The 65094-nt window shown below is 38.3% G+C and overlaps 5 protein-coding genes across 7 annotated transcripts; 4 read left to right on the top strand and 1 right to left on the bottom strand.

Annotated features, from left to right (window-relative positions):
• Positions 1-37451: 37451 nt before the first annotated feature.
• Positions 37452-40648, top strand: LOC125474978 (SNF1-related protein kinase regulatory subunit beta-2-like). Of its 3 annotated transcripts, none has more exons than XM_048579269.1 (5): positions 37452-37653; positions 37866-37996; positions 38743-38903; positions 39018-39180; positions 39963-40648. In XM_048579269.1, the coding sequence occupies exons 1-5, from the start codon at positions 37650-37652 to the stop codon at positions 40290-40292; spliced, it is 789 nt and encodes a 262-aa protein (XP_048435226.1). In that variant the 5' UTR covers positions 37452-37649; the 3' UTR covers positions 40293-40648. The 3 variants fall into 3 exon arrangements, with proteins under 3 accessions (XP_048435226.1, XP_048435227.1, XP_048435228.1); XM_048579270.1 differs by having other exon boundaries at positions 37643-37653; positions 38085-38903; XM_048579271.1 differs by lacking the exon at positions 37452-37653 and having other exon boundaries at positions 37872-37996; positions 38621-38903.
• Positions 40567-41488, bottom strand: LOC125474979. The gene is made up of 3 exons (XM_048579272.1): positions 41302-41488; positions 41125-41197; positions 40567-40887 (listed from the first exon to the last, which is right to left on the bottom strand). Exons 1-3 carry the CDS (start codon positions 41471-41473, stop codon positions 40743-40745), a joined length of 390 nt encoding a protein of 129 aa, XP_048435229.1. The 5' UTR covers positions 41474-41488; the 3' UTR covers positions 40567-40742.
• A 1086-nt stretch (positions 41489-42574) lies between these two features.
• On the top strand, positions 42575-44664 carry LOC125474977 (alpha-1,6-mannosyl-glycoprotein 2-beta-N-acetylglucosaminyltransferase-like). Its single transcript, XM_048579268.1, has one exon. It carries the CDS (start codon positions 43181-43183, stop codon positions 44462-44464), a length of 1284 nt encoding a protein of 427 aa, XP_048435225.1. The 5' UTR covers positions 42575-43180; the 3' UTR covers positions 44465-44664.
• A 3220-nt stretch (positions 44665-47884) lies between these two features.
• LOC103935440 (phytochrome C) lies at positions 47885-53187 on the top strand. Its single transcript, XM_048579267.1, is given in 12 exon segments — positions 47885-48121; positions 48124-48368; positions 48370-49033; positions 49036-49289; positions 49291-49963; positions 50603-50764; positions 50985-51217; positions 51219-51577; positions 51579-51647; positions 51862-52012; positions 52014-52159; positions 52257-53187. Coding segments are annotated over 12 exon segments (3372 nt in total). The 5' UTR covers positions 47885-47916; the 3' UTR covers positions 52468-53187.
• A 1098-nt stretch (positions 53188-54285) lies between these two features.
• Positions 54286-55038, top strand: LOC125474765. The gene has a single exon (XM_048578741.1). It carries the CDS (start codon positions 54286-54288, stop codon positions 55036-55038), a length of 753 nt encoding a protein of 250 aa, XP_048434698.1.
• The last annotated feature ends 10056 nt before the right edge of the window (positions 55039-65094 follow it).

The following is a 65094-nucleotide window of genomic DNA, read 5'->3' as shown; positions in this document are numbered from 1 at the left end:
CATGGATGCCGTTCTTAACGTGCCTATCTTGTTATGCCTCCATCCCAAGTTCAGTCGTACCTTAAGTGGCATGAAAATTCTTGGTAATTAACAAATGGTAATATGAATAAGGGGTTTTTTAACTTTAATCCTCGAAGAAGATTGAAATTTAATAAAAACTTGGTGTTAGATTACATATTGATTATAGTCCCTTGATGTGTCCTTAATTTAGATTAATTAATGTGTATTTTATTCAACATCTCCCATTAAATATTTAAATTTATTAATATACACATTTAATTTATTTTTCAACCAAAAAAAGTTTTTTTAATCTATTAATTTTATTTAACATTCTTTAAACTTGAAAGACTCAATTAATGTACCTAAATGTTAGTATCGAAATGTATGTCCTGAAATTTTAGTACCGGAATGTAATATATTCAATTAACGTACCTAAATGTTAGTACCAAAAGAATACTTAAAAAACAACAAAAAGAAAAATTGCTCTCTAAGGTTTCGCTAGGTTAAGTATTGCGGCGTCGACCGTCATTTTTCTGGTGATTTAAGCGTTAGTTAGGTCGATTGGCAGTGAAAGAGGCCCTTTGTGCACACCAAGGGTGGATGTTCTCTCGAGCAGTAAGGTTCTTACGGGGCTTTGTTTGTGGTTTCTGGCAAAGCAGTTTGCAAGTAGTGACTGGGGTGATAGAGGATATGGTGATGAAGTTTGTAAATAAGTTGGCCCTCACTACTGAGGAACAGAGGGTAGTGGTGATATATGATCATGAGAGTACTTTTCTCAGGGCCAAAAAGGTCTTCATAGTAGGGCAGATGCTTACACGAAAGGCCTTCAACAAAGAACAGTTCAAACGTCAAATGTTAAATCTCTGGCGCCCTAAGACAAGAGCTACGATAGTTGAGTTAGATGATGGGTTATTCTATTTTGGATTTGATAGTCAACGGGAAAGGACGATGGTGCTAAAGGGATAGCCGTGGCTATATGACGGTGCCTTGCTGGTGTTGGCGGAGATAGACAACCTGGCACATCCAGCAAGTATTATGCTGGTGTCTTAAGAGTTCTGGGTACATGTCAAGGGACTACCTCTTCCGTATATGACTCGCCATATGGGACAAGTTATCGGGAATCAGATTGGAGATCATGTCTTAACCGATCAGAGTAGGAAGAGGGAGCTATTTGGTAGTATTTTACGTATTAGAGTTGCATTGAATATTGTTGCACCATTGCGTCGAAGTCTGTTGTTCTCTATTCAGGGAATAGAGGTTCGGGTTGATTTACGGTATAAGAAATTGCCAATAACCTGTTTCTTATATGGGATTATTGGTCATATGGAGAAGCAGTGTGTTTCGAAGCCGTATGGCCATTGGTTCCAGAATGATATTTTGGGAGATGATTATCGTCACCCCCAAGGTAAGTGTTTTAGGTTAGAGTCATTGCATAGGTGGTCTATGAAAGCCCATATGCATGTCGAGGAAGTCGAGAGCTTGATTAGTAATGACTTGGTGGAGGAAAGTGCACCAGTAGCTATAGAGGCATGGCCAGATGGTGAATGGCGGAGAGATGTGTAGAAGGATAATAGCATTAATGAAACCATTATTCTGTCAGATTTGAATATTGCCTTTAGTCCTGATGAGGTGATGATTGACAATTTGGCCATTATTTAATACAGTCAACTCCTACAAATCAGGAAGGATGTGGTTTGATGTTATTTAGAGTCAATTTGAATGACCCACCAGCTGTGGGTGGGGATATTTCTCTAGTTCCATCCTCTAATTTAATGGGGGAGGGGGGGATAATTAATGCGCACGGGGAGGAGTTTAATGGGCTTTTAGGTAGACATAAGGTTGGTATGGGCCAGCAAGTGGATAGTGGGGGGAACAATATAGAATGTGCACAGACTGGAGTGGGCTAAGGCTGTTCGCCATAGGAAGTGTCAGGCTTGGGCTCTGACCTACTTAACTTAATGCCTATTATTGAGCATCTTCATAAGGGAAGGATGAAGAAACATCGTAGGAAGTATTGAGCTGGTGAGAGGGGAGTGAAATCCAGTAGCGTGCAGGCTAATGTCCATAAGGGTGGTGATGCAATGTTGCCTGAACTTGGTAAAAGATTGGTACGAAAGGAGGACAATATGGCGTCAAGGCCAGGTGTTCGAAGGAAAGTGGTGCCTAGTTTGGAGTTATTCAGTTTCTTGGTGGAGGTTAATGAAGCTCAACCCTGCCATCAGCAATGAGTTGTTTAAGTTGGAACTGTCGAGGGCTTGGGAACCTTAGTGCAATTCATACGCTTTAACGCTTAATTTTTAGTCAAGATCCCACCAAAGTGTTCTTGTACGAGACCAAAAGTAATTCTCATCACATGGACCATTTACGTTTAAAGTTGAAATTTGATCATAGTTTTACAGTTGATAGTAGAGGTAACTCTACATGTTTGTGCGTTTTATGGAAAAAGGAAATAAATTTATGTTTACGGCCTTATTCTCAGAACATGTTGATTTTGATGTAGGTGTGCCAGACGACTCAGATTATTGGCGTTTCACAGTTTTCTATGGTTTTCTAGCTACGGTTGATAGATATAAATATTAGCAGCTATTACAGTCCCTTTGCCATAGTGACTCCAAGCCTTGGTTATGCATATAAGATTTCAACGAAGTTCTCCAAGCTAATGAGCAGGAAGAAGGTAATGTTCAACAAGATAGATAGATGGAGGGGTTTTGTAATGCAGTGAAGAGCTGTCGGTTTATTGATATTAGCTTTTCTAGGAATAATTTTGTGTGGTTTAGGTGGAATAAAGGTGAGGCTAGATCGGGCTTTGGGTAATCAGGAATGGGTTGACATGTTTCCTCAGTTCAGTGTGTATCATTTGAAGAAATCCACGTCCGATCATGTAACGGTGGTGTTGAATTGGTCTGGCCGCAAGGTAGTTTAGGGGAGAAAGCAGCTTCGTTATGAGGAGTTTTGGAATATGCATGAGGAGTATGTTGAAGTGGTACGAAATAGGTGAGAATATGTCATGAATGGTTTGCCAATGTACCAGGTCACAGAGAAAATTAAAAGGACAAGAATGCAGTTAACCAACTGGGCTTGTAGTAATGCCAGGTTAGGACCGAAAGAAATTAGGAAAGTTGAGGACAAGCTAACATATCTCTTAAACCACCCTTTTACGGAGGAATTTATTGAGCAAAAAAAGGAACTTATAGGCAGATTAAATCGATTACTTGAACGAGAAGAGCAATTTTAGAGACAACGGTTGAAAGAGAATTGGGTTAAACTTGGGGACCAGAATACTAAATATTTTCATCAGAAGGCAAATCAGAGGCAAAAAAAAAAAAAACTGTTTGTACGGTTTGGTGGATGATTATGGGGTTTGGCATGGAGATCGAGGAGGGATGGAGGATATAGTGGTGTCTTATTTCTCTTGGCTTTTTACTTCTAATGGAATGCATAATCTTGACAAGATTTTAGGGTACATCTTACCATCAGTAACGGAGGAGATGAACTCCTTGCTCTATAGCCCTTTCACGGATGAATAGATTAAATGTGCAGTTTTTCAAATGCATTAAACGAAAGCTCCTGGCCTTGATGGTATATCTCCTGGATTTTATCAAAAACATTGGGGCATGGTCGGTGCGGATGTGTGTAAGGCGATCTGAATCATGGTCTTCTCGAGTCATTTTTTGAGGAAAATTAATTTTACTCACATGACGTTAATCCCCAAGGTAAAGGATGCAACGAAGATGACACAGTTAAGACCTATTAGTTTATGCAATGTCTTTTATAGGATTGTGGCGAAGGTTCTCGCGAATCGGTTGAAAGTTATTCTCCCATGTATTATTGTGCCTACTCATAGTGCTTTTATTCAGGGGCGTTTGATCTCTGATAATTATCTGGTTGCTGCTGAAGTTGCTTACAATATCCATAAGAGATCATCAGGGTCTAATGGCCTTATGGCGTTAAAATTGGATACTAGTAAGGCATATGACCGAGTGGAGTGGAAGTTTCTTGAGGCTATAATGTTTCTTATAAGGTTCTCTAATAAGAGGATTAGTATAATTATGCTTGGTGTTACAACGGTGACTTACTCTTTAAGTTGAATAGGGAGCCAATGGGCTACGTGCATGGGGAAAGGGGAATTCAACAAATGGACCCCATTTCACCCTATTTGTTTGTTATTTATGTCGAAGGTCTCTCGGCATTACTATCAAAGGCAGAAAGTGAAGGGGAGTTGCAGGGAATTAAGGTATGTCATAATGCTCATAGTATTCATCATCTGTTCTTTACTGATGATAGTTTTCTGTTCGCTCGTGGTACCCTGTGTGAGTGTCGAAAATTAAGCATGTGTTGCGATTATATGAGGGGGCTTCTGGGCAGACTGTGAATTTTGAGAAGAGTTGTGTCTCTTTTAGTCATAACCTCACCAATGTTGATAAGCAATTACTTGCATTGTCTTAGCATGAGGAGGGTGGAATTTCATAATAGATATCTGGGTTTACTGGTACTAATTAGGAAGTCAAAAAAGGAAACTTTTGCGTATGTGAAAGATAGGCTTTGGAAAAAATTGCAAAGTTGGAGATGAGGTTTACTGAGTTGTGCATGACGGGAGTTGTTAGTGAAAATAGTTGCCCAAGCTTTGCCAATGTATTATATGCAGTGTTTCCTTCTTCTTAAATCCTTTTGTAAGGAGTTGAATATGATGATAGCAAAATTTTGGTGGAGTGGGGATTCGGGTAAACAGAAAATACATTGGCTTAATTGGCGTTGTTTGACTAAACCGAAGAGTGAAGGAGGACTTGGGTTTAGGGACCTCTATGCATTTAATTTGGCTTTGTTAGCAAAGCAAGCTTGGCGTTTCATGCATCGACCTAAGTCGTTGGTTTTTCGAGTATTTAAGACTCGATATTTTCCTACGATGGATTTTTTGGAGGCTCGAGTTAACGCCAACAGCTCCTATGTGTGGAAAAGTATTGCAACCTCGCGGGGGAGGGGTGATTTAGAAGGGAGCATAGTGGCAAGTGGGTAATGGGAGGAGCATACACATTTGGCAAGATAGTTGGGTGTCGAGAGACCACTACTTTCAGATTTTGTCCCCTCTTTCGGAGCATTGGAGTATTGAAGCTACGATAGATGCCCTATTTTGGAATGGGTCAAACCTCTGGGATGTTTAGTTATTGGATAAGCTGTTTTCTTCCGAGGAAATGGAGTTAATTCGTAGCATCTTTCTTAGTTTGAGGAACATGAAGGATCAGCACATATGGCATTATGAACAGAATGGCAAGTTCACAGTGAGAAGTGCTTATCATGTAGTACGGGCCCTTAATGTGTCAAGTGAAGAAAGTGCATCAGCATCGGCATCATTTTTTGGTAGAGTGCGTGATAAGTTTTGGAAGAAGTTATGGGATACATGTGTGCTGGGGAAGGTTAAGATATGTGCTTGGCGTGCGTGTTTAATGTGAAATCCCATTCCTGGATTTCACTGTTATAATCTACGTATTTGTATTATTGAGATTTTATATTATTTTCAAGAATTTATATTAATTTATTTGAATTTAGATTTCAATTAAACTAGTTACGAAGAGTGAAGTTTGAAAATTATTTTTTTTACTCGTTGACCTTTTGAGGTCATAAGTAACGTTTTCGAATAGGTCTCGAAGCCACGTGAGCATAGGCGAAAGCCGTTTGCGAATCCGAGTTATAACAGTATAGTTATGGACGTTTGAAGTGGTGATACTATAGATTTTAGGAATTAATAAACTCCCACTTCGTGGGAATTTGGGGGCCCTACCAGGTATGAAAAGGGGGATCGAATCAAACAAAGGGAGGAATGGAATTTCCCCCTCCATTCTAGTGACCCATGTAACCCGTTTTGCACTCGACTTAATTCCGGAGATTTCGCTATTTTTTCCGTTGAATCACCACTATCCAACACCTACAAAACTCTCAGCAACTTCCTATCTTCCATTTCGAAAAATTTAGGGTCCAATTTCATGTAGAACTTCACCAAAGCACCAGAGGTGCTCGACGACCATTCCGCCGTTTCGACAAGTTACACCACCCACCACCAACCTTAGTCAACTCCCTTTAGACGCAGGAACAAGACCCAACAGGTTGTAGGGTCATTGGAACACCGAGGAAGTCGAATTGAAGAACACCCACCTTAGGGTTTTCGGCAATTTGTGGTCAGTTTGGGGTGTTTTCCGGCCAAATTGGCCTTGGCCGCAAGTATAAAGTTTACTCTACTCATTGAGATCTTCATTCTTGTAATTTTTGGTAATTTTTGGAAATAGTTGGATTTTTTCGGTGAGTCGGGACGGCCGACCGCCACATACGGCGGCGCGTGTGGCGGCGCATGGCCAGGGGACTGTCAATGTCACTTTTAGGTTAAATTAGATGCCTTGAGCTTAGTTTTGGTAATTGTATGACATAGGTTGATGGTTAGAACCTAAATTCTCTACGATACGTTAATTGGTAAAAGTGTGAATCGACTATCCGACCGTTGGATCGTCACCAAACTTTAACATATGTGATATGGTTATTACCTTGATTTCTTATATTGGTATCATTTGTGAATATGAATTGGTCTTATAATTATGATTTCTATTGAATTGTGAACTTTATATATTTAGCCATAGACCTATGCTAATTAACTATGATTTGGCTTGTGTAATGATGATGTTTGTGATATATATGTGTTTAATTAACTTTTTAATAATGTGAATGATAATTATGATGAATGTTATGACAATTATGGGATCTAAATATTGTTTGATAATTATTTGGATATGCTTGCCAACTGAACACCTATTTGAACTTGGTGTTATTACCTAGCATGAGGTGGAGATGGAAGTCAGGAGATAAGTTAGGTACTTTATTAGCTTTTTAGTAGAAATAGTAATTAAGGGAATTCCTTGTGTTGTGCTCCATCTGACTAAATGCTGGTTGATATGTGGAATTGATAGCATGTATACGTATAATTATGTATAATGTGTGATGATGAGATTGCACCACGTACTAGTGGTTCATGGATGGTCCTGTTTGGTATATCCGCGATGGGGGACCATATGTATTCGGAGGTGATCATGCTTGGTATATCCATGATGGGTGATCACTACCTGCACGATGAGTTTATGCCTATGGTCCTGCTTGGTATATCCGTGATGGGGGACCATACGCATTCTAGAGGTGATGATGATTAGTTGTACATGGTACATTTTTAGGCAATCATATTTGGTTTGGTTCCGTTGAGTGGTCCGGAACCCGAGGTTGTTGAATTTCGTGGAGTGGCCTAAAATCCCATTGTTTGGAGAAATAGGCTTGGCCTAACTGTGTCACTCTAGCCTTAGTTATATATATATATATATTTGTGTCAATGGTTTCGAGAGTCTTGTGAATTGAGTTAGAAAAGATGTTGGACGTCTAAGTGATTCCTTCGGGATTTCTATGATTCGATTATGATTTCATAAGGTATGAATTTAGAAAATATGAGAATGATTGTTTTACTTTGATCAAATTAATTAATTAATGCGGCTAAAGGATGGTTTTGTGTTAGTCGGCTCTTAAATATGATGTGCGTTGTGAATTGCAATATCATGATGAGACATAATGATTTATATGTTGGATGGGAGAGATATCATGTTTTCATGGGGATTGGTTATGTAGCTGAGTCCAGGAATTACATGTTGCCAGGTTATATTGAATGACTGAGGAATACTATGCTTTTCTGCTTGAACTTAGTGGAATAAACATCTGATTTTGTGATAGTGAACTACGAATGGCTTGATCCTTATTGAGGGTACGTAAGCAGTTTAACGAGGAGGTTAGATGCAGCCATAAGGCAAACGAAAAATTTCTTTGCAATTTGATTCTCGAATTATGATTGCCATATTCCTGAGACAGGGTATGTGAGGTATATGAGTATTTGGGTGACATCACGTGTCGATCCTGGACGTATGTTGGGATCAGGGTGTGACAATTAAACGCCTTACCTACACACTCAAACCTTTGCAAACAGCGCGTGATGAATGATGTTTGGTGTGCCGTTTTGTGGTGGGAAAGTCGAGTATGTTGAGCATGCTTTACGAGATTGTACATTGGTGAGGGTGGTGTGGTTTCAGAGTTTGGGACTGAAGGTAGAGATGGATCGTGGGCTATCTCTAGTGCACTGGATTTCTCGGTTATCTCTGCAGTTGCGGTCATCTGGTTTTGAATTTTGTTTGATGTTGATTTGGGCTCTCTAGAAGTAAAAGAACGACACAGTTTGGAACAGTAGGTTATTCCCGCCGTATGAGGTCGTGATAAAAGATGAGGGTTGGTTGATTGAATTTCAAAAGTGTCATAAGGGGGCGACTAAGAAGACTAGCTAAGAGGTGCAGCAGTGGCAGAAACCTGAAGTTGGGTGGGTCAAGTGCAACTTTGATGGGGCTTGGAGTCGAAATGGGTGTCGAAGGGGCTTTGGGGTGGTAATTCGTAATCACTTACGGGGAGTTTTTGGCTGCTTTTACAAGTCCAATTGTGATGACTCAATCTGCGTTTCATGCAGAGTTGTTACCTCTTCGAAGTGCAGTTTTATTGGTTAGAAATAATTGTCCTCTCAATTGGAAGGTTATTTTTGAAGGATATTCTAGCTTGGTACTCGCGACAATGAAGGATCAAGGGGAAGATTGCTCACCTTTGGGTCCTGTAATAAACGATGTTAGATTCTTCCTCAGAGGGATGGCTCACTCGAGGTTTAATCATGTGCAGAATGAGGGTAATTCTACAGCTCATCACCTTGCTCGTATAAGTATTGGGAGTTCTCAAGAGCTTCTGTGGTTTGAGGACCCTCCTGACTTACTCCAAGATGTTTTAGTTGAGGATGGAATGTAATTTCTTTATTGTTCAGCTGAGGATAGGTTACATTGTTATGCGGGACACTCTTTTTCCCTTAGACCGGGTTAAAATCCCCGGCAAGGTTTTTATTGAGGCCTAATATGCACACTATCCTCAGGTTGTACGTATTCTTTGCCTTTTAATGAATCATACTGTTTCTCAAATGTTAGTACCAAAATGTGTTATATTAAATTAATGTACCGAAATGTATGCACTAAAAATGTATACACCGAAATGTATTATGAAGAAGACAAAGTATATCGAAATATATTGTATAACCAAAAATAGTTTATCTAAATGTTTACAATTAAATATATTACAATGAATGAAATATAATTAGTACATTAAAATTAAGAAGAAAAAAAGAAATAATTAAAACATCAAAATAAAATTAATAAATGAGGTGATTAATGTATTAAGGGACTAAAATTAGATTTTAATCTTGCTCATGATTTTACTCTAAAAGTCATATTTGTCAAATATTAGAATGAAATTTTCTATATGAATAAAGCTATTTATCTTTGATTTTGTTGATAGGTATCGTAAGATGATGTTGACATTAGTTAGTGTCAATCGTGATTCATACTTTTATGTTTATTGGATTGCGGCACGGATGATGATTTTGCATGTAGCCTTTAATTACCGTATAAATACTTAGCCTCACTTTCTTGTAAATCGGTAGATAAATTTTTCAAGAGAAAATTTGAAATAGATCCAATTTTATAGACTATCTTTTGAAATATGTCCAATTTTTAGTGACTTTTGACTTTTGAAATAGGTCCAATTTTTGGTTACTTTGGACCCATTTCAAAAAACCTTTAGTTCAATAAGTCGAAAATACAATTAAAAAACATTTTGTGTCACAATACTAAATGTCTCGAATCGTGTTACTAAAATGCTACAAAATATCTCAAGCCGATGGGACGGACAGACGGTTTTTCTTTGGTGCTGTCGAGTATTAGGTATCAGACGGTACCGGTTTTTCACCAAGAAAACAAAAACGAAAAGAAATTTTGTAGAACCGATCAATGAGTTTACAATCAGGACCACTGACTTGTGGAGGGCCCATGTGAGCCGCGTGTAAGTTTTATTTTTTTTTAAATTTCATACCCCCTGGACTTGGCTTCTATGTGCTCTCAGTTCTCATATATTTTCATTTCATCCTATTTGTGAGATCACGGTTAAACCACATTAATATTTTATATTATTATTATTTTTTATCTTATTATCTTTAAAAAAAAATCAATATAAAATATTGACGTGACTTAATCATGACTACACAAAATAAAAGATGATAAGAATGTATAGAAACTGAGAGGGCAGAGAAGCCGGGTCAGCCCTCAATATCAAAACCGGCGATGGAATCCAAGCAAACCAAAATTCTGTTAAACATCCTCACCGGCATCCCACCTCATTCTAGAGCACCACTGCACCCTTATCGCCGCCCTCACAGTGGATGCCTTCACGCGAAACTCCGCTGTCAACACTGCAGACGACCACCACTCTCTTCGGCTTGTTTCTCTCTCTCTCTCTCTCTCTGTGTCGGCTCTTGCGCTCTGGTGTGTGGGAGGTTGGGTGGGGTTGGGGGATGGAGATGGTGGCGGTGGGATTGGCAATTTGGCAGATGGCTATGCGCAGAAAGGGAGAGGGAGCAGAGAGAGAGAGAGAGAGGGAGTCTGTTTTAAGATTTTTTTAATCTTTTTTTTTTTTTTTTTAATTATTTTTATAAAACTTACCGTTCAGAAGTCGGGTGTTTTGATTTGTTTTATTCAAGAACAGCCAACTCATGGTCATAGCCATATACATTTGTACACAAAAACAGAGAAGGGGAAAGCAAGCAAATACCTCACATGGAGGAATGTTTACTGTATACTCTTAACTACATTGATTAATGATCCGTGGCGTGTGGGTGGATTTATATATGATCTAGTCTTTCATCCATGATTAATGGTCCATGGCAGTAAATCATGTCGGGTTAAGACTTTTACCTATATTCAATCTTTTGCTTTTATATATATATACACACACACACACACACACATATATATATATATATATATATATATATCCACAAATAACCTCTTCGCCATCAAGTGACCAAAGTATGAATGGTCATTTACTTTTAAATTTGATATCAAGATCAGTGGAGTACTGGATGTGTTTTTAGTGTTTTAGTTGCAACCTTTCATTTCAAATACGAAGGTGAGTGACCATGATTTCTTGGGCATCATGTTATCACAAAAACAGAACTCTGTATAACCATTTCCATAGAAGAATGTTAGCACACTAGAGTTATATGTAATCATAGGTTATGTTGTCAGATTATAAATCATGAGTGATAAAAACTTATCAAAACAAAAACCTAAACATTTAGCATAACCATTTAAGAATTACAAGATAATATGCTAGTTGTTGTAGTGCATGACCAAACCATCTGTTTTGGGGACTTATTAACTTCTGTTTTCCTTGAAAAGGAGCATTCGTTTGTTTTTTAATTTGGTAATTTATTTGTACGGGATAATTGAGACATTCCCTTCTTTCATTAGCTTTTGATATCCATGAGAAAGCCATGCATTCATCTCAAAAGAAATAATTTCCTTCTCACAATAATGAGATGAGGAACTTTGTATGTGCTTATAAGTGGTTAGACTACTTTCATATTACTAATTGGTTTTATGGTAGATGTGACAACTCGTTCCAAATTTTACATTTTTATTTTATTTTAAAAGCGTGAATTTACGAAATTGCCCTAGAGGCAAGGACTTTGACTTCCGTTAACCATCGACTTGAGAGATGTGGGACTTATTCTTTTAGCATATCCTCGTAGTACTCGTTGGAACAAACGTATAGGCGAAAGTCGTTTGCGAGTCCGGATTATAATGGTATAGTTACGAACGTTCGAAATTGGTTATTCAAGGTTTAGTGTTAATTAAATTAAATCCCCACTTTGTGGGGTGAAGCCCAATCAGAAATGGAGGAAAGAAAGAAAAGAAAAGGAAAAAAAAAAAGAAAAAAAAAAAAGGAAGTGGCTTTCCTGTCCACCCGCACCCATCACGAGTTCCCATTTTCCAAGCCCAATTCCGGCCAACTCCGATGGAGTTTTTCGACGCCACCACCATCATCTTGAAGCTTTCATTCCCCTCTACAAAACCCACCCAAGAACCACCTTGATTAACCATGGTATGTGGCGGTTTGAGGCCACGAAAGTCGACTAAAATCAACGGTGCTCCGGCCACTCTTTTCGATTTTCCGGCAAATCGGAAAAGTGATGGCCGATGCCACCACTTGGGCTTTGTAGCCCATCATCCCAGGAGAAAAACCCAACCAACCTTGACCCTGTTGGACCATTGTAGAAGACGAGTCGACATCGGGAAGTTTTAGGCACCCGCCGGCTTTGTGGGCAAAATTGACCATCTTCCGTCCACTTTTGGACTTCATGGCAGGTATGAAAGTTGTTCCACTCACTTAGATCTTCATTTCTATGAAGTTTGAGAATTTTTGGAAATAGTTAGATTTTCCGGCAAGTCGGGACGGCCGACCGCCACCCGCAGCTGCGCGTGCGGCGGCGCGTGGCCAGTGGGCCGCCAATGCTATTTTTAGGCTATGTCGAATGTCTTGAATTCAGTTTTGTTATTTGAATGACATAGGTTGATCTTTGGAACCTAAATTCGTTACGATACGTTGCTTGATGAAAATGTGAATCGACGATCCGACCGTTGGATCGTCACCAAACTTCGATACATTATAATAAATAATATTTGAAGATCATAGGAATTTATGGATCGGGAATCTGATGTACAGATCTTTCCAAATTGAATTTGTAAGTTAGTAAAATAAATGTTCACGTCCACTTGGTTTTGGGCAAATGGCGGAGATCCAACCGTTGGATCCTAATGAAATTTTAATATGTTATTCTAGAAATATATTGTGGATCGTTGGGAGTTACGGATTGGAAATCTGATATGCGGATCTTCCAAATCGAGCTATACAGGGTTGTAGACCTTACCGTCGATCTTTGATCAACGGTTGACTTTTGGTCAATGAGTCTCAAATTATTCATGAAGTTCCTTGAGGATATGTTTTATGTAAATTATGTATTCTATTGGTAAAAACTTTGAGACGTGATTTGATAATTGGTCACAGGCGACGATAGATCGTGATGTCTCGATGTGCGTGCAAGATAATTATAGCGTGGACTCCAGGTGAGTGGGCCTTTTTCTTTCATAGGCATATAATTGATAGTTCCACAAGCACTTCTATAGTGATCTATGCTTGTTACCTACAATTAATCATTTCGAACTACGAATGGCTTGATCCCTGTTTAGGGTACGTAGGCAGTCTAACCAGACGTTATATGCAGCTATATAATAAATGAGATTAAATAATTGAGACAATAGCCTTGTTTAGTGAATTGAGCAATGTGAAGGACATTGGTGGGAAGTGTGAGATTTAGCTTTATGATTTGGCGATTAATGTTGATCATGAATCAATGCGTGAAGAATCAAGAAATTAAAGTAAGGAAAGGTAAGTAATAATAGTTAATGTAACTAGGGTCTAATTGGGCTTAACACTGATGATTACTCTCAAAAGTAAATAGTTTGGGAGTAGATGTTATTGATTATACATGTTACGCCGTATTATATATTTTGGGAATATCATGAAATGTTTAGGTATAGATTGCATCTTGGCATATTCATATGGATATTACCTGAACCTAACTATTGTGAATGCTTTGAAGTGCTATATGACGCCGCGAACGTCCAGGTAAGCTTCAGGTGAGTACATGTTGATGTTAGTGATGGTAGTGAGTACGATTGTGTTGAGATATAATATAGCTCATAAACCTGCACCCCGGTGTTAGTGCTCCCGCCCGTGGCCAGGGCACAGTCCTTCACGTGATGTTCACCTCCCGCAACTTACGCTCACCTTGGACCCAAGGTAGGTGCACAGTCCTGTCGTACATACCACTTTAGGTGGTTCCGACTCGTAGGTGACCCGCGATTATTGCCACAGTCTTCACGTGATCGTAGCACTTGAGCGTATTTATTTACACGCAGTCCTGTCGTACAGACCACTTTAGGTGGTTTCGACTCGTGTGCAGGTATACTTATTGAGCTATTGGCTAGCCATGATTGATGAAATATGGATAAGTTGTACAGGTCACTATAGGTGACTCCGACTTATATGTTAGCCATGATTGATGAGATATGGATAAGTCGTACAGGTCACAAGAGGTGACTCCGACTTATATGCTAGCCATGATTGATGAGATATGGATAAGTCGTACAGGTCACTATAGGTGACTCCGACTTATATGCTAGCCACGATGATGAGATATGGATAAGTCGTACAGGTCACAAGAGGTGACTCCGACTTATATGCTAGCCATGATTGATGAGATATGGATAAGTCGTACAGGTCACTATAGGTGACTCCGACTTATATGCTAGCCATGATTGATGAGATATGGATAAGTTGTACATGTCATTTTAGATGACTCTGACTGATATATCACTTTGTATTGATTAAGTTCATTTGGCCTACTTATTAATGTATGGTGGAGTTGATGGCAAACCGTGGTTTTGGTCATTTCTGAGTATGGTTTGGATATATGTATATATGTTGTACTGTCCTATAAAAAACGATAAGGGAATTACAGTGAGGGGTTATTACTGTTAGAAGGGTAATAGTTTTGGGAAGCTTGGTTTTACTGTTTACTCACACTTTCTGTTTGTACCCCTTCAGGTTTTAACTGCTGAGTTCGTATCAACGAAGATATATAGATAATCTTAGTATTGGTGGCTACTTTTAAGGGTATGATTCTTACCCACACTACTGTACCTTACTTATGCTCTGACATCGCATGTGAAATGGGTTCGCTCCCACTCGTAGCGCACTCTGGTATTTAGACACTTTTAGATTCAAATTTATTCACTTTTTATACACTATCACATTTTATGGCTTCGTCACCTTCCAGGTGTCGGCCAATACAGCTCGATTTGGGGTCCTAGTGGACATTCCGGATCGGGGTGTGTCAGTAGAGCCTCAACTTTTTTTAATGAAAATTTATTTATTAATTAATTCAGTACTGTAAATATTTCTGTATATTTTGATGTTGATTGTGGACCACTGAAATTCTTCTTCCCACTCCCAACCCGCACCCAACCCCACTCATCCCGCCCGCGCCTTCCCCCCTCCCCTCCCCCCACTGAAATTCTTCTTCCCACTCCCAACCCACACCCAACCCCACTCATCCCGCCGCCCCCCCCCCCCCCAAAAAAAAAAAAAAACCAATTTTCCTTGAACCTCTAATATCTATGGGAAGATTAAAGCGAAAGCACTCCTCATGGGAAACAAGTAAAAATTAAGCAACCAGTCGGCAAATAAATTATCTAGGGCAACGAAGATGTTGCCACTTGTCGCCCATTTGCGCGTTGGTAATTGCAAAATAAAGCAATAGTTTCACGTATATGAAAACCTTAGTTCCCAACTACAAGACATTGAGAACAACCTTGGTACTGTTATAAGTTGATTCAAACAAAAATGTGTTTGGGGGTTTGAGACGTTTTTGTTTTGACCGGACTGGTGTTGGTGATCTGTGTAACTTGAGGAATGTTTGAGCTGTGGGCGTGGAGGGGACCATATCTCCATGATGTTTCATCGTAATTATACAATTTTTTCGGATAATACAATCGTTCTTTGAACTTAGAGCTTTACCTACAACTCGTACTAGTTTAACATATATATATATATATATAACATCTATAGTTTTTGCATCCAAACTAAAAGTCAAAAGCGGTTCCAAATGCTAGCACATAAATTGCTGATTAAGAAAAAGGTTTTTTTTTTTTTTTTTTTTTTTTTTTAAAATCTAAAATGGATCAGTGAGATTAGCATAACTCAACACTTTGATCTTTAACAATTAAAATCATAAATCATTTTGGTTATTCCGTGAAAAATCTATCAATATCATCGTTAATTTTCACAAAATGACCAAAATGATTTATGGTCGACAAACTCATGAACCATTTATATTGATTTTCATTGTCATAGACGAAAATAAAGAGTTATACTAATTTCAATGATAATTCTAGATAAAAAGCCTTAAGAAAAGTAAGCAAGAGAGATTAGAACGTACAATCTCACTACATTCTAACTAGTTTCGTATTAGTACTTGGCTTAAATAATAAATTAGTTACGTATATGTATGCCTACTAGCCAACTTGTGAGTATAGGGAGAGGCCAATTAAGGTAAGCCAGTGACGAACAAGTACCTCCAGTACAAAACATGAGGCTAATTAAACATAACCCGTAATTATCCACAAGAGTAGAGGTGTACGATTAAGAAGTTAGTAGCCAATTTGCTAATGATAAGTTGGTGCCATGTACTATTGTTTCTGTTGACAACGAACGACATGATGAAGTTGACATGCGTAGGTATGCTTCGGTCAGTAAGTGGATGCTAGTCGGAGGAAATTTTATATTGGCTATGAGGATATAGAGTCACTAAGTGATTGCCACGTATCGTGAGTCTCTGCTTGTTTGGGTTGGTTCGAGTGATTCGGTATGAGTGCTTAATTATTGGCGTTACTTCAGTAGGTTCATGTGTTTTACAGGTGGGAGGTGGATTGTCTGCCCTTCTATTTTCATACTCTCTTCATGCCTTTCTGTGATGTGTGGTTACGGTTAAGCTACGTCAACATTTTATATTAATTTTTTTATAAAAATAATAAAATAAAAGTAATAGGAATATAAAATATTGACGTGGCTTAACTGTGACCACACAAACAAAAGGGTATGAAGAGAGTATGGAAATGGAAGGGCAGACAATCCACCTCCTTACAGGTGGCTGATACTCGGTAAGTAAGGATATATAGTCAATAAGTGATTGCCATGTGTCGTGGGCTTCCACTTATTCAGGGTTAGTTCGTGTGCTTCAATATGAGTGCTAATTATTGGTGACGTTTGGTAGGTTTATGGTGTTTTACAGGTGGCCTATAGTCGGTAACTTTGGAGGTCATTCATTATGATACAAATAATGTTCTTCCTCACTTCCCAAGTGAAGAAGAACTTCTCGGTTAGAAACTTGTAAATCAAAGTAGTCTTCTTCTTCTATTTTTTTTTTTTAAATTTATTATCAAATTTATCATTAGTCTTCAATCGAAGAGGGTTGCCGAAGAAGTGTCTTCTCTAAGCCTGGTTATAGTCGTCAAAGGAGTCATGTTGGTGAACTTATCTTGCCTCCCAGTTTTATTTGGGTCCAAGGGTTGCCGAAGGAGGTATCCGTTCATCTCCACCTACTAACCGAATCACACTTGCATAGGTCAACTTCATCACACTGTTCCGTTGATTCAACTTCGGCCATCAACAAATTCATTACAATGATAATTCAATCTGCTAAATGAAATTGTTGATATCAAAATCTAGTCAATTACCTTCTTAGTTTTGATTATCCGTATACCAACCAGCCATGAATTTTAAATGAACATATATAACTATCGTAGTAATTAATAACGTTGTGGTGCTCACCAAAAACTACATTTTTATAAAATTGTAATATGCCCCCTTTTTTTTAAACGATGGGTTGCTAGTTGGTTTCACGTCTATCCCAGGAGAAAAACGTTGCGGCGCACAGTTTTGTCAATTGGAGTTATAAAATAAATCTTGGATACCATTATTTTTAGAATTCTCCTGAATGAATTGAAACTCATTTGTTTAATGATATAAGTGGAGTCCCTAGGACTTAAACTGTTTGTAATAATTTATTAAGTTAGTTTTGGGGTGATCTACATCCTTATGTTAAAAAAAATGATAGATTTGTTATGGCCTATATTTAACTGACAAGGAGAGGGGGCCAGCGGCACAGAGAAAATATATAGATAGAGATGTGTTTGTAGGGTTGTGTAGAGGATGTCTTATTCCTCCTACGCAGTGCTTTTATTTGTAGTAATAAGAGAGAGAGAGAGAGGAAATCCTTCTCCTCCAAGGAATACAAGTCCTAATAGGGAAGAATAACTAGAATCAAATCTAATCTAGGATTTACACAAACACACTTAAATAAGAAGTTTATAACACTCCCCCTTGAGTGTGTAAATACTCAAGTAGATTCGGCATCATGTAGAGTTGAGGAAATCGACTCGTCAACACTGATTATGGGAACATGTTATTCTCAAATAAGGTAGGAACTTGCATAATGAAGTAAGTCTCACAATAAAAAAATAAATAATAAATAAATAAACAAACAAACAAACAAAAAAACCCCCAAGGCTATGGTAAAAACCTGAGTAGGGACAAAATCCAAAGTCTAAGGAAAAATGCGTGAGTGCAAAGTCAAATGAAATGTCTATGGTATGTCATCATGGATATGTCAACCCAAAGTGGGTGCCTCATCAAAACCTCGTTATGTAGTAAAAACCCAGTGGGAAAAATGCTCTTAATCGTAGAGTAAAAGAGTACATTAAGATCAAGCAAGTATACTTCAGGATACTCCCCTTGAATTTGACACAATTCCAAAGAGAACTAGCAATGTTACAACTCAGAAAACTTACGCGTACCAATTCCTTGAACAAGCTTCTCAAACGTCGCCTTTGGTAGTGATTTAGTGAAAAGGTCAGCCATATTGTCATGTGAACGGATTTGTGTGACTTCAATCTTCTAATGCTCTTGTTATTGATGTGAGAAGAAGAATTTCGGCGCCATGTTCTTGGTGTTGTCTTCATTGATGTAACCCTTATTAAGCTACTAGATGCATGCTGCGTTGTCTTTATAGATTGTCGTCAGGACATCAACGATGGGGTAAAGATTGCAAGAGCTTCGAATATGACCCAGAACTGCTCTCAACCAAAAGCATTCCCGAGTTGCTTCGTGTAAGGCGAAAATTTCAGCATGGTTAGATGAAGTGGCAACTAAAGTCTGTTTAGTTGACCTCTAAGAAATTGCGATGCCTCTAACAGTAAAGACATAACCCGTTTGAGAACACATCTTGTGCGGATCAAATAAGTATTATGCGTTAGCATAAACAACAAGGTGAGAATCGAGATAAGGGGATGCAGCATCACTCGAGGATCCGTAAAAATAAAACAAGCCCAGATCCGTAGTACCCTTAAGGTAACAGAAAATGTCTTTAACACTAGTTCAGTGTCTGCGTGTTGGTGCATTTACTGTATCTTGCCAAAAGATTAACAGCGAATGAGATGTTGGGTTTAGTGCATTAAGCTAAGTACAATAAAATGCCTATCGCACTTAGATAAGGAACTTCAAGCTCCAAAATCTCTTCATCATCCTCTTTCGGATGGAAGGGATCTCGTTTTGCATCTAGCAATCAAACGGCCATAGAAGTACTCGAAGGCTTCGCTTTATCCTTGTTAAAATGGCACAACACCTTCTGGGTGTAGTTCGATTAATGTACTAAGATTCCATATGAACAGTGCTCTATCTTGAGACTAAGACAGTATTGAGTTTTTCCTAGATCTTTCATCTCAAATTCTGACTTCAGATGCACAGTAGTTCTCGCTAGCTCTTCAAGAGTTCCAATGAGATTCATATCATTGACATAAGCTGCAACTATCGCAAAACCAAAATATGACTTCTTAATGAACACACAAGGGCATAGTTCATTGTTCATATATCCCTGACTAGTCAAATACTCACTTAGACAATTATACCATATTTTTCCGGATTGCTTCAAACAATAGAGTGAACGCCTGAGCCGAATTGAGAGCGTGTTCTGGGATTTAGAATATTTGATCCAATCAATGTAAGTCATTCGGGAACTTTCATATAAATTTCCGTATCAAGATCCCTATAGAGATACTCAGTTACTACATCCATTAGTTGCATACTAAGTTTTTCGGAAACTATCAAACTGATAAGGTAGCAAAAAGTAATCACATCCATAACGGGTGAATAAGTTTCGTCATAGTCAATCCCAGGGCGTTGTGAGAAGCCTTGCGCAACAAGACGAGTTTTGTAACGCACAATTTCGTTATTCTCATTACGCTTCCGAACAAAAACCCACATGTAACCAACGAGCTTTACATATGGATGAGTAGGAGTTACAAGTCCCAAAACCTTACGTTTCACAAGTGAATCTAGTTCGACTTAGATTGCTTGTTTCCAGTTTAACCTATCAAATCTACGTCGACATTCATCAACGGAACGAGGTTCAATGTCATCGCTCAACATGATCTTAGTAGTTACTGCATATGCTAATGCATCGTCAACGATCATCTCATTTCTACACCAAACATCATCCAAGCTGGTATAATAGACCAAAATCTCACGATTCTCAGAAGGGGGATTTATCTCTTCAATGACGCTTCCTAATCTAGAATTTCCTCATGAGTTGGATAGAATGAGTAGGCGACAGTCGAATTCATGGTAGGCTCTTCAGAGGTCTGTGCTGTGGGTTTCTTCTTCCGGGGGTGTAAATCATTTGAACCAAGTGGTCTGCCATGCTAATGTGTAGGGGCAGATGATTGGCTAGCCACTAATGTACGTGGATCGGCCAAAATGGCATCCCAGGCCTCTAAGAAGGAAATTCGTCGTACATTTGGTACATCCATCTTTGCAAGCACATTCACAGCTGAAATATGTGTTCTTGTCACTCATGCTAGATCAGTAAAAGCATATGGCATGCTCTAAGATATGTTCTGAAGGTCTAATATGTCCTTGTGAACACGAAAAATTCCTGAAAACAAGAAACAAGAATAACATGCACAAAATAATATTTTTGTGTTTAATGATTTTGGGGTTACGATCTCTTTGTAATTTGATCCTCTGATTCTATCTCCGTAAGATGTAGATTTGTTGATCCAAGGGCCGTCGAGGCTTGATCTTGGATGAACAGTTGTAAGTTTCTTCAAGGGCCTTCGTGGCTTTGATCTTGAAGGTTGATGGAAGTTTCTTCAAGGGCCTTCGGGGCTTGATCTTGAAGGTTGATGGATGAGCGGATCTTCAAGGGCTTTTGGGCTTGATCTTGAAGAATGGGTGTATGGGTTTGTTGAGGTTGTTGATCCAAAGGGTCGTTGGGGCTTGATCTTAGGATGAACGGATGATGAATGATGAACACTTTCTTCAAGGGCCGTCGGGGCTTGATCTTGAGTTGGTGGAAGTTCTTCAAGGGCCGTTGGGGCTTGATCTTGAAGGAGGATTTGACGAAGAACGAAGAGTGTTTTCTTAATCCTTCGGGATTTTCTTGAGAGCTTTAGAACTTTAAGGCTTCAAGGTTTTGGTGTGTTCTATTCCTCTTGATGGAGAAGCCTATTTATAGGCTTTGAGAGTGAATCACCACCACAAAATTTTCCCACCCAAGCACTATTACCTAATTTTCCCACTTATGCAATATTGAAATTGAAGTGGTCTAACAAATGACCTAATTTTCCACTTAATGCAATATTGAAATTGAAGTGGTCTTATTTATGGCCTAATTTCCCACTTAATACAATTTTAAAATGTGCTTGCTTTGTCATTGCCCAAATGAGAAAAACTTGCTTTGATCCGTAATGGATTGAAATGTGCTTACCTTGTCATTGCCCAAATTGAGAAGAAAAACTTGTTTAATCATCCAAGGGTATTTCTTCCTATTTTGTTGAGTCACATGCCATGTGTACAATTTGTACGACACGTGGCGTATGCCATGTATGCCCTGACACGTCAAAACTTTAATACGTTGGTGAACATTTATTTCACCGAAATTTCGATGTCTACAAATGCCCCCACTTCAAGGCGTGTCGTAGACATGTGCTTGTCACGTGTAGAAGATGCGTTTTGAAGTCCCTTAATGTAGATGTCAACCCAAGGGCCGTCGAGGCTTGATCTTGAATTGGGCTAGAAATTTCTTCAAGGGCCATCGAGGCTTGATCTTGAGTTCGACTGGAAGATTTTCTGGTTTCCTCCAATCGTTGATTTTCCACAGGCTTAGTCTTGAACTGGGCTGGAGGATTCTTTTAGTCTCCCCCGAAGGTCTGAACTTACTCCTTTTATCTGGAGTTGAATTTGATTCAAGGGTGGAGAACACTTGATTTTGAATCGGACTTGTGATTTCTTCAAGGGCCATCGAGGCTTGATCTTGAGTGAAAATAGGACCATGAGCGGTTTCAGGATTCAGACACATGGCAGGCAAGAACGAGGTGGAGGTGATGACCTGTTTCTTTGTTCAATCTTTCCAATTCATATTGAAGAGGGTTAGAGGATGACTCAGCATATGCAGTTGTTGCGTTTGCTGACGATCCACAAGATTGATGTTTCATTGTCACTCGTCTTAGCTGTTCTCTAAGCAGATGTGGTCCCTTCTCTGGAAGTGTATCAACCGTTGAAGATGACTACTCGAGAGCAACGCTAGGTAAGCAACTAGGGAATAGATTCCAGGTAGTCGGTTCCAGATCGGAAGACTAACTCCAAGTGCCGGCTGATTGCTCTCTTTCTCTTTACCCTGCGAGTAAGAACAAGGACAAAGGAAAGGACATGAAGAAAGCATGATATGAGATACTTTTGCTTTTTGAAGAAGTGTTGACGATTTAACGGCGTCGCGCGGCAAGGCTTTGCTCTTTGGTGACGGCGCCAGCGGAGGGTTGTTGAGGCTTCTCGAGCTCTTTGATTAGAACAATGATGTCGAGCTTGGATTTGACTTAAACTCTTCTGTCTGGATGGTGCTGCAGGGGAAGGCGTCGTGCTCCAGCAGTTTGTTCCAGCTCCTTGTACCGCATTCTTCTCTGCTTGTTTCTTTTACATAGCCGAGGTGGTGCGCAACCCTTTGCCTTTAAATGGTCTTTCAAGGCATCACTTCTCAGCAATTCATCTATGCTTGGCAGCTTCAGTGTAAAGAGCCGACACTCCGTCGCCTGTCCTGAAGTATGCGCTGAGGGAATTCAAGACTCACCAACAGTTGAAGACGAGCACTCGAGAGCAACGCTAGGTAAGCAACCAGGCAAAGGTTCTAGGCAATCAATTCCAGATCGGAAGTTTGATTTCGAATTCCGACTGATTGCTTTCTTTCTCCTTGTCTTGGAGGCAAGAACAAGGGTAAAGGAAAAGACAGGGAAAAAACATGATATGAGATACATTTGCTTTCGCCCTTGATGATATGAGATACTTTTGCTTTTGAAGAAGCAGCGAATGAATCAGCACATATATTTGTTGCACTTGTCTCCACATGCTTCGATCTACCGTTTCCTCCTGCCTCATCTGTACTCCAGGCATCTGGTATCTTCTTTGGGGGTACATCAATGGTTGAAGATGAGTACTTGAGAGCAGGGCTGGATAAGCAATCAGGGAAGGGATTCCAGGCAGTCGGCTCCAAACGGGAAACTTGATTCCAAGTGCCGACTGATCTCTCTCTCTCTCTCTCTTTGTCTTTCAGGGAAGAAGAAAACTGAGCATGTTGAGAGGTTTGGTTGCAGCTACATTCTCGGCCGAGAAGAAGAGTCATGCGTTTTTTGGATCTATGCCTTGCCATGAATGTTGACATATATAGGAATTTTAATGGCAAGTAGTAGTGCGGATGCGGCTTTGTCACCCACGCTTGTCGGCAAAAGTGTGGTAGTTGGGATAATGACCTCCACGCGTTTTCAACTTTGTCAGAGATCTTTGACAAAGTTGCACGCGTTATCTGAAAAGCCGGGATTGTGTCTGAAGAGCTCTGAAAAGCCGAGATTGTGTCTGAAGAGCGTTGACGAACTTTACGCAGGAAAATCCGGCTTTTAAGATTTGAAGAGTGGTGTCTCTTCAATTTTTTTGAATCGGTGGTTGTGTCGCCTCTCCTTTTATAGAGGTATCGATCACCTCCAACATGCACACTTTGAAGATTGCCCACTCGTGAAAATCGTCTCCGGTGTATTTTGTTTTAACGGCCCTTTGAGATTTTACTCCATCCAACCCTTCTCTTTTAACATCTTTGAAAATGGCTAACCCATCTAACATTTGCTTAGATTTGAGTCTCAGCAGTGATACAGGTGCGCCGCGTCAGGGTAATGTATGGTGCCCGTCTTTCTTATCTTCTAATGGCCCTCTTACAGGTGAAGACTCCGTGATGAAGGATGCAACAACAGCTACGATAGTAGCTAGGAACCTCCTCACTCCTAGAGATAGTAGGCTGCTTTCAGGACGGTCCGATCAGTTGGCCGTTCAAGAGTCCCTAGCTCTCAGTGTTCAGTGTGCGGGCTCTGTGTCCAACATGGGCCAACGCCTACTTGCTCGATCCCGTCAAGTTGAATCATTGATGGCGGAGGTGGAAAATCTTAAACAAGAGATCAAACAGCTTAAGCACGAGAATAGAGGTTTGCACGTGCTTGCAAATAATTATTCGACGAGCATGAAGAGGAAACTTGATCAGCTGCAAGAATCTGAAGGTCGAATTCAAAGTGACCGTCAAAGGCTTGCGGCTTTCTTCCAGAGGCACCTTTTTCCTTCGTCATCTAGCGTTCAACCAAGTATTGAGGCCTCGAATGATCCATCTTCGATGCCTCCCGGTCCTGGAGTTTTGCCAAGTAGTGGGGCTTCACGTGAACAACCTTTGTGAAAGCTCCATCTTTTTTTTTTTTTTTTTTTTTTTTTTGTACGCACTTGTAATTTCTCGGAGATCAATGGACATGCTTTATTTTATTCAGTGTATTGTGCTAAATACAGATAAAACATATATATCACCAAGATGTGTTATTTCCTTCCTTTTTTTTTTTTTTTTCTTTTTCTTTTTTTCTTTTTTTCTTTTTTTTCTTTTTTTTTTCTTTTTTTTTTTTTTGGTGATTTTGATGATGATTTTGACGTACACAGTTTATGCTCTTGCGGGCCAGGAGCGTTTGGTGCCGTTTGCAGTTTCAGCTCGTGCAGGCAATGAGCGTTTGGTTGTCACCTTTTAGGCTCGTGCGAACGAGGAGCTTTGGTTGTTGTTGTGGATTTGTCAAGCGATCTGGGAGAGGCGTTCCTCACAATCTTCATAGGAAGGAGCCTTGACCGAGTAATTAAAGAAGTCTTCTGGGAAGAGGTCGCACATTGTGATGGGGATGGACGATCTTTGTGTCGAAATTTCATTATCTCCAACACTTTCACATTGTTCTGGAGGTTGACAAGAGCTGTTTTGCCCCCTTTTCGACTGATAAACTTGTGGACAAGATGGTTGCTGCTTGTCCAATTTCTTCGAAGTGATCTTCGAAAGGCATTCCTCACAATCTTCATAGCAAGGAGCCTTGATCGAGAAATTGAATAAGTCTTCGAGGAAGAAAAGATACCGCATGAACGATCTTTGTGTTGAAATTTTCTTATCTTCAACATTTTCACATTGCTTTGGAGGTTGGCGAAAGCTGCTTTCCCTCCTTTCTGATTGGTGCACTTGTGGAGAAGACATATGTTTCTCATGCAGTTTCTTCGGAGTGACATGAGTCCATCCTTCAATTTCACTTGACTTGGAGCATGCCCCCAACAGTCGAGGTGAAAACTTTGAGTCGAAAGAGCCAGAAGTGACATCTTTCTTAGGGATTTCATCTTCAGTGCCGTCCTCTTGGGTTTGTTGGCATGAAGATTTGCCATTGTGGACGATGATGCGCCTCCTTACCTTCAGTGGTCCTTTTGTGTCGACCTCTAGGATTGCTTAGCGCTTCATCCTTGAAGGAATCAAGCTTCGAACGTCGCCTTTTTCTGCTAACCCATCGAATTTTTCTTCCTTTGGTGTTGTCTTCCTCTTTCCAAAAGGCTTCTCATTATCTTCAAATCTTTCCGAAGCTGATCGTCGCAGAGGAGAGATAGCTATGTTGCTTTGTTTCTTAGTCTTTAACAACCTTTCAAAAACAGAGCTTTGGGATGTTGGCGCGTTAAGCCTCTTGAAGACAGAGGTTCGGTCTTGACTACCAATGTGATTAAGCACTGAAATTCTGGAGCTTGAATGGCTCATCTTATCGAAGACCGACGTCCGAGGGGCGGGTTTAGGCTCTTTTTGGTCTTGTTCAATGCTCACGCTAATGTGTTGAGCGCTAGCTTTCTTCACTTTGCTTGAAATCTTCACGGGTGCATTTGGTGTGAAGCCAAGTCCGGCTTTGTTGTTGTCAACTCCGTAACCATGCTCCTTCAACTTCTTTTGAGTTTTGGTGAGGTCACGATCTTTGTCGTTGACGGTGTTTGAAACCTTCTTTCCAAGATTTGAAGAGGAAGCAAAGTCATGCCTAGCCTTTGACATGAGTTCGTAGGCATTTGGGTTGAAGCCTTCTTCGGTCCTCTTAGTTGGAAGAGAGCTTGGTTTCACTATGACACCATGTTGCGCCTCCAGACGGTTGATGAGTCTGGCAGTTTGCAAGTTTTTCTCATCTGCAGTCTTTATCAGCCTTGCAATTGTTTCCTTCATCTGAACCAGCTGTTTTTCAATGGAGGTAGTGCCGATGGTCATGACTTGTTCTTTGTTTGAAACCATGGAGTGTGCTTGAATATCTTGAACGGAGACAGAGATGAGAGGTAGAGATTGTCCCACTGGGCGTGCCAAATTTGTGAACACGAAAAATTCCTGAAAACAAGAAACAAGAATAACGTGTACAAAATAATATTTTTGTGTTTAATGATTTTGGGGTTACGATCTCTTTGTAATTTGATCCTCTGATTCTATCTCCGTAAGATGTAGATTTGTTGATCCAAGGGCCGTCGAGGCTTGATCTTGGATGAACAGTTGTAAGTTTCTTCAAGGGCCTTCGTGGCTTTGATCTTGAAGGTTGATGGAAGTTTCTTCAAAGGCCTTCGGGGCTTGATCTTGAAGGTTGATGGATGAGCGGATCTTCAAGGGCTTTTGGGCTTGATCTTGAAGAATGGGTGTATGGGTTTGTTGAGGTTGTTGATCCAAAGGGCCGTTGGGGCTTGATCTTAGGATGAACGGATGATGAATGATGAACACTTTCTTCAAGGGCCGTCGGGGCTTGATCTTGAGTTGGTGGAAGTTCTTCAAGGGCCGTTGGGGCTTGATCTTGAAGGAGGATTTGACGAAGAACGAAGAGTGCTTTCTTGATCCTTCGGGATTTTCTTGAGAACTTTAGAACTTTAAGGCTTCAAGGTTTTGGTGTGTTCTATTCCTCTTGATGGAGAAGCCTATTTGTAGGCTTTGAGAGTGAATCACCACCACAAAATTTTCCCACCCAAGCACTATTACCTAATTTCCCCACTTAATGCAATATTGAAATTGAAGTGGTCTAACAAATGGCCTAATTTTCCACTTAATGCAATATTGAAATTGAAGTGGTCTTATTTATGGCCTAATTTCCCACTTAATACAATTTTAAAATGTGCTTGCTTTGTCATTGCCCAAATGAGAAAAACTTGCTTTGATCCGTAATGGATTTAAATGTGCTTACCTTGTCATTGCCCAAATTGAGAAGAAAAACTTGTTTAATCATCCAAGGGTATTTCTTCCTATTTTGTTGAGTCGCATGCCATGTGTACAATTTGTACGACACGTGGCGTATGCCATGCATGCCCTGACACGTCAAAACTTTAATACGTTGGTGAACATTTGTTTCACCGAAATTTCGATGTCTACAGTCCTGCCCTTCAGTTTTAGACTAAACGATGCAAGGATCTAAATGAGACAAAGTGAGAGTCGTCTTCAAGAATGTTGACGCTCTTATCTCCCCCTAATAACAAGAAGATTGTCTCATAGAAGTGATAATCAGCAAAACGAGTAGTAAACAGATCACCTATCAAAGGTTCTAAGTAACAAATGATTGAAGGATAATCATATCCGACATAGATTCCCATCATTCGTTGAGGCCCCATTTTTGTACGTAAAGGCGGCGAAATCTGCACATAGACCTCACAATAAAAATCGCATAGATGCGATATGTCTAGTTGGTATCAGGTAACCAACTAACGGGCGTTATATGGTTGGGTCGTAACAAGCCTCAGGCAGTCCAACATAAATGCGTGCAATATTGCATGGCTCTAAGCAATGATAGAGAGCTTGGTACATATGACCAACGATCGGACAATCATTTGTAAGCGCTTAATGAATGACTGTCCCAGGCCATTCTGGGTGTGAACATGGAGTACGGGATGATTAACTTCAACCCCAACCGACATGCAATAGTCATCAAAAGTTTTAGATGTGAATTCTCTAGCATTATCCAATCGAATAGATTTGATCGGATAATCAAAGTGGTGAGCCCTAAGCTTGATAACTTGAGCTAACAATTTGGAGAATGCAGCATTCCATGTGTACAACAAGCACATGTATGACCAACTTATGGATGTGTCAACTAAAACCATAAAATATCTAAATGGTTCGTATGGACAGTGAATCGGTCCACAAATGTAACATCCCACATCGACCAACAGAGAGGGAGTGATGTGCCTTATATGTACATGCCCACCTCCATATAGCACGAGGCCTTTTAGGAACTCACCGACTTCCGATTCCATCGGAACTCTGAAGTTAAGCGAGTTTGGGTGAGAGCAATCCCAAGATGGGTAACCCACTGGGAATTTCTTGTCTAAGTTCCCAGAAACAAAACCATAAAGGAGTGGCCGGGGCCCAAAGCGGATAATATCGTGCTATAGCAAAGTTGAGATTGGGATATAACAACAAATGTCCCCCTGAATCATTTGTAGAAAAATAAGAGGATTCGAACAAATTTTGTCATAAGAAGGCTTAATAATAAGTTTTCCCATGGAGCAAGTTTGACATGTGATTCCTTGAATCAAACCTAAACTTCGAGTTAGTGGATGCCTGTGTGATGATTTATGGGTACGGCGCATTGTTGTTCATCCATGGTGTCCCAAACGATCATGCCAAAGTGTAAATTCGTATACGGTCCCAGAGGTAGGGCTGGCCATATAGTGGCTTTCTATAGGGAGTATAGTCGTATACAGACCACTCGGGATACGCTCAATCTTCTCTAGAATACGATTCTGGCCATATTCGTAGGAAGTGATGCACAGAAATTCAACTCCATTTTCTACATAGGTTTCAATGTGGTAATTATTATTTCTAATATCCTTGAAACTAAACAACGTTTTTTCTGGAACGCGGACAATAGAGTGCCTTATCAATGGTTAAAATTGTACCATTGGACAACATTGTACGTGCCTTATCATATCCTTCGATCAGGCTGGATGGGTCGAATAAGGTTTTTAGAGGTGCATTCTTAAGTATGAAGTTAGTGAAATAGATGCGTTCACACAAAATGGTTGCACTATTTGTCAGACAACTAACTTTCCCACTAGTCATACCTACAAATAAAAATTGATTTGAAATTGTCACATGCATATAAATTCTAAAAATAGATATCCTTTCAAAGTAATTTAAGTACTCAAGGATGGTAATTAATAAAAACTTAATATCGAAACACGAATCACCAACAAATAATCCAAACATAAAAGAAATTGTTCAAAATTAAACCAAAAAACAAATCGGCCACTACATGGAATTCGGCCCCATTATTCTAAAATTTAACTAGAAATAGTTCTTGTCTAAGATTCTAATCTTCCATAAGGGTGGCATCCTCTTGAAAGTCATAAACCACCATCTTGGTACTTTCTAGTTCATCCACTTATACACAGTTTGATTCAAACTTCTTACGACAAGAATGATATTCAACTACAACCTTCTGGGAGGCACAGCAAACATAGGACCAATGGTCATTTGAACCACATCGGTAGTACATGTCCGCATCCATGGTTTTAGGTGCTTTGCCCTTATTCTTGAAGTTTGGGGCCTTGAGAGCGAGGTTAGGGTGCTTCTAGGCTCGGTTTCCACCCTTAGATAGGCATTGGCTCTGTTGACCTTGACAGGGTGGCTTCTGGCCATCCCTACCATGCCTATGTTGGCTTTTAGGCGTTGGTTTGTGCTATAATGTGCTTCAGGCACAACAGTCGCCCCAGTAGGTCGAGCTTTATGATTTTTCATCAACAGCTGATTCTGCTTTTCAGCAATAAGTAAAACAGAGATCAAATCTGAAAACTTAGTGAACTTTTGAGCCCTACATTGTTGTTGCGGGATAATATTAGTAGCAGAGAATGTCAAATAGGTATTCTCCCAGAGATTCCCTTCGGTCAAGGTTTCGTCACAGAACTTGAGAAGTGATCGGATTTGATAAACTTCAGAGTTATATTCATTTACAGACTAAAAGTCTTGGAAGGGCAAATGATGTCATTCATGTCTTGCTTCAGGCAAGAAGATGTCCTTTTGGTGATCAAAGCAATCAACCAAAGCAACCCGAGTGCTCGTGGATCCTCCTTAGTAAGGTACTCGATTTACAATGCATCATGAATGTGTCTTCGGATGAAGATCATGGCAATGACTTTCTCAGCTTTGCCAACCGGGTTGTTCGTCTCATCTTCAATGGAGGGACGCAAATTCTTTGTAGTGAGGTGAAGCTTCACATTTTGGACCCACTTAAGGTAGTTTCTTCCAGAGACCTCCAAAGCGGTGAAGTCAAGTTTGTTCAAATTCGACATGTTCTTATCACAAAATAAATGGACAAGATGTAGTTAGTGTAATGGAGAAAAAATCAATCCATTCACATAGGAGTAGAACATTCAGCTTCTAATAGACATGTATTGGTTTAAATTTACATGAAAAAGCTTTGGGTTTTCATGGGTGATGTTTTTAAAGAAAACTTCAGGTTTTCAAATATGTTTCAAAATAATTATGAACTTCAAGTTCATATAGACCCGGCAGATTCTGACACGACATAAAAAGGACATGAAAATAACAGGTTTCGAGTTAACACGATAACTAATCGGGTCATTATCGGGTAACCCGTTATTTATCCGTTAATAACGGGTATACACGAGGGTAACACGTGGGTAACCCGTTTCGACCCGTTAAGAAAAAAATTATTTTGATAATTTTAAAGTTTAATTACTAAAAGATTTATTATAAAATACAATAGGCATATTAATACATACAATATATTCTATATTAAATATATAGTTTTGTATTATTATTCTATATAAGTTATAAAAAAAAAAAAGTTTTAGTCATTATTTATTTTTATTATGAGAGTTCCTTATTATCATTACTAGGATAAATTTTACTTAACATGTTGTTGTCCAAAATTAAAATAAACTAGTATAGTATTTGTATAGGCAAGCAATGGCGTAGCCATCCACAAGGCTAAGGTGGCCTGTAGCCCAAGGAGGTTTTCTGTAAGGGTAGTGCTATCCATACACTCATTTTTACTTCTTACACACATCTCTTAATTGCCTGTTGTTTAGATCGAATGAATTGAAGATGATCACTAATTAATAAGGCTGTGTTGGAAGTAAAATGGGTTTGTGAATAGAACTATTCTTTTGTAAACTCATGCTTATAGCCTACTCAATTTCAATACAGATTATTATTTAATGTATATTTAGTAGATGAGAGGTAGTAAATAATACATTTTCTGTTAAAAATTATAAATTAGTTCTATCTCCAATCCCCCTTTATTCTATTCTTTAAAGAACAAGATCATTTACCCTATGTAATTTAGCTTATGTGCTTCTTACTCAAGAAAAGATTAATAAAGTTCTTTAAATACACAATTAAATCCCTATCTCCTCAATTCTTGACTTTCCGTTACAATTTTCCAATGAATGTCACCTTTGGTACGTTCTTATTCTCTTTATTTACTTATTCTTGATTTAATTAGTACGTTAATTATTTATATGGTCCTTGAATTTATCGGTTAGGATTATGATTTTGAGAATAGTTTATATTATATTGTTGTTCTTTTATATTGATTATTATATACTTTTATATAAGCAAAAAAAAATAAACATATAATTTTATGGTACTATTTTTAGCTAGCCCACCCAAGAAAAAAATCTTGGCTCCGCCCTTGTTGGCAAGAACTAAGAAGACATACATACAAGTATGAAAAATGTGAAAGAATATATAAACACTCGTGATTCATCATTATTCCTCCACGGGTAGATAATGGTTACACTTACATTATCGTTTAAATTTTTAAAATCCTCCAAACCCTCATGAATAATGTTTTTTATTTGAGGGCAAAATTAATAAAATTAATAATAATTATTGTAGAAGTGTAAAAAATGTAAAAAAAAATATACAATCACTCATAGTGACAAGCTTTACAACTTTCATGAAGGGATCAGCTTCGAAATCCAACACTATAATCCATAAACCTTAAATTTATATTTAACCGTCAATTGTCATTTACGCTTTATTCTTCTTACTGAATTTCATTTTTAAAATTTTCTTTTTTGAAAGCATGATCATCTAGCGGATGTAAGAAGATGAACAGTTCAGATCTTTGATATCACGTTTTGATATTTACGGTTAACTGAAATATGAGTCGATGTCATATAGTTTGTAGAAACTTTATAAACATCAAGCAATATTTTCACTAACCGTAAAACTTTGAATATAATATCAACAATCCAAACCGTTCATCTTCCTGTATCCTTTAATAGATCATGTTTTCAAAAAAAAAATCTAAAAAAAACAAAATTTGATGAGAACAATGAAGCGTAAATGTAAACAACAATCAACGGTTAAATTTTGATTTATGATTTATATGATTATAGTGGCGAATTGCAAAGTTAAGCTCTTCATGAAAGTTGTAAAGCTTGTCATTACGAACATTTATATATTTTTTACACCTCTACATTAATTAAAAAACTATTAAAGACTTTATTTAAATAACAATCGTAAGATAAATGAGAGTAAATATGTACCGTTGGATTCTATTTCACTTATATTATTAGAACTTTTTGGATGAAAAAACCCTTTCTCCATTCCAATATTTTCCAATTTTATCATTTGATCAAATTAGGTAAGCGAAAATATAATTAAAAGAAAAATGCGTTTTTATGTTTTGGATGTGACAATATGGTATGTATATACTTATATAGTATTATGTTTTTCATTTGATTATTTATTGGTTTAAAATATATTTCTTAACGGGTAAAGGGTCGAGTCATATTACCTGTTAATATTATCGAGTCGATTTCGGGTAAGGTCATTTTTACCCGTTTATTTTAACGGGTGTTACACGACACGACCTGTTAAAATATCTGATATGACACGAAAACGACACGAACACGGAAAACGCGACACGAATGTCAGGTCTAGGTTCATATGTTCCTGCAGACAAATACAAATATGTATACAAAAATATGCAACAAGAAAATATGCAAATAGAACTTCAGGTCTAGAATTGTAATTGAATTAATTGTTTGGACTTCGGGCCAAATTTAAAGTGTGGGTGAAAAATTATAAAACCCATAGGACCTAAAAAATAATTAGGCAATTATATTCGGGGCCTAAAATAAGGGGCCAAAGCCCACGGGTGGGCTAATCAAATTTGTACTATGGTCTAGGCCCAAAATTGAGTTTAGATAAACATGGGTTGATCAGGCCCCAAACAGAACTTGGGCTGCGAGCCTAGTAGTAGAAAACAGGCTGTAAGAACCCGGTTAAAAAATAAAGGCCCAGATAGGCACTGATCAGATGCAGCGCAGTGCATGTGCACCGATGCACCAGCTGTAGGCTGGGATCGCGTGTATTCATAACACGGATGCACCAGCACGGGGGCTAGGATCTAGTGCATCGCGAGCATAGGGACACCAACACAGGGTCGAGCCGTGGACTAAGGCCGCATCAGGTGAGCCTAGTCTAAACAAATTTCCATTGCAGGCCGCTTCAGGCCAGCCCAATTGAGCTTGGGTTTCAACCGATGCACCAGCGCTGCCGCTTCAGGCGTCCATGTTCAAGTCAAAACAACTAGGTGCGAGTCAAGGGTTTAACATGGAATTCAATTGTGTGATTAAGAAAAAGGGAAATCTCGACGTCCATAAGCCAAAAAACCCTCGGATTCGAATTTAGGGTTTTCGAATCCATGGAGATTCATACGAATCTCGGCCAAATTCAAAGTCAGCGACAACTGCAGGTCGTTAAGGATAGCAGGGCATGGCTGCAGGCCATGCGTGGGACGCCGTGAAGGGCGTCAGAGTTTGGCAGGTGGACGACGTCGAAACGACGTCATGGATCTGGGCTCCAAAGGCGTGAAGCTTCTAGCTCCGGTGTAGGCTCGAGTCATAGGTTCAAAGAACCCTAAAAAAGAATTTCGATTTTGTTTTCAATTAATTCAATGCATATTTAATTAAATAATTTAATGAATGAACATATATAAGATGCAATTCATGGCAATATCAATTCACATAATTCAACAATTATGGATATAATGCATACACAATTTATGTAGAATCTAAAATTTGAAAAACGTAAAGTTGGGTCATGCATGGTGAATGTTCATGCTATCAGGGTTGCAAAAATATCAAGATAAAAATTGTTGTTTTGAAAGAACCTGATTGCGTGATGATATTGGTGAACTGGTTTGATGCAGAAAACTTCACGTTGAATTCCTAAGTGTAGCGGTAGGAGTGTGCTGATAACGTGTTGTGACCTATATTTTACTGACAGGGAGAGGGGGTCGGAGACATAGAGAAAATATAGAGAGAGATATGTTTGTAGGGTTGTGTACAGAATGTGTGATTCCCCCTATGCAGTGCCTTATTTATAGTAATAAGAGAGAGAATAAATCATTCTCCTCTAAGAAATACAAGTCCTAATAGAGAAGAATAACTATAATACATGCTTGTGTATGCCCGCACCACTCTTACACTTTTTAGTTTATAGGTATCATTTTCTAACCCAAGAAAAAGAGGTTCCTATCATTTTAAGTACAAGTAATTTGTGACGCAAACCCACATGGGATATTTTTATATAGTCTATATAGACACTGACCCAAGGCAGCAGATTCTCTTCCTATGTCACATCTCTCCCCTTGTGTGATGCCAACACTTAACTACCAACCCATGTATATTTCTATACTTTATATTTTTAACAAAAGATATCGTCAATTCTCTCTCTCTCTCTCTCATAACTTTTATATTTGCTTTATTTCCTAAGGCATTCTTTGAGGGCAAAATCTCACTCTCATTAGATTCTTGCACTAATGCAATGACCCACACACACACACACACACAAAGGACCCAAAAGGAAGAAATTGTAAGAGCATTTGTTAGCATCTGCATTTCCTTTAGCTTGTTAAAATTGAGTGGTTGAACAAAAGGAGAGATGCCCACTGCCTCCAATCTCTCATGTCTCTTTGGCTTATTAATTTAAACTGCATTGGGGGTTACTCAAATCATGCTCAACTACCACCTTAGCTATATTATAGTGGGCATATAATGGTAGATTATGAACAAGAGTCACATGGAGAGATCTAAACTTTTAGGACCATTGTTGCTAGGATGAGTTTTTTGTGCAATAGGGTAGTGTACTCAATGAATGAGCACAAGCAACCTAAGTATGCCATATTTTTCAAAAATTTCATGTCACTGATCTAAACTTATATGATAAGTTTGTCCTTTTTTTTATTTGAAATGGCTAAGTTGATTCCTATAGGGTTTTGGACCAATTTATAATTGTGCGTTCACAAGCCACTAATTGATACTAATCTGACATTTACCTTCAAGTTGCCATTATTAATTATAATAAATATGAGCATTGTTCTACCATAAATAGGAGAGATTTTTCAATGTGTTTGAAACACGAGGAGAAACACCACATGTGTATAATTGAAGGGACACTTCAATATATATATATATATATATATATATATTTCCTTCAATTGTATAATGACATGTGGTGTTCCTCTCTTTTTTTCTGAGCACATTAAAAAATCTCCCAAACCTATTGTACACCAATGCTCATAATAGTTATTATAATTATTAATGGCAACTTGAATGTAAATGTCAGCTTAGTATCAATTGCAATTAGTGGCTTAACTTTATTTATGAAGCCAAAGAGGAGGGTCTAACATGGTTTTTATACCGAATGGCTCTCACCCTCTGTAACCCTAGTTATACTCTTACTCTCTCTAACTCTATATATGGACATGGAATCTACATTATTATGGTGAAGTCCATAAACAACACAAGTGGGAATGCACCAACTTTAGGTAAACCACGATATGTTATGTTTTTGTTCATTTATATGATTTACAATCACATCTGTATTGGTTTAATAATTGGCATCAAACACGCACATAGACAACTACCGTTGCAAAGTTTTTTACGGCAATTTGTTTAACCCTATACTTGATTCTACGCATGGGACATAATTACCACCAGCCAAACGTGGATTAACAAGAGCATCTTCAAATGAGAGGTCTAAAGTCAAAATTAGCAATAACAATAAAAAAAGACAGCATTAGTTTTTTCCAACCAAAATGCCAATTCTTATGTGATATGATGTGGATCAACAACAAAGGTGGTTGCTGTCAAATTTGACAGCAACTTCAAATTTTTTTTAGTGATTAATAAATGTTTTTCATCATTTTTATTATTATTTTTTGTTTTATAAATACTTATTATGATTATGAAAAATAAATGACGTACTAAATAATATTTTAAATTTAACATATTAAGTGGAGTAAAAAAAATATAAAAATCAAAGTGCCACTTAAACCTTTAAATTTAAATTTTATGTTTAAAATATGTTTTGAGATTGTCTGAATCCAATGGGAATGTAAGTGGGTGAAAAGCTAAATTAACCAAATCATAATGTTAATGGGGGTTTCCAAGTGGCCTCAACCATATAAGACAAGGGAGTTGAAACTCGAAGACAATTTTTTATTTTTGTTTTGATTGGGAGGCATAGTAAGAATATAATTAGACTTGGCTTTACTCTGTTAATTAAGGTTAATTTGTGTGTGGTTTGATACTAAAATGTGTTCCAACAACAGGCAGGACGTCGTCTATGTCATTCCACACGAATAAAGAGAAAGAATATGGAATTACACATATATTATCATTTTAAAATACAAAGCAAAAGAAAAAGAATGAATTCTCGATGAATGCTTTTCCTCCATTTTAATTTGTAAAGAAGATTACACATACAATGTTTCGAAATCACAGCAAAACTGTTTTATTTCTAGTTGTTTTCAGAAAAAAAAAAAAAAAAAAAAAAACTGTTTTATTTTTAGTTAGTCTAGGGCTTAATAGGAAGGACGAACTTTGACGTAATAGAAACTTTTGTGACAAAGTCATGAGTTCAAGTTGTAGAAACATTTTTTTTTGCAATATAAATATAAGTCTGTGTACAATAAACGTTTCCCTCCTAATTGAACAAAAATAAGTGTATAAAAAAAGTAATCGTTGAATCGTGTAAGCCTCATAAGAGAACAAGAATAAGCGTCTATAAATAGTTGATCACCACTACTGCTAATAGTAGTGCATGATTGGCTTTTCTTCAAGTAACTAATAACATTTTTGTTTATATTCTATGTCTTTTTTGCAGTGATAATAACAATTCCGTTGCATTGTAATTTGTAAGCAAGAGTGTTAATCCAGTAGTACCAAGCTCATGCTAAACTGTAATATCAAAATCAAACAGCTAACACAGTGCAGTGTAGTGGCAAGCTGGACTTGGCAGCTGCATCAAGTTGTATAGACGACACAACACAACCCAACAAGGCAACGTTTTCTGTTTTTTATAACAGAAAAGCATAATTAGTTCTCCACCGTAGGATGTTCCAAACTCATTGGAGAATCAAATTTACTGCTTCTTGTCCGGTGTTTGCCTTTTCAACACTCAGAGCCAGTGATTTTAGTGAGAGAGAGAGACACAGAGAGAGAGAGACAGAGACAGAGAGAGGGGAACACAACAACTTGTGCTGTCCATTCCATTAGACATTAAAAAAAATAAAAAAAAGAAAAAGGAAACCTTCATAAAAAATGTAAACTTTCATTGAGTTTCAGTCACTTCCTAATTGGGTTTCTTGTGTGGTTGCAGCCTGTTTGAAGAAGAAATGGGTAAGTCGCCAAACACAAGTCAGTCACTCACTCACTCACTTGGGTTTTCATCTTTTTGCCTTTTCTGTTTGTGGGTTTGTTTGTTCTTGTTCTTGTTCTTTTTTTGCTTATTCCAATTCTCCATCAAAGAATATAATTATTTTTTCTTCTTTTTATCCCCTTGAATTTGTCTGAGTCAGATGAAAACTAAACTGGGTTTCCTTTGTTTTCAGTAATGGGGAATCCAAGTGGGAGTAGAGATGATGGAGAAGGTCCTCCTGGAGTTAACAACTTTGGAGAGTACTGTGATGGATATGTAGAAGAATCCATGTCTCGGAGCCCATCTCTTTTCTTCACTTCCCAGGTAAGCTTTTTTTTTATTCCTTTTTTTTTTTTTTTTTTCAGTTTTTCAAAAATTTCATGTGTGTTTGCTTTTGCATTTTTGGCATCAGAAAATGTCTGAAGAACAGTTTTCTCAAATGGGAATCTCTATCACTTGGTTGGATGTTTGGATTGGCATTTGTAAATTGACAATATTACTGTAAGGGGGTGAAAACGGTTTGCTTTAGTTCAGTGCAATTTGTATTATTAGTTTACGGAACGAATGGGGCATCATGTATGTGATTTTCACACTTTCGTTGTCTCCTTCGACACTCCTCCCTTTTTTTGTCTCTGGAGTCGCAGGATATATTCAATCCAAAGGCTAGAAAAACTGCAAGGTGGAGTGCAGAGAAAAAGGACGTGCCGAAATCATTTATCTTTTACTGTTTGATCTTTTAACAATCATATGATAGATCATTCAAGTTGAAGCAATGAACTAAAGTTCAAGAATTTATTGACACTTAACAGTGTAATTAGAATAATTTGAAATTTATTCACCTGTTGTATCTCTGTTGGTTCAAGAAACTGTCTCCTTCTGCTAAGGTTCTACTTTCTAGTTTTTTTTCTAAATGGAAAACTAATTGCAGGTGAATTTGTTCCATTTCAGATACTTGTCTTTTCTCTAGTATTTACTATTTACTGTGATGTACAAAAGGCAATCAAATTCCCCCATGCATGCCTATAAAACACACAGGGATGGAGCTCTTTAAATTTTATCTGCATTTTCAGTATCCTGGGGAACCCTTACCAAGACCTGCTGAGGCATCACCGCAACATACAGTAGTTAATCGTAATGTACACGATGAGAAATTGATGTGGACGAAGATCTCATGGAATCACGGTGGAAGGCAAGTTGCCATCACAGGATCATGGGACAATTGGGAGAGTAGGTACTAAATTATATAGCGCATTCCTTATCCAAAAATTTCCAACTTTGTTTCTGTTGTGAGCATCATTTTCGGCATCAGGCTTTGATATGAATAACTTTCATCTCCTTATATCAGGGAGCTCTTGCAGAGTAGAGACAATGATTTCCTTACCATAAAGTTGCTTCCACCAGGTCTCTACCAGTACCGTTTCATTGTTGACGGGTGTTTGATGTGTGATCCAGGCAGTCCATGGGTCTATGATAATTCGGGGAGTGCGTATAACATCTTGGATTTACAGGTATTATTATGACTCGTAATGTGATCTGTTTCTAGTCTATAAATGATTAAAATGTTATGTTCCTTGTACTAGTCCTCTTGCTCCCCATCCTTTTTTTCGTTCTCTGTTCAGGTTTACCTTTCACTTTGGTTATAAATCAAGTTTTTAGGATGAAGTCTTAGTTTATTTGAGTGAAGATCAGCCGTGTTGGGAGCAAATAAACAGCTTTTTATCATTTTACAATTTCGTACCAGTGACAACGACACTGTAAGCTATAAAACATTGCACTCGTTCGAGCCATTCAGTTCACCTCCTTTCACTCTCTCTTGCACAGAACATCTAACACAAAATTCCCTACACCGATTTTCAGCATTTTAACGGTAAAAACTTCAACGCTACAAGCAAGCGAACTGAATCTTCTGCATCACATTGTTGGGATTTCTACTTACTTTTACTTGCACTGCAGGAAGAGCTTATGAATACACACCGAACCCCTTATGATCCTAGCCTGTATTTGAACCCCAAATATTACCGAAATCTCCTAATGATAATATGTACATAATTTTCCGATTATATGTGGCATATCCAACTTTATAGTACTTGTCAGTCCATTATCAATTCGCCTTGCTGATAACGTTTCTTCCGTACTTAGCAGATGAATCAGTGTAATCTTGAGCTGCATCATGTAGGAGTGTGCTTGTTATTCTTTTTTCTCTATCTTTTGCACACTCTAGGAGTATCACTTTACATGCTTCATCATTATATTATATAAATTGATTTCACTCCTCACATGGATTATGCAGGAATGTGTTTCAGAATTGCCCCAGCATCTGGCAAAGTTCGAACCTCCTCCATCCCCACCTTCAAGCTATGACAACAGACTATTAAGCGAAGATGATTTCAGTAAACCTCCGCTGGAAGTACCCCCACAACTACAAGTAGCATTTCTAAACAAGCCATCATCCTCCAACAACGGCGACCAGCCACCAATGCCTCATCCTTCACAATTGAACCATTTGCACATCCAGAACCAAATTGGCGGCGAGTTTTTTGCACTCAGCTCTACACATAGGTTTCGTAAAAAGTTTGTCACAACGGTATTATACAAGCCACGGAGAAGAGCAAATCAGTAATTTTGTATCTTTATTTTGTGAGTAGAAAATATTTCATAGAAGTAATATTGTTTAAAAGATTGCTGTGACTTAATGTAGGTAAAAAAAAAACCATTTGGATGGTCTGCCAAAATGTAATGAACGTGTTCATTTTGTATATGATGTGCTACTTTTAACAATTTATGCGTAATCGAAACTCGATTTTAAAAGTTTCTTCCTTCAACTGGGCCACGCTTCGCTACCAAATATATTTACCAATAACTGCAAGTGCATTTCCCATTTACCAGCCAAGATCAGAAACAAAAGTACTCAACTGTGATTAATATATATGAGAAACTCATAACATATACCAAACATATTGGTGAAAAAAAAGACTATGCAAGCAAAACATTTGAGAACAACTCAAATGATTGAAAAACTCATGTGCTGTCGATTGCTGCTCCTCAAGCTGCAATTAATCGCTGTCGATTATCATCGAACAGGTACCTTAATCCAACCATTAGCAAAACCAATGGCCAAGATTACAAAAGGTGTTGACATGCCAAATATGATGATGTATGGAAGGGGGGTCATCATGGGATTTTCACCTTCCCTTTCTCCTGCTGTTTGCCAATACCTGCAAAATTGCATATATTAAATTCTTCTTAGTTTTTTCTTATACAAGCGATATTGGGAGATGGGAGATTCGAAACTCCAAACGTCGGTTGCAAGGGTGAATAATCTTAACCAACTGAGCCACAACCCTTTTGTTATATTTATGTTTAATTACAGTGTGATCATTCTTTAACATGTTTTATGAAGAAAAATTACCATAGATAAATTTGGTAACTGATGAAAGTGTGGGAGAACTTACTGCTCTGGTTCTTGTTCTCTGGTTATGAATTTTTTCTTCCCTGATCCCTTATTGACTTCTCCATCTCCACCACCTAACACCATTGAGAAAAACTTCAAAACTTAATGAAGTTGGAAAATTTACATTTAAATGTAAGTAAAATAAATGGGGAAAAAAAAAGAGAGAATATTTACTTACCTAATTCTGCATGAATCTTGAAACTGTGTGGCCTCCTCTTGTGTGAAATGGAAGTGAAAGAAGGAGGATATAGTGGCGGCGACGGGGTGGAGGATGCTAGAAATGTGGTGGGAGAAAAGAGGGCCAACTTGGCTGCCATATTTGTGGGAAGAGTGAGCTCTGTGTCGGCCATCTCTTGAGCTGCACCACAAATATATGTGAGTGCTTTTGGATATGGGGTATGGTGTGGTCACGGTGGAGACAGATAGTCATTGGTACTAACCTTATCCCACTCCTCTCCATATATGTGAACACCCAACACTCAAGTCTCGACTTCAAGTAACCCGTTTCATTTCTTATTTTGGGGTATTTTTTTCTTACCAAGACTCGTTTGAGACTATTTTTATAAGAATCAGTACTCATTAGCGCTTTTGTTAACGGTTTTTTTTTTTATTATTATAAACACATTAAAATCTTTATTACAAATTTTGAAAAAGTAGGTGGAATTGTTTTCTAAAGAGTCACCTGTCATGTGTTTATCTATAAAACACTTCTATACTCTCAAAGCTTTTTTAAGTTTTTCTGCCAAACATAATCTATTAATATGTCATGTGTTTATCCAAAAAATACTTTTATGATTTTGAAACACTTTTAAGTTTTTCTGCCAAATATAATCATAAATTGCAATCATATAAAAGCTTGTATGAAGGTAACGTTGGAAATTTTCAAGTTCAATAAATACATATATGAATGTAAATTTGGTGTTTCAAGTGTTGTAACTTGGTTTCCATTATTTATTTGCTACCAAAATGCTAATTACCAATACGTTTTAGCATTTTGGCATACCCTTCCAATTTGTTAATTTTTAACAAATGATATTATTTACACTACATGAGAGAAGGTGGCTCAGCCTCACAATAAACTTGCTAATGTGATTCAAATTCGTCTTTAAAGAAAATCAAACCTAAGTCCTCTCACTTACAAGTAAAGAGGAATGATACTAAACTGTAGTACTAAGTGGCCCTCAACTTAATGATACAAATGATCGTAAAAATAGATGGTAAATATAGTATCAATCTTCTACTATCTACCCCAAAAGGAAAAATGCTTTACCAATTCTACCAAGTTGATAGCCATGGCCTAAATAGACCATACCTACAACCCAATTGCAATATATGTCCCATAAAACATAGTAAAACTGTCAATTACCAAATTGTTGCGGAGTTCGCAATCAAAGGCAGTTCCTTGAAATTACCGGCTTTTGATTGTGACCCGCCACCTCGCTACCCATAATAATATACAGACAAATTTCCCACTTTCAAATTCAAAGGTCTTCCTTTTGGAATTTGGAAATTTTCTTCAAGTCATCGGTCAACTGACAAATCAAAGCCGTTGATACGAAAGACATATCAACCTTTGAAATCTATCTTTGCTGCTCAAAGATTGGATTTTGACCATAAACCCTGTTTTTTTCCTCCAGTTTTGGATGTGGGTTTTGTGATTTGATTCTTGCTTTCCGAGCTTTGATTTGTCCTGCCAAATTCGAGTTGCAGCAAAAGGAAGCTCGAAGTTGCAGCAACTGGAAGCTCAGATTTCACTCCCATGGATGCAATTAGATCAAGTTTTGGCTGATTTGATCTCGTCGCACCGACTGTTTTGGAGGTTTTTGATCCCTACCCTTTTGATTGCTCACTCTGTTCTCAAATGGGTTGGTGCTGTTTTGAAGTTTAAATACTTGGTTGTGCTTGTTTGAGAGAATTAAAGACTCAGTTTTCTAGCTGCAAGTATTTGGTTTTCCACTTTTTCTGCATATCTGGTTTCTGAATTCTATGAAAATATGAATGGTGTGGCTGTAACTGTCATATGAAGTGTGTTTGTTCCCATAACTGCTGTTGAATCTATGGCTATTATCAAGAAACACCGTCTAAATGATGAAGCGGCTTTTCGCCGTTTCTTGCCATTGGTTTCGATTACATTGTTAGGGGTTTTCCTGCTGATGTTCCTTCTGAGATTTAATTCAATTTCAAATTTTGTCACGCCGCCTTCGGATGATTTTGGTGAGGTATCGATAAGGAGTGGTAATCGTTCACATGTTAGACAAATAATTAGCCTCCCTAAGCAGACTGAATTCTCACTGAAGTTGGAAAAGAGGAATCAGCTTCCCCCTAGGAACTTAGATCTCTATCCAAGTCTAGCCAAGGATCACATAACTATAGTTCTTTATGTGCACAACCGGCCGCAGTATCTCAAAGTAGCTGTTGATAGTCTGTCTCAGGTTGTAGGTATAAATGAAACTTTACTGATCGTAAGTCATGATGGATACTTCGAAGAAATGAACAAGGTTGTGGAAGGGGTCAGATTTTGCCAAGTGAAACAAATTTTTGCACCTTACTCGCCCCACGTCTTTCCCAATAGCTTTCCAGGGGTTTCGCCTACAGACTGTAAGGAAAGGGATGATGCAAAAACGAAACACTGTAAGGGGACTCCTGATCAGTATGGAAACCACCGTTCTCCGAAGATTGTGTCATTAAAGCATCATTGGTGGTGGATGATGAACACAGTGTGGGATGGATTGAAGGAGACCAAGGATCACAATGGTCATATTCTTTTCATAGAGGAGGACCATTATATTTATCCCAATGCTTATCGTAACTTGCAGATACTCACAGAATTGAAGCCTCAAAAATGCCCTCATTGCTATGCTGCCAATTTAGCTCCGTGTGATGTGAATGCAAGAGGAGAAGGTTGGGATAGTTTGATTGCAGAGAGAATGGGAAACGTAGGATATACATTTAACCGGACTGTTTGGAGGAAAATTCACAAAAAGACTTCAGAATTTTGTTTCTTTGACGATTACAATTGGGATATAACAATGTGGGCAACGGTCTATCCCTCATTTGGTAATCCTGTTTTCACATTACGAGGGCCTCGGACTAGTGCAGTACACTTTGGCAGGTGTGGTTTGCACCAGGGACAGGGGGAGGCAAAAGCATGTATAGACAACGGCATGGTGAACTTTAAACTGGAGGAGATAGATAAGGTTGCAAACATCAACTCGGACTGGGAAGTGCAGGTCTTTGAGAATCAGCCAGGGTACAAAGCCGGATTCAAAGGTTGGGGAGGTTGGGGGGACAAGAGAGACCATCGTTTGTGCTTGAGTTTTGCTCAGATGTATCATTCATAGATAGACATTGCTTTTTCAGTGTCGGTATTTAGCCATCTGTTGTAACCGGTAAGATCTGGATTTCGTTTTTGTTAAGTGATAGCCAATGGCATGAGTAGCCGTGAGATGTTTTGTATCATGTTACAGATGATGTTTATGTTTGTTTCTTCAAGAATCAAAATCTTGCTCTATATAAATCATAATTTTCATTTCTTTTCTTCCATTTTCTGTTATGCTTATTACTTTTAAGGCATCTCGTAGAGGAAGTATGTGTTCAAACATGTAATCATCTGGTAATGTGGTTGAGATTGTGTGGTGGTGTGTATTCTCAAATCAACGAGAAACACGTGGGTGTCACTGGAGATATATCCCGATGTTTCTGCGGAGCTCATCACGTGAGTTTGACGATTGCTATAAGCACACGTGACAAGAAACAATGTCTCCTTAGCCTTTATCAACTACACTTTCATGAGTGGGAAACAAATAAAATTTGATAAAACAAACAACAATGATAACAATTGGAAGCCGGATTCTCTCCTCTTCGTCTTCTCTCTACTACACTGGAGGGGAAAGAAAATTAACGGGAAAGAATCCGGCTCCTAATATTTGACGCTTCCGATTTCCAAGAAAAACTTGGCCTGAAAGATTCTTCCCCCTCATTAGTTGACACGTGTCAAAATCCTGTGCAGTTGCGATGTATTTGGGCCATAGACACATGATATTATGACGTTTTCAACCCTGCGAATTTGTACTTGATATCGGAGGAAAGGACTAGTGCCCATAATCACATGCTTTTGCTGCATGTGGATTTGTAATTTTCCTTTTTTTTTTTATTTAATTTTTTTTTTTTTTATCTTAGTTGGAGTTTACTTGATCAATATTCAAAACAAATTCTTAGCTCTACTAACAATGTGACAATTGTAGTAAATGAAAGTGCGATGATTACAATTAGTGTATTGGTAAATACAATGTGATACAATGATGGTATCAACCGTATATATTTCATGTAACAATTAAGCAAAAATACACATACATTACTACCTTCATTATCTTTAACCAAAAAGGATTCATAAAAAAATGTCAATTCTCGAAACAAGCAGCCATATATTAACTTCTAGGAAACTTGATATAGTCAGCTAGCTATTAGTCTAATCTAGTGATAAGTCTCTTCTTAATGTCAAAACGATTTCTATAGTTCAGATTCTCGCCCTAATTAATAAAAAAAAGAAGTAAACTTCAAATGCCACAATACATCACTTATGAGGAAAACCCATTCCTGCTCTTTATGCTGCTTTCGACTTTGCAACAAACATCTAATGAGAAATGCTAAAATGACTCTGCCAACTTTGAACTGACAAAATATCCATAGAAAATCTTATTTTAAAAAACTCTTCTTAGCTTTTATCACATCATAAGTCAAAGATGCACGATGCTTTTGCGCACTAACTGTCACCAACTGCTAATTTGCATTGTAACATGATTAACACAAAATGCAAATCCCTCTAAACCCATGTCAAAACTGTACTTTCCCCAGTCAAAAAGTCTACCCGTTACTTATATTACGGAAAGGGATTCTCTTCATCGCTTCCACTAAATTCACAAAATCAATTAATCCTTTTGAAATTTAATCCAATAGGTACAAATAGAGAATCTATTTAAAAGTTATAATAACTTTAGTTGTTTGATCAAATTTTAAGAATCTAAATTAAATGATTAGGTGAATTTGATGAGAAGAATCCGGATAGAATCCCTTTTCCCATATTACCTCACCAGAAGTAACTAGTAGGGCTGGAAAAAATCCCGAACCGAACCGAAAAAATCCCGATCCCAAACCAAAAATTTCCCAAACCGAAATTTTCGAAATTTTCGGGATACTATCCCGAACCAATCCCAAAATTTCGGTATGGGATTCGGGATTGGCTTCTCGATATTTCGGGAATCCCATACCAAACCGAAAATATATAATATTAATTATTATATATATTTATACATATATATATATTATTCTTTTATAATTGATGCTAGTAGTTTCTAATTCATGCTCAGCAACCTAGAATGCCCTACACCTTGCATATTTTTCATGTTCTGTTTGATATTCATGTGGATTTTATTATTGCTGCTGCCATGGCTGATGATTTCAGAAGGCTTGCTTTTTTTGTCTCTCAACAGATTGCAAAAAGAGTTTAATTAATTTGAATTTTGACTATGATAAAAAAAGTCAAGCATGCCAGTGTTCAATTAAATGGTAGTGTGAATGAAATGAAATTCCTAGTTCATAAATGTATTCTTGAATTATATATTTGAAAAACAATTCATAATTTCATATTTCAATTTGGGATTCCCGATTTGTCCCAAAATCCCGAAAATATTTCAGGATTCCCGAAATTTGGGATTCCCGAAAATTTGGTTTGGGATTGGTCTTCAAATTACCGTCCCGAAAAATTTCGGTTTGGGATTCGGGATACTAGTTTCGGTATGGTATCCCATACCGAACCATCCCTAGTAACTAGCAAAGCAATGGCTGCTTCATTTTCTTTTCTTGTTTTTTTGGCAGCTCATAAAACTAAAAGAAGAAGTGATGAACAGTACAAAATTCACCAAACATTACTAAAAATGGAACAAAAACAAAAACCCATCCAGTAGAAATTAAAAGAAAAAAGCTGAAATCTTTGCTTATTTAATTTCTTTGTGAACCCCTCTCTCTCATGGGAGTCCGGAGCCGCAGAACCTGGTCGGTTTTCACGTGGCTGCCTGATCCATGCCCTGCATATTTTTTTTTTCAGTGACACCCCATCCCTCCTCTCCCACTGTTTCATCTATCTATATATATATAATGCATATAAATTTTTTGGTTTTATTTTTAAGTTATTTTGTTTTCTAATTTATTTATTGAAAATTATCTTGGTGTGGGAATTTGAACTCTGTCGGAGGAGATAGGAATGTCAACTAGTGAGTGTAAAGATACAATCTTTTTACCTCTCTGAAGAAGCTGGAACAATTTTAAGCAGTAAAAGTAATCTGGGTTCTGATTTTTTAGTTTGTATGGAGGTTTTGTGAAAGTGTATACCAGCAACCCAATTTGGAGATGCTCTAGGAATCATGAGGACTGTGAATTACATGACCTTCTTTTCTGTGTGGTTTTTCTTGGAGTTATGGTAATTGGAAAGGGGGTTGCTTTTTTGACATTGAAATGGTGGTGGGTTTCTCTCCCTTCCACTTTCGTGATGGTTTTCGGGTCCGGAAGATTCCAGTGACCAATTGTAGGTAATTTGGCTGTGGTTTTGGATTTATTTTCAGTTTTTCTATAACTTCTTGATTGTTTTTAGGAGCTAATAGTTTATTATTTCAATGTTGGTTGTTGAATTTTGGTTATGTGGTATCGAATTACTTGATTTTTGCGGCTGGGGAGAATTGAACTTAGCTCTACTTGGTGAAAGAATAAAGAACAATTGCAGGGTAAGAAGGTTGGAGACATGTCGTCGGTGTCTTTGAACAAAATGAATAGTTCTAGAAGCAGCTCTAGTCAATCAAAACCTGGGATTCGTGTATTTTCGCAGACACCCATTGATGCGAAGCTTGACATAGACTTCCAAGAATCTGAACGGCGTTTTGATTACTCTGCTTCAGTTGACTGCAATAAATCATCTTCCACTAACAATGTCCCCTCCAGCAATGTATCTGCTATCTCCGAAATATGCAGCGAGGAAGCCTTATTCAACCATTTGGTTGCTTGATTGCTGTTGATGAGAAAAACTTAACTGTTCTTGCCTACAGTGTAAATGCCCCGGAAATGTTGGACTTGGCCCCTCATGCGGTTTCAATTATTGAGCAGCAAGAAGCTTTGACTTTTGGAGCGGATGTGCGGACACTCTTTCGGTCCTCAGGTGCTGCTGCGTTGCAGAAAGTAGCCCAGTTTGGGGAAGTTAAATCTTCTCAATTCCATATTGGTGCATTCTAGAACCTCTGGTAAGCCCTTTTATGCAATTCTACATGGAGTTGATTTTGGCTTAGTAATAGATTTGGAACCACTAAGTCCATCTGATGTTCCAGTGACTGCTGCGGGAGCATTGAAATCTTATAAGCTTCCAGCCAAAGCCATCTCAAACTTGCAGTCTTTGCCAAGGGGGAATTTATCATTGTTATGTGATTTTACAGTTAAGGAAGTTAGTGATTTGACAGGTTATGATCGCATAATGGTGTATAAATTTCATGAAGATGAACACGGGGAAGTTATCGCTGAGTGCCATAGACCTGACCTGGAACCTTATCTGGGTTTGCATTTCCCAGCCACTGATGTACCACAGGCTTCTAGATTCTTATTTATGAGGAACAAGGTTAGGATGATATGTGATTGTTAAGCTGCTACAGTTAGAGTGATCCAGGAAAAGAAATTAGCTCAACCATTGAGTCTTTGTGGATCAACATTGAGATTTCCTCTTGGTTCTCATGCACAGTATATGGAAAGTATGGGTTCCATTGCATCTCTTGTGATGTTTGTTACAATCAAGGACAATGTTTATGAGATGGACAGTGATCAGCGGAAGGGAAGAAGAAAATGATGGGGCTTAGTGGTTTGCCATCACACAAGCCCTAATTTGTTCCATTCCCTTTGAGATATACCTGTGAGTTCTTGATACAAGTTTTTGGTGTACAGATCAGCAAAGAAGTGGAGCTGGCTTCTCAGTCGAGGGAGAAACATATATTAAAAACACAGACTCTGCTTTGTGACATGCTCATGAGGGATTCCCCTGTAGGGATTGTTACTCAATCGCCAAATGTGATGGATCTTGTTAAGTGTGATGGAGCTGCATTATATTACAGGAAGAAATTATGGTTACTTGGGGTTAAGCCCGACAGAGGCACAAATTGAGGATATTGCTGAATGGCTTCTCAATTACCATAGTGGGAGCACATGCTTAAGTACTGATAGCCTTATGGAAGCTGGTTATCTTGGTGCTTCAGCTCTTGGCAATGAAGTTTGCGCAGTGGCTGCCATTTAGATTACCTCAAAGGATTTTCTGTTTTAGTTTCGGTCCCACACCGCAAAGGAAATCAAATGGGGTGGAGCAAAACATGATCCTGATGACAAGGATGATGGAAGAAAAATGCATCCAAGGTCATCATTCAAGGCTTTTCTGGAGGTGGTTAAGTGGCGAAGCGTACCTCGGGAAGATATTGAAATGGATGTCATCCATTCTTTACAGCTGATACTGAGAGTATCATTACCAGACAAGCCTGTGGATGATTCCAAAGTGATTGTGAAGGCTCCATCGGTTGATGATAGGATACAGAGAGTGGATGAACTGTGCATTGTCACAAATGAAATGGTTCGACTTATTGAGTCAGCTGTAGTTCCCATTTTTGCTGTTGATGCCTCTGGTACTATAAATGGGTGGAATATGAAAGCATCTGAATTAACAGGATTAGCTGCTGAGCAAGCTATTGGTATGCCATTAGTTGATATTGATGGAGATGATTCTATTGAAGTGGTGAAGGACGTGCTCTCATTCGCATTGCAAGGTAACGCCACTATGCATCCTTTGACTCTAGAATTTTAAATCCATCATCCATGTTTCTCCATTCTAGGCAAATTTAGGTTCTAAAGAAAAAATTGACACTTGGCTGATTTGTGATTATGTTTCTCTAGATGATAAGTAGACCAGAATAGGTGATTCAGACATGCTCAGAATCAGAACAGTCTTTGGGCCCTTTCAAGAAAAAAAAAAGAAGAGTCTTTGGACATTTGTACTGTCTTTGGTGATAAATAAACATATTGTCAGATGGATAATGGTGAATGGTGGTATAAATTGCGATTTGGTATTATGATTGTTAAGAGCATTTTTTTCTAGATGTCCGCTTTTGTATTCCTTCAAGCTTCTGACTACATTAATTTTCACAAACGTTGAAGCAGATGATTCCCTTGTTACCCAAGCTTTGATTGTGAATGGTGTATGGGTTGCTTCCTGACCCACAGCCCTTTTACATGAATACTCTTTGTACCAGTAATGTGGTTATAATTTTTTTCATAACCAATGTGTATGAAGTTCTAATAATTTAGTAGTGTGCTTTTCATTTACCTTATATACATGTTCCCTTATACATTTCTTGGGTTCCTTCTCCTTATTCCGCAATTTCACTGATGTGATTGTAAAATGGCACGTGTACAGAAGAAAAATATTGAATTCAAACTGAAAACATTTGGTAAGCAAGAAAATAACAGTTTTGTAATCTTGGTGGTTGATTCATGTTGTAGCCGAGACATCAAGGAAAATGTAGTTGGGGTTTGTTTTGTATGCCAAGATTTTACCAGGGAAAACCCAGCGTTTACCGTGGGCATGATAACTGGTACACCAGAGGTGCGTCCTTCCCAGTCCTCTCGTACTAGGGAAAGGTCCTCGCAATGCTCTAACGCCCACACCGGATATGGACCGAACTGTCTCACGACGTTCTGAACCCAGCTCACGTACTGCTTTAATGATCTATTTTCATTGTTTAACTCTTTGACAACACAAAAAACCATTGTTCAACTCTTTGACAACATGACAAACCAAAAGCTCTGCCCTCCCCTCTATCTGTGATTATGTTGGAATTGTTCGGAGCCCATCTGCACTGATTCCTCCAATATTTTTGACTGATGAGAATATTCGTTGCTTGGAGTGGAACGATGCTATGCAAAACTTGTCCGGTTTGAGAAGGGAAGAAGCAGTTGGTCGGATGCTCATTGGGGAAGTTTTCACAGTGAAAAATTTTGGTTGTCGTGTTAAAGGTCATGAATCATGATACATTGACGAAGCTTAATATTCTACTAAATGGGGTAATAATAGGCGAGGAAGTTTGTAAATTGCTTTTTGGGTTTTATAATCAGCAGGATAATTATGTCAAAGCATTACTTTCTGCCAACAAACGAATTGATAGAGTGGGAAGGATAACTGGGGTTTTGTGCTTTTTACATGTGACTAGTCCAGAACTTATGTATGCTATGCAGATGCAGAGAGCATCAAAGCAGGCTGCAGCTGATAGTATTAAGAAACTGGTGTACGTTTGTCAAGAAATCAAAAGGCCTCCAAGTGGGATTATGCTTATGCATAATCTGATGAGGTCTTCTGATGTAAATGAGGAGCAGAAGCGGTTACTTGAGAAGATTGTGTCAGGACCAATTGGCCAAGATTGTTGATGACACTGATCTCGAAGGTATTAAGGAATGGTATGTTGTTTTTTGTCCTCTTTCAAATCGAAGACTGTTTTGCAAAATTGTGCACCCTATCAGTTTTGTTCTTTCAATATCAGATTTGTAGTGCCCATTTTTATGTTTTGAAATGGCAATAAAAGAAACTTCATAACTTGTTTTCAGTATTGATCCTGATTCATGAGGAACTATAATCCCTTGTCATTTACAGTAATTTCAATCCTACTTGCAGCTACATGGAAATAAATTCTATTGAGTTTAACCTCGGGGAAACTGTGGAGGTTGTCGTAAATCAAGTTATGATTTTGAGTCAGGAGCGGCAAATGGAGGTCATCCATGATTCACCAGCCGAGGTGGCATCCATGCTCTTGTACGGAGACAATTTTAAGGCTACAACAAGTCCTGTCTGATTTCTTGACGAACTCACTCCTCTTCACCCCTGCATCCGAAGGATCGTCCATTGTTTTCAGACTGAGTCCAAAGAAGGAACGTATAGGCATGACAATGCACATTGTTCATCTTGAGTTTGGGTAATTCTCACTTCATATTACTCACACAGTTATGGAACCTGCCATCTGACAGCCTAAATTAAGAATGCTAACTTCAGTTGTGTGGTTAACATTGCAGTATCACTCACATAGCCTGGGGAATTCCAGACGATATAATTCAAGAGATGTTTCACAGTAGCCATCGCGTCTCAAAGGAAGGGCTAGGCCTACAAATGAGCCAAAATCTGGTGAAGATCATGAATGGCACTGTACGGTATCAGAGAGAAGCAGGGAGAGCATACTTTATAATGCTCATAGAATTTCCGCTGGTTCACCAGATTGGCAGATGAACCTTCTGGTCTGTGTATGTTACACGCAGAGAGGCAACACTGCCCCTGCAGTCGTCTAATGCTTAAACCGGAGTGGCATGTCCATAATTAAAAGTCTATATCAGTCACTGTCGGACCAACAATTGTTCAGTGGCTGGAGGATACTAATTTTTTCACTGGCAAGCTAGGTAAGCTGCAATATTAATTAGAGATTTTAGAGTAAGTAGAAACGTTCGCTTCAAGGTAGACACCAAGATTTTTGAAGCAAATACGGATCAAGTTCACCGGAAGACTTACCAGGATCAATCTCTTTGGTCATCGCACTTGCATCATCGTCATTCTTTATTAAAGGTTTTCGTGTTCCCTCTCTCTCTAGCCTGCACACAACATCAAGTCAAGATTTGGAGGCGTAGTTTGGGATGTTTGAATTGGTGAGGTGAAGGCAGTTTGATGCTTGGAACTTAAGTTAATTTAAGGTGTATATGCCAACCCCTTTGTAAAAGAGAGATTCTTGTGAGCTTGATGAAATTGAACCATGCAAATATGGTCTACATAGTTCAAATTCAACCAAGTTTTATGTTGTGGCCTGAAAGTTGGACCCCCCGTTGACATACTTGCACCAAGACAAGAACTTCTCCCACACAATGTTCATATCTTCGACCGGAACCCTTTTGAGTTTCCGGCATTAACATGTGGACGAAGAAGCTCATGAAAAATCTAAACAATCAGTCACTTTATTGTGATTTTTACTGTGCATCAATGTATTCTATATGAAAACCTGGAAATACCATCATTATGACTCGTTAGATCCAATGTTAGGTTTTTTTTTTGGGGTGGGGAAGGGAGAGAGAAAGAAACTAACATGAAACGAGTTGTAAGGATAATATGTAGATACTTACTAGTGAGTGTTCACCTTTTAATTTTAACACATTGTGACAATATAATAATAAGAAAGGATAATACTTAGGTACTCACTAATGAGTGCTCACCTTTTAATTTTAGCACATGTTGTATTGTTTTAAAATAATGGACATGTCACTAATTTTTCTTGTGCTTTCAAAAACAAGAAACACGTGACATTTTTTAATTGGGTCAAATCAGAAAGTGAGTACATAAAATACTAGTGGTGGGGTGTATTTCTTCTTACCACCCTATTTTTTACTATTTGATGGGTTTAAATTTTTAAATTTGTGTCGCCCAGGCCTGGATGATGCTCGGAAAGCAGATACATTGTGAAGCACTTAAATTGGGACTTGATATGAATATTACAGTGTCAAATGCTCTTCTTGCGTTATATTCCGACACTGGAGCTATACAATATTTCTTGGACATGATGCAATCTGGACTGGAACTGAATAGAGTAAAGCTTGTGAGCATTCTTTCAGCAGTTTCATCGCTCTCACTTCCGAGCTAGGCTGGCATGTTGGAATTAAATGAAAGTTGGTTTTGATCTAATGGCTGAGAAGGAAGGGATCAACTGTTAAGTCTTTACTTAGTCTCATAGGACAAGTGTAGGCTTAGATTTCTGTTTTATAAATTAAGGGCTGAGATAGCTTGTAATAGAAAGTTGTTGTGCTGATATTTCTATAAAATATCTGTGTAGCTGCTCTGTGTGCAGAGAGCTCTGCACATTCCTGAAAAACCTTTCCTCTTCCGTGTTAAACTTTCCCTCCTAAAATATCAACTACAAAACAACTCTAAGATTTCACATGGTATCAGAGCTTAGGTTCTGATCAAGAATTAAGAACTGGGCGTTTTTGTGTGCTTCGTACTACTGAAAAAGGAGGGAAACTCAATTCCAGAATTTTTGAAAACCTTACTGTTCTTACAAAGTCTCACATGGCTACTTCGAGCAGTGGAGGATATCTGAGGGCTCCTATCTTCAATGGGTCCAACTACGATTTTTGGTCCATCAAGATGAAGACCATATTCAAATCATATGATCTCTGGAACTTGGTGGACAAGGGTATCGAAAACGCAGAGCCTGGTGGTGATTCCAGTGATGAAGAACATAAGTCAGTTAAGAGCTCAATGAAAATTAATGAAACCAGAGATGCAAAAGTTCTTGGCATCATTCAAGGGGCAGTTTCTGACGAAATATTTCCTCAAATCTCAAACTTTGAATCATCCAAGGCTGCGTGGGATGTTCTCCAACAAGAATTTCGTGGTGACAAAAAGGTTAGATCTGTCCAACTACAATGTTTAAGGAGAGATTTTGAGTACACTAGAATGAATGATGGCGAATCTCTATCTGTTTATTTAACAAGAATGACTGATATAGTGAATCAAATGAAAACTCTAGGTGAAGAACTATCAAACCAAAGATTAGTGCAAAAGATACTTATAAGCCTACCCAAATCCTATGATTCCATTGCATCAATTATAGAAGAAACCAAGGACCTTGATTCTATTGAGGTTCAGGAAGTGATTGGTACACTGAAAGGATATGAGCAGAGGTTAAACATGCATTCTGAAAGCTTAGCTGAAAAGGCTTTTACTAGCCTAAGTTTGACTGACAGAGATAGCAGCTACAAGGCTCAGGGGAACAACTCAAATCAAAAGAAGTTCTGGAAAGGAAAAGGGAAGAAATAGGATAACAAGTTTACTCCACAATCAAAATCAGATACTAGCAGTGATTCTACTAAAACCAAGTGCAAAATATGTGACAAATTACACTATGGTGTCTGCTGGTATAAGGGAAAGCCCAAATGCACTAAGTGTGAGAGATTTGGTCATCTGGCAAAAGACTGTAATCCAAGAAGAATCCAAGCTGTCAACTATGCACATAGAGTAGAAGAAGAGGAAGTAAATGTTTTTTATGCGTGTAGTGTTGCAAGAACTGAAAATAAAAGAGGAATCTGGTACATTGACAGTGGATGCAGTAATCACATGACTGCATATGAATCACTGTTAGTCAACATTGACAGAAGCTTCAATTGCAGAGTTAAAATGGGAAATGGTCAACTTGTGGAAGCTACTGGAAAAGCAACTCTTGTTCTAGAAACAAAGGGTGGAAGAAGATTCATCAAAGATGTGATACTAGTACCTGGCCTTGATGAAAATCTCCTTAGTGTGGGACAAATGATTGCACACGGTTACTTCTTACTCTTTGGGGATGACATGGTGGAGATCTTTGATGAAAGAAGTCTCCAAAACTTGGTAACACAAGTTGGCATGACTGAAAACAAAAGTTTTCCACTTATGCTAGACTACTCCAACTCAGTTGCTCTAAAAGCAAGTGTTGCAGAGAATTCGTGGTTATGGCACAAGAGGTTTGGATATCTCAACTTCCACAGTTTGAAGAACTTGGAGAGATTACAAATGGTGACTGGACTGCCTGAGCTACAAGAAACAAAAGAGCCTTGTGAAGGTTGCATACTGGGGAAGCATCACAGGGACTCCTTCGAAACTGGAAATGCATGGAGAGCAAGCCAACCTCTAGAACTCATTCACACAGATGTGTGTGGTCCTATGAAGACACCTACACTCAGTGGGAACAGATATTTTCTGTTATTTATTGATGACTGCACCAGGATGGTTTGGGTTTATTTCATGAGAAACAAGAGTGAAGTTTTTACTATTTTCAAAAAGTTCAAATTAATGGTTGAACTTCAGAATGGTCTGAAGATCAAAAGACTAAGAAGTGATAGAGGTGGTGAGTTCACTTCCATTGAGTTCCAAGAATTCTGTGAAGGGGCAAGATTACAGAAGCAACTGACAGTGGCTTACACACCACAGCAGAATGGTGTAGCTGAGAGGAAGAATAGGACTGTGGTTGAAATGACCAAGTCAATGCTGCATGATAAGAAAATGCCACTTTCCTTCTGGGGTGAGGCAGTCAATGCTTCTGTGTATCTTCTAAACAGGTGTCCAACTAAAGCACTCGAGAAGAAAACACCATTTGAGGCATTTAGTGGCAGAAAACCAAATGTAAAGCACTTGAAGGTGTTTGGATCAATCTGCTATGCACAGATACCATCTCAATTAAGGCACAAACTTGAAGTCAACAGTATCAAGTGTGTTCTTGTAGGCTATGGAAGCTGTGAAAAGGGCTATAGGCTCTACAACATTGAGACACATAAAGTTATAATCTCAAGAGATGTGGTGTTCAAAGAAAATGAAGCATGGAATTGGGAAACCAAGAGCATTGACACCATCTCATTTCCATTAACAATGGAAAGAACACAAGCAACTGTGCAACATGAAAATGAACTTGTTACAACAGGTGGAAGTCTAAACGATTTCTCTACACCATCACAAGGATCTCAGTCCACTACTTCAAATGCAGAAGGACAAGAATTGCAGGGTTCCTCCCCAGGAACAACTCCATTAAAATTAAGGAGTTTAGATGAGATCTATGCAGTCTGCAACTACTGTATTGCTGAACCAGAGAGTTTTGAAGAAGCAGAAATGGATCAATCTTGGCAGAAAGCTATGAGTGAAGAAATCACTATGATTGAAAAAAACTCTACTTGGCAATTAGTGGACAGACCGAGTGATAAACCTGTGATAGGTGTGAAATGGATCTACAAGACCAAGCTGAATCTGGATGGATCTATAAAGAAGAATAAAGCAAGACTGGTAGCCAAAGGCTACTCACAACAACCAGGGATTGATTTCAATGAAACCTTTGCCCCTGTGGCAAGGTTAGACACCATTAGAACCTTGGTTGCTCTAGCTGCTCAAAAGGGATGGAAACTTCATCAATTAGATGTTAAATCAGCCTTTCTGAATGGCACACTGGAGGAAGAAGTGTATGTGGATCAACCACAAGGTTTTGAAGTTCCAAATGAAGAAAAGAGAGTGTATAAGTTAAATAAGGCTCTGTATGGACTCAAACAAGCCCCCAGGGCTTGGTACAGTGAGATAGACTCTACTTCAACAGATGTGGATATAACAAAAGTCCTAGTGAAGCTACATTGTACACAAAAACTGGTGAGAAAACTGATATGCTTATCGTGTCCATATATGTTGATGATGTGGTTTTTACTGGAAATTGTGAAGAAATGATTGAAGAATTCAGAAAAGACATGATGAGGCAATATGAGATGACAGATCTTGGCTTGCTGCATCACTTCTTGGGAATTGGAGTAATACAAGATGTTACTGGAATTTTCATACATCAAGAGAAGTATGCACAATCTCTGCTTGGAAGATTTAAACTGGAAGGATGCAAATCTGTGGGAACACCATTGATCACAAATGAGAAGCTTTGCAAAGTGGATGGTTCTGAGCCTGCTGATGAAAATCTCTACAGGAAAATTGTTGGGAGTCTACTTTACTTGACTGCAACAAGGCCTGACATTATGTATGCAGCCAGTCTCTTATCAAGGTTCATGCATAATCCCACAAGAATTCATATGGGAACTGCTAAGAGAGTACTCAGGTATATCTCAAGGACCTTAGACTATGGGATCAAGTATGAGAAGGGAAAAGAAGCAATCCTAGTTGGCTTCTGTGACAGTGATTGGGGAGGCAGTGAAGATGACATGAGAAGTACCTCAGGATATGCCTTCTCATTTGGTTCTAGGATATTTTCTTGGGCTTCTGTCAAGCAACAAAGTGTTGCACTGTCCACGGCTGAGGCAGAGTATGTTAGTGCTGCAATGGCTACCTCTCAAGCTATATGGTTGAGGTTTGTGTTAAAGGATTTTGGTGAAATGCAAGTGGATGCAACACCACTTATGTGTGACAACACATCAGCAATAGCCATGACTAAGAATCCTATTCTTCACCAGAAAACGAAACATATCAAGAGGAAGTTTCATTTCATAAGGGAAGCATTGCAGGAGAATACCATTGATCTGATCTACTGCAAGTCTCAGGATCAAATGGCAAACATCTTCACCAAAGCTCTACCTAAAGACAGATTCGTTTATCTCAGAGAAATGCTAGGGATCAAAACCAAAATTCATTTGATGGGGAGTGTTGGAATTAAATGAAAGTTGGTTTTGATCTAATGGCTGAGAAGGAAGGGATCAACTGTTAAGTCTTTACTTAGTCTCATAGGACAAGTGTAGGCTTAGATTTCTGTTTTATAAATTAAGGGCTGAGATAGCTTGTAATAGAAAGTTGTTGTGCTGATATTTCTATAAAATATCTGTGTAGCTGCTCTGTGTGCAGAGAGCTCTGCACATTCCTGAAAAACCTTTCCTCTTCCGTGTTAAACTTTCCCTCCTAAAATATCAACTACAAAACAACTCTAAGATTTCACATGGCAGATTCATGTTGTAGTTTTAAAACACAATGCCATCGAGGTAATGTTTATTCAATCTTTTGAATGGACAGACGTGTCTGCAAGTGCTCTTTGAGCAGGTAAGGTTTGTTCAATCTTTCTGTGCATGTATATTCTTCAGGTTTCGATAACTGCATCATTAAGTTCTGTTTTGGGATCTTGAAGGCTGGTATTGATGCCAACTTTGAGAATCAGACCAGAGAAGGGATGCAATATATGCATGTCAAGACCGGCATGCCCCTTGAAGAACATGCACGGAATATTCGTAACCTTATGCTTTCAATGTCTTGCAACACGAAATTGTACAGTTTGTGCAATACGCAACAACAGATTTGGCGAATGGATCCTATCTTGTGCGACACTACAAGAGATGGATGGAGAGTGTCTTGTCATTTGGATACCGGATGATGAGCATATTCACTGTTCCTGTAAGGAATTTGAGCATTTGGGGGATTTTATGCAGGCAATCCCTTCGCGTACTAGTACTGAAGAACTACTTTCAACTCCCTGAAAAATATTTTCTGCTCCGTTGGCGGCTAGAAAGTTCATTGGTTATGCTCAAATCAGCAGCGATGAGTGTGCTCAGGCCTTTCACGGGCTTGCTGATACCCTATTGACAGAGTCATTAATCTCCAAAGATTTAATTATGTTCATAGGCTCATAGCCAACTTACGAGTCTTCTCGAGCATGTTAGGAATATGCCAGTGATTGACGAATATGCTGCGATTTCTGCAGCTACTAACATCAGTGAATCTTAGTCGCCTTTGTTCATAAGACTCAAAATCTCTGTATGAAGTGAGGTGGTGTGGAAGGCATCAAATTGTAATCATTAACGTTAATAAGGTCACTCGAACATTTGTAATTAAGAAACATGAATACAAAGCATACCGACATGCTGTCAACACATTTCTAATAATTGCTGTATGAAATGAGGTGTTCTGCATTCACAATCACTTCATATGCAGATACGACATTTCTAATTTCCTCACAATCTTGATGTTGCTAAGCTGTCCTACTTAGATGCAGTTTCTGTCTATTTTTTTGTCATGTATTGCTGTAATGATTAAGTTCGACTATGAAATGACGTCAGTTCTTCATTAAAGAATGGACTGGTGATATGTCATTTATTACTAACAAAACATATCGACATGCTATCAACACATTTTTCAATAGTATAACGTTAATGAGTATGAAGAACAAACGTCGTGGTAAAAGAGTTATTAGATGATTGTAGAAAAGGCTGCTTCTTTGTAAATACTCTTCAATTATAGCTCAAAATTTAGCTGGTTACATCGTAGTTTGAAACACACACTGCCCAAGGCATGTGAACAAAGAATTTCTCGTCACTTATTATTGTAGAATGATTTGAATACGAGACATCCTCGAGCCGAATGAAGACATTATAGTACTAAACTAATGATCATGTGTCTATGACTTTATTTTTTATCAAGCCACACAAGAAAACGTCTGATTGGGGTTGTCGTGTTTAATGTCACCCTCTCCACCGTTGTGTTTAATTGCAATTTTTGTGAGTGCTTGCCTCCAAGGAAACCAAGTTAAGTGCCAACTGCCAAGTCAACTTCACTCTCATGATGCTCTCTCCGCTTTATTCATCCTTTTTTTATTCCCATCATTGTTTTCTTTTTCCTCAATTTTTTTTTAAGTGAAACGTGAGTCGTAATGAAATTGTATGTTGTGTATGATAGTAATATCAAGTGACATGAGAATCAAATTTTATTATATATTGTGTGTGATGATAACATCAGGTGACATAAGAATTAAACCTCATTATATATTGTGTGTGACGGTAACATCAGGTGACATAAGAATTAGATGAGAATAAAGTGATTTTGATAAAATAGATAAAATATTGGTAAATAAGTGACGCATAGTTAGTTGGTGGTGCAGTTTGTCTCTTTTTCTCGTGACTTATATGCTACCTCATTATATATCGTATGTGACGGTAACATTAGATAACGAGAGAGTCAAATGAGAATAAGATGATTTTGATGAAATAGATAAACTATTGGTAAATGGTGATGCATGGTTAGTTGGTGGTGCAGTTTGTCTCCCTTTCTCGTGACTTACATGCTCACCTTATGAGAATGTTGTGCATCCCATATATGTAGTTAATTAAGCTCGTTATGATGTCAAGATCTCTAACCTTTGTCGGATGGTCACTCTGTGCATGCTAAATCAACACAAAAAGCATAGAAAATATGCACACCTTGTTCCAAGCATGGACATAATTGGATAGCTCATCATGTACACATGCAACTAAAGTTTATAAGGATTGTAGCAGCAAGGTTAGATGAAGGGCGCAAAACATGATTAATTCTCCATTTAAATTGGAATATGAATTAGTACTGCGATTTAGTAGTATTACTCTTCACTTATTAGTGAGAGGTTTTAAGTTTGATTCTTGCCAAAAGTAAATTTGGACTATATTATTGCTATCACATTACGAGGCTAAGCTCACCATCTCCTCATAGTGTAGATAATACTGATTATTAAAAAAAAAAATAGTGTTGTATTATCAGACATATATTTAAATCTTAATTTGGAATATAGTTATAAAATAGTGTTTTATTTACATACGTTGTTGGACATATATTTAAATCTTAAATTTAGAATATAGATTTACTAGAATAGTGTTTTATTGTCAGACATATATCTAAACCGTGTATCTTGGCTAGAAACATTGTAATGAATTTATGAAAATCATAGTCGGGTAACATAAACATTTCTAATAGTCTGACAAAAAACATATTTTGGGCCATACTATTTGATCCAAATAATAAACTATTGATAATCTGACAACGTAACGAGAAAGAGAGCTTTCTAGTAGCTTGATGAAGCGGCACATATATCAATTTCCTATATATGCACACATTATTGACTGGTAGGATGTCTCTTATATAAGGTATGATCAGACTAATTTGAACTCTTGCTTGACTTGGGACTGTTTGCTAGAGAGTAATTGTCTGCTTCTGAAAGACCTGGAAACCAAAAGAGTCAAGTGAGCAATTGCTTGGTATCTTCTTCAAAAGCTGGATAAACTTGGACAAACATAAAGCAACAACAAGAATCAAACATATCCTTAAAAATAAAAATAAAAGAAACATAAAAATAAAAAAATAAAAACAATGGAAAAAAGGTAAAACCGAGGATATTTTTGTTATATTTGTTTTTTTCTGAATGCAACTTTATACCTTTTCTTCTATCTAAATGAAGGATTTCTTCAGGATTCGTGACATTTTGTTACTTGTTGCAACTTGCAATTTAGAATGTGTAGTGGGATATGATTATGCATACTTTTTCATGTCTTTTTCCAATCTCCAACCATTTTTTTAATGTGGACTTGATTTGCTTCACACAATTTGATTTTATTTTACGGAATATCAGGAAAAAGAAAAAAAGAAATTTGTTTGTTTTTTGTCATTGTTTTACAGGACCTTTGGTTGGACCTTTGGACGTTACCAATCACTCTGATACACATTCCTCATCCAGAACAATGGCGGCCCAAACTCGTGCACTAATTGCTAAAGTTGAGGTAGCTTCTGAACATATAGACAACGATGGTAAGGCTTTGAAAGTTTCTGCATCTGTTACGAATAATACATGAAAATTGATTCCGATGCTACTGAACATATGACTTGTGAATCTAGACAGGTACAAATCCTAAAACCATCCACCAAAACCGTTATGAGTGTTGCCAATGGTAATGTTGTTCCCATTATTGGGAAGGCACTGTCTTCCTTTCCGATACCCTTAATCTTGATTCCGTACTTGTTGTTTCTTCTCTTGACTATAATTTATTATCAGTTGCTCAAATAACTGTCACCCTACATTGCTGTGTGATTTTTTGGCCTTTTTTTGTGTTTTTAAGGATATTCGGACTCGCAAGACGATCGGTTATTTACAGAGGTTGTTTCCTAGCCTATTCGTTAAGCATAATGTTTCTAGCTTTAAATGTGGTGTTTGTGAATTGGCTAAAAGTCATCGAACTTCATTTCCATCCAGTATGACTAAAAGTTCCGTTCCTTTTATGATAATCCATTCTGATGTTTAGGGACCATCTAAACTGCTACATTTGGTGGGGCTCATTGGTTCGTTACTTTTATTGATGATTGCACACGTATAACGTGGTTTTGTTTGATGAAGTCCAAAAGTGAAGTTACTTCTTTGTTTCAGCGATTTCACAAAATTGTGCAAGTACAATATAAGTCACAAATACAGGTTCTTAGGAGTGATAATGGTGGCGAGTACGTGAACAATGAGCTTCGTGCCTTTCTTGATCATCATGGTATTGTTCATCAAACTACATGTCCAAACACTCCCCAACAAAATGGAGTTGCAGAACGTAAGAATCGTCAGCTTTTAGAAGTTGTTCGTGCTTCCTTGCTTGGGGCTTGTCTTCCGTTGTCCTACTGGGGTGAAGCTCTCACTTCTGCTGCATATCTCATTAATCGTGTTCCCTCTCGATCGGTTAATTTTCAGACACCATTTCAGGCTCTCTCCTCACATGTCGATGCTTCTACAGTCCTCAATCTCCCACCTCACGTGTTCGGTTATGTGGCATTTGTTCATCTTCATACGCAGCAGAGGAGCAAGCTTAAACCTCGAGCCTTGTGGTGTGTGTTTGTGGGGTATGCCTCCAATCAAAAAGGATACCGATGTTATCACCCTCCGACAAAAAAGTTATTCGTCACTATGGATGTTGCATTTCATGAGAATGATATGTACTTTGCCAATCTCAAGTCTTCACTATAGGGGGAGAATCAGACAGAAGTTCAAACTCTTGATTATAATATTCCGGATACGGTTGTTGTGAATGATTTGGATTCAAGTGGTGATGTTTTGGAAACAAGTGGTGGCTATTCATAAGAAAATAACGTTGTGAATGACTTGGAATTAAGTGGTAATGTCTTGGAGACAAGTGGTGATCATTCACATGAAAATAACGTTGAAAACCTTGAAAGAGACGAGCCTACGTCACCGGATAGCTCACTGCCAACTTTCGCACCACTAGCTTCTTCGTCGCCCTCACAGTTGCCCTCGCCATCTTTGAGCCCCAGTAACCATAATCAATCGCCTTCGATTCCGGATGCACCACCACCACCACCATCTCGTCTCCCTAACCATGTTAACCGAGGTATTCCTAAACCCACTTACGAAGCTGATCCTACGTGCAAAACTAGGTATCCTGTGAATAAACCCAACCCTGAGTCTAATGTGTTATACCCTGTTAAGTAATTATGTGTCTATCAGTCACCTGTCAGATTCAAATAAGTCATTTGTGTATCAATTATCTACTGTATCTATTCCTAACAGTGTGCAGGAGGCTTTAGCTAATCCACGTTGGCAAGCAGCAATGAACGAAGAGTTGAAGTCTTTGAAGAATAATGCTACTTGGGAGATCATAGACTTGCCAACTAGTAAGAAACATGTGGGATGCAAGTGGGTTTATACTGTGAAGTACAAAGCTGATGGGACGATGGATCGCTTAAAAGCAAGACTAGTAGCAAAAGGATACACTCAAAAATATGGAATCGACTACACAGATACATTTGCACATGTGGCCAAGATTAACACAATTCGTGTTTTGTTGTCCTTGGCTGCAAATCTTAATTGGCCCTTACAACAATTCGATGTGAAGAATGCCTTCTTGCATAGAGATTTGACCGAAGAGATTTATATGGATCTTCCACCAGGGTGTAATACCCCAGATGAATACAAAAGAAAGGTGTGCAAGTTGAAGAAATTCTTGTATGGTTTGAAGCAGTCCCCTCGAGCATGATTTGGAAGATTCACAAAAGCAATGAGAGCATTTGGTTACAAACAAAGTAATTCTGATCATACTTTGTTCTTGAAAAGACGAAATGGGAAGCTTACCGCGCTTATTGTGTATATAGATGATATGGTGGTAATAGGAAATGATCTGGAAGAACGTGCGGCCTTACAAAAATACTTATCTGCTGAATTTGAGATGAAAAACCTTGGATCCTTGAAATATTTTCTAGGGATTGAGGTATCGAGAAGCAATTCGGGAATTTTCTTGTCATAGAGAAAGTACATTATTGATTTGTTACATGAAACTGGCATGTCTGCTTATTAGCCAGTATCTACACCATTAGAGGAAGGATTAAAGCTTTGTGTTCATCCTAATCAAGTACCAGTTGACAAAGGGAGATACCAGAGGTTAGTAGGTCGGTTAATGTACTTAGCACACACAAGACCGAACCTTGCTTATGCCTTGAGTTTAGTGAGTCAATACATGCATGATCCTGGAGAACAACATATAAATGCAGTGATGAGGATTTTGCAATATTTGAATGGAAGTCCAGGAAAAGGGATTTTGTTTAAAAGAAATAATCATCTTGGAGTTGAAGGTTATACTGATGCAGATTGAG

Source organism: the organism of the source record quoted next, unplaced genomic scaffold (genome assembly GCF_019419815.1).
Source record: "Pyrus x bretschneideri cultivar Hongxiangsu unplaced genomic scaffold, Pyrus_bretschneideri_v1 Contig13, whole genome shotgun sequence".
NCBI lineage: Eukaryota > Viridiplantae > Streptophyta > Magnoliopsida > Rosales > Rosaceae > Pyrus > Pyrus x bretschneideri.
Note: the sequence above shows the minus strand (reverse complement) of the source record. Positions and strands in the feature narration are given on the sequence as shown.

Bases quoted from the DNA above. Each gene is read 5' to 3' on its own strand.
- LOC125474978 (XM_048579269.1), top strand. The intron at 37,997-38,742 runs GTAAGCTTTTTT...CTGCATTTTCAG, and splicing joins CTCTTTTCTTCACTTCCCAG to TATCCTGGGGAACCCTTACC. The intron at 39,181-39,962 runs GTATTATTATGA...TGGATTATGCAG, and splicing joins ATAACATCTTGGATTTACAG to GAATGTGTTTCAGAATTGCC.
- LOC125474979 (XM_048579272.1), bottom strand. From the start codon at position 41,473: ATGGCCGACACAGAGCTCACTCTTCCCACAAATATGGCAGCCAAGTTG. The intron at 41,198-41,301 runs GTAAGTAAATAT...CAATGGTGTTAG, and splicing joins CAAGATTCATGCAGAATTAG to GTGGTGGAGATGGAGAAGTC. The intron at 40,888-41,124 runs GTAAGTTCTCCC...GCAATTTTGCAG, and splicing joins AGAGAACAAGAACCAGAGCA to GTATTGGCAAACAGCAGGAG.
- LOC125474977 (XM_048579268.1), top strand. From the start codon at position 43,181: ATGGCTATTATCAAGAAACACCGTCTAAATGATGAAGCGGCTTTTCGC.
- LOC125474765 (XM_048578741.1), top strand. From the start codon at position 54,286: ATGGCTACTTCGAGCAGTGGAGGATATCTGAGGGCTCCTATCTTCAAT.